Source organism: Vulpes vulpes, chromosome 4 (genome assembly GCF_048418805.1).
Source record: "Vulpes vulpes isolate BD-2025 chromosome 4, VulVul3, whole genome shotgun sequence".
NCBI classification, from domain to species: Eukaryota; Metazoa; Chordata; class Mammalia; order Carnivora; family Canidae; genus Vulpes; species Vulpes vulpes.
In genome coordinates, this window is record NC_132783.1 from 133,013,897 (window position 1) to 133,085,985 (window position 72,089).

Genomic DNA, 72,089 nt, shown 5'->3' on the forward strand with positions numbered 1-72,089 from the left:
TTCCCTTAATCTGTCTTAATGGTCTTTTAATTGTCTGTCTCTTTTTTCCTCAGTTTCCCTCTTTGCCATCAACTTGTCTTCTATGTCACTCACTCGTTCTTCCACCTCGTTAACCCTCTTCGTTAGACTTCTAGTTTGGATTGCATCTCATTCAATTGATTTTTAATTTCTGCCTGATTGGTTCTAAATTCTGCAGTCATGAAGTCTCTTGAGTCCTTTATGCTTTTTTCTAGAGCCACCAGTAGCTGTATAATAGTGCTTCTGAATTGGCTTTCTGACATTGAATTGCAATCCAGATTTTGTAACTCTGTGGGAGAGAGGACTGTTTCTGATTCTTTCTTTTGAGGTGAGGTTTTCCTTCTAGTCATTTTGCTCAGTGCAGAGTGGCCAAAAACAAGTTGTATTGGGAAAAGAAGAAAAAGAGAGAGAGAGAAGGAAAGAAAAGAGAAAAAGAAAAAAGAAAAAAGGAAGAAAAAAAAGGAAAAAAGAGAAGAAAAAGAGAAAGAAAAAGAGAAAGGTAAAAAAAAAAGGGGTGGGGGAAGCAATCAGAAATTAAAAAGAGAAACAAAACAAAACAAAACAAACAAACAAACAAAAAAGTCTCCATGGTTTTTGATTAGTAATCCACTATCATTTGAATAGTTTTTCCCTTGTAGTTAAGGTGTTTCTTTTTTACTGCCTTTAGGACCTGTCATTAGTTTGTTCAAAATTTGGCTATGATGCATGATTGGTGTAGATTTCCTTGGATTTATCCTGTTTGGGAATAATTTTTATCTTTTCAATCCGTAAGTTTATGTATTTTTCCAAATAGTTGTCAGTCAACTATTATTTCTTCAGGTGCTTTTCCAGCCCCATCCTCTTTACTCATACCTTCCAGGACTCAAACATAAATGTTAGATCCTTTGTTATAGTTCCACAGGTCCCTTAACTCTTAACTTTTTTAGTCAGTTTTAGATTTTCCTGGTGCTTGATATGATAACTGATTATCAATTAAAACCTGGATATTTTGCTATGTTAAGAGATTCTAGATCTTATTTAAATCTCAGAAGTGGTTTTCTCTTGACACCCAGAGAGGGAAGGGTGCTACCTCCTTAATCCCAGGTAGGGGTAGAAGTCCATCCAGGTTCTTTACTCTGGCTCCCTTGATACTCAAGGGAGAATACTCCTAATTACTATGGGCAGGAATGGAATTTCTAGCTCTTCATAGGTCTTCCTTAATGGGAAGCCTCCTTAGTGCTCTCTATCTGAGCACACATAGAGAGAGGGAGTGGCCTCATTTCTCCTGAAGAGTGGTATAAATCCTTACTTTCCTCTAGGGGTCCTTTGATACCACTCTAGCAGGAAGAGACAGGGGGATCCTGTTACTGCTGCATGGGGATTGAAGTCCAATGCTCCCCATGTGGTATCCACTGACACCATGGGTATTTGTGCATGAGAGGGTGGCTCCTTACTGCCCACAGGGATGAGTGTCTCAGTTCCCTAGTTACTTCTCTGATAAGTAAGTGGGCAGTGAGTATTAGGATGCCTTATTACAGCATATGATTGTTAAAGTCTAGGGTTTTCACTTGTTCTTTCCGGGTGGGGTTGGGGATGAGGGTGGGGGTGACAGTGAGGGTGGGGGTAGGCTCAGTTTCTTCTATGTTCTTATTTTGTGTGGTGTTTATTTTTTAAACAATTTTTTCTTGTTAGACTGCTCCTTTCCTGGACCTTTGGCTGAATAGCAGCCTGCTGCTGTTGTTTGCATTTGCTTTATTCATTGGTGTTTCTGGGTTGCTGACTTCTTCAGCTCCAAGTCTGGGATATATGAAACAAAAATAAAACGTAAGGAACCCATCACCATGTTGTTAGGGTCCTGATGTCCCTAACTCATCTGCCTTCTTCTCTTCACTTTTTGGTCTTCTTATGTTTGTTTTATATATAATATCAAGCATTTTGTACTGTATTTAGTGAAAGGAATAGGGAAAAGTGCATCTACTCCACCTTCCTGGAAGGGAAGTCCTCAGAAGCATTTGTTTTTAAGCATCTGATCTTCCGGATTCCAGATGTTCTGATTGCATAATGTGTATGCTTGTTATTTGTGTGAAAGGTGCCCTTTCATATAGGTTTATTCCTTGAAAAAACTAATTTTCCCTAAACCAATATGAGTTGTGAATTTTCAAATGAAGCATTTAAATAGATGCTAGTTAAAAAAAAAAAAAAAACCTTTGTTTTTAAGTGGCATTTTACTATCTAAGTCAGTGTTTCTTATTCTTTTTTGGAAAGGTTAGGGGAGATGTCAAAAGACTTGTTTGAGAATCTGATTAAAGTAGTATACCTTCTGCCCCCAAATTTTGCTTACCATTTATGAGGTTCATAGATCGCATATAGAGCTTGGTAAATAATATCAATCTTATGTATTGGTAACATGAGTTATGAAGCTGATAAAAGACCAAGAATGGAAAAGGAAAAAAATAATTAAGAAATAAAGGACTCAGAACTCATTCTATGACAGGCTGGTAGTCCTCATAGCCAAACTCTCTACAAAACTCCATTTTATCAAGTTTAGGTAGAAAGATGACTTGTGTATACTGGAAGGAATTTCTGTCAGTTCCTATTAATGCAGTCCTTAAAAGTGGTGGAGTTACTCTTCCAATCTAGGTCTTCTTTGCTTTAATACCTATATTATAGTCCTTATTCCTATCTTAAGCACTTGGTGTTTTCTGTCATTTATTTATTTCCAACTAGCTGTTTGGGGAATTTCCTAATCACTTAGACCATAGCCCTATGTTTGGACTGTCCATCACTTGGCATGAAAAAGCAAGCATTATGTGAAAAAAAATGTTTATAAAGATGGAGATTTTCCTTCCTGTTGAACAAAATATTGATGTTGGATCACTGTTGTTGAGGAAGGATTGCTAAAGAGAGTTTTTTAGTTATTTATTGCTGTGTAGCAAACCACCCCAAAACATAATAGTTTGAAACCACAACTATTAATTATTTCTCAAAATTCTCTGGATTGGTAATCTGGATGGTTTTTCTACTGGTCTTGACTGGGATCACATTATTGTATTTGTATGATGAGTCGGTTGAGGTGGTGGCCCAAGATGTCCTCCCTAATACCTCTGGCACTTGATGTTAGCAGTCTGCTGGGGCACCTTGGTTCTCTTCCACATGGCCTCTCATCCTCCATTTGGTGAAACTGGTCTACTTTAATGCATGGTAGTCTCAATGTCCCAAGAGAGAGAAATATTAAAGCTATGAGCCTCTGAAGGCCTTGAAGTCATATAATATTACTTCTACTGCATCCTGGTGGTCAAAGCAAATCACAGGGCCAGCCTAGATTCAAGCAGAAGGGAAATAGATTCCGTCTCTTATTGGAAAGAAGGGCAAAGTCACACTGCAAAAGGACATATGAGATGAGAGGAATTGTGGCCATTTCTGCAAACAATCTACTGCAGGGGACAAGAAAGTATAATACTGATGAAGTAGAGGAGGTGATTTGTGCAGAAGGTTAATGAGTGGTAGGGTGAGCTACTGACACAGGGCCATGTGTCCTGCAACAAACTCAAGCTATGAACAGCAGCCAAAGAAAAAAGTGTGAAACATTTGGCAGGCAGGCTTTCTGTGATGACTAGCTCTGGGGACTACTCGTTTTGACTTGGCTAGTAGACAGAACTTGTCTTTTTTCCTTAGAGTTTTCTCCCTTTTGTAAGCAAAGGCTGAAGTCAACAGGCTATAGTTCAATTTGGATAACATAATCAGCCTGGGACAAAAAAAAATTTCCTAAGCTAAGCACCTCATGGATTAAAAAAAATCAAATATGAAATGAATCTGCCTACAAAACACCTATTATGCAGAGATTTTGGCTGCTATTAGTGTTGTAAGCAATGAAAAAATGAAGACTATGGGGTTTTTCAAATTTTTGGTGCTTATAATCTAATGCTTTAGTAGCATTAGTTCAGTAAGCTAGCTCTAAAGAGGTTATGGGGTCTTTCCTGGTAAGGCTGATGCCATATCATCCAGTACTGCACTGATTGGGTATTTCAGGTGAGCTGTTTATATCAGGCATTCACTTCTTGAACATGATCTGTGAATAGACATGTGACTGTGCCTATGAAATTGTGTGCTGAATCAGCTATAACCAGGAGATATTAATCACATGGCTGCATTCCAGTACTTGCTGTGTATCCAGTCCTGTCTTACAGAATGCCACTTTTTCAAGTTCCACCACTTGGGATCTCTGAGCTCTAAATATACAACCTTACTCTAACCTGGTAGTAAGGAACAGCCTAATGTGACTAAAACATGACAGTGATTACTAAGAGAGCTCTTCAAAAAATACTGTATTGTTCTATATGTATTTCATTTTTTAACTGACACATTTCCAGAGTGTTGGCAATAGAGAAGGCATTCTCATGGAAGATAATAAAAAATAATATGTGAGGCTGATCTTAACACATGTATAGAGTAGAGAAGTGATCTGAAGGATTTTAAGAAAGGACTAAACCTAGAAGAATATCCTTTCTGGATCATTTCTGATATCTGAAATTTTACCACTAAAGCAATTCTTTCTTTCTCTCTCTCCTCCTTTTCTTTCTAATGGTTTCCTGTAGGCTTCCTCTATTAAAGTGCAAACACTCCTGGTATGTTGCTATATAAGGCTTCTCTATTCCATGAGATAGTGGATATCATACAAACCTTAATTTCTGACTCTGTCCTTACTAATGGGAAAGTTACTAAACTTTTGTTAGACTCATTGGGTTTTGTGGGGATTCAGTTTTATTATATGTACATACATATATACATACAAATACATATACACATGCATACATATATAATTTAATGTCTATATTAATGCCTGTATATATATATGTATGTATAAAATCCCTCCTCTATCCTGACAAATAATAGGTGTTTAATAAACATGAATTTCCTGCTTCTCTTATAATAGCAAATTAGCAAAAATACCTAGGTAGTATTTTCTTTCACTGCTCCTTCCTGACATTAGGCAGAGGTTTGTCACTTGGGGTCTATAGGAAGAAATGGAGGTTCTGTGAACTTGAGTGAGGAACAATTATGTATTTATTTTCATTAACCTTTAACTGAAATTTTGAATTTCATTCCATTGAAAATGTATGCTACAAACCACAACAATATTAGCAATACAATATGAGACTTTGTTGACTTTGTCAACCTGTAGGAGTAACAAATATTTTCAAGTCACATAATAAAATTTGCATAAAATCTAAAACATGATTTATATTCATGATTACTTTGAATTGGTGGTTATTAGACTGCTACTATATACACACATATTACTATCTTGCAAATTTATTTAGTGATTTGATAAGTGTATTTCACTATAATTAGTTTTATTTTTAACTTTATGCATTTTATTTTATGGATTTAGGAACATACTAAGAAGTGATCTATGTTCAGTGAAAGAAAAAAGTTAAACATGTTGCTTGTACTTTTTCAGTAGTGATCTTTATGGTAGCAACTTCTGTTGTAAGGTTTAGTCATGTAATCACTTACACTTTGGGTTCTTAATCATTAGGCTCTGGACATGACTGTTTTTTAGAAATTTACCATTTTATTCAAAACAGTTCTCCACAGTGATTAAGTTTATTATTGAACAGCTAAAGTTTTTGTATGTAGAAGACATGAAACCATATCTACACAATAGAATACAAACTAATATAAAAAGGAATGAAAAATATAAATACTACTATGGAATAATTTTCAGGATATACTGTTAATTTAAAGAAGAAAAAGAAGACAAATGTATATAGTATTCCACCTTTTATCTAAGAAAGAGTTATATAAATAAATATAAAATAAAAATATATGTTAGTTACCTTACTTTTATAAAAATGGCCTAAATAAAATGAGATATCCTGGATTAGATCTTGGAACAGAAAGAGGACATTAATGGAAAAACTAGTGATATCTGAGTAAAAGTCTATAATTTAGTTGATAGTGTGTGCCAGTTGTTAATTTTTCATTTTTGACAAATGTACAATGGTTATGTGAGATGTCAACATTGGGCAAAGCTCGATGAAGGGCATATAGACCCCTCTCTATTTTGCAACTTTTCTGAAAACAGAAAATTATTTGAAAATAAAATTTAAGGAGTAAAGAAAAATGAAAGGATAAACCAGAAACTAATAAAAATGTTTAGTGAGATGGAGGGAACATGATAGAGACAACAGGGGTAGAAAATAGAAACCTCCGAATGTACATGATTTTGTAGATGGCTTTTTTTTTTTTTAACGACATATATAGATCTGAATATTCTCACCATTTCCATCATCAACAAATCTGCCAGAATAATCTCTTAAAAACATATGCCAAGTAATATAACTTTCTTGCTTAAAATACTCCAGTGGCTTCACAGTGTACTTAGAATAAAAATATAACTCTGTACCTCAGCCTACAAAAGTCTACTTGGTCTGGCCCAAGCTTTTCCCACTGTTCTCTCCTTTATGCTTCAGCCACATTTCTCAATGATTTGGATATACTGACTGTATTTCTGGTTGAAGCCTTTTGACCTTGACATTGGGTCTCTACGCCTGTTGACTCTTTTCCTAGACCTTTGTATCTTACCCACCCCCATGTCACTTTCTAAATAGAAATACTTTATTTTTTATTTACTTGTTTTTGTTTCTCCTGTCCTGCTAGAATATTAGCTCCATGAGGATAGAGACTTGCTGTTTCGCATTCTACACTGTTCATTAAAGATATGTTAAATCAATAAATGGAGCAAATTTAATTGTTTTTTATTGTTTCTATTTTAGGGGACTACCTTTTATAAATAGTGTCATGTTTTCACTTAATTTTCTCTTCATAAAAGCCCTAAACTTCAAAATAATATGTAAATATTTGTATAAACTGAAAAAAGACTTTGCTTTATATTTAAGTCTCTTTAATTTGGGGAAAGTTGAGATGATAAGAGCTCTAGCTAGCTCTCTTTTTCTTATAGTTCATATTTATGTTGAAAGGCAGAAAACATATTTTTAAGTTCATGGGAATGTTCTTCAGTGGATTGGTCAGTGGTAGCCAGGGAATGTCCTCTCTTATTGATTAACAAACTGAGCAAGATGAATGTCAAACTAACACTATTGCTTTTTATCGTATGTTATTCTTACTGTACCAGCATCCTCACTCTTATGTCCTCCAACTAGTTTAGAATCTTCTTAATGATGGAGATTGGATCTTATATTTCTGTTTCCCAATAGGGTTTAGCATAGTGCTAGAGGGATAGTAAATAATTAGTAATAATTTTTGGTCAAGTGGTAATAATTAAAATAACTTCACTTTATATAGATCTTAGCCATCTAGCAAGAAGTAGCACAACTTTTCTTAGAAAAACCCAGTGATATAGAAAAGCAAATATTTTCTTACTTTTGCAGATTAAAATACTGAGATTGCAGAGTTTACTAGAATTGCCTAAATTCACTTAGCTGGTAGTGGCTGAGCTGGGACTAGGGACTCCTGGGAGAGTGTTCTATTCTAAGGGTTCACATCTCCAAATGACACTTTGTTGGTTATGATGATAACTGTTTAAAAATTAAAATTAGTAACTAATTTCAGGTAAGATTTAGTGAAATATTGTCCATCCTTTGATAACAGAGTAAAAATATGTGTTAAGTCTTTGAAAAAGAAATCACATACAGTTTTTCAGATACCAGTGAGACCTCTTAGTATATCTGGGCATTTGGATGGTGGAAGAAAAGATGGTGCCACTGGGCCTTCTGAGCTTTCAAGGCATATTGTGCTTTCCAAACGTTCTTATAACCCACTCAGTGTGCCACAAAATTACCTCACTATTGGCAAATGCAGTGGTATCAAACAACTTTGCTCTTCTGACAGAATTTGGAAAAATTATGTATCTCCTTGCACATTTTTAAATTGACATCCAAAATTCTCATTATAAGAGAAATAGTTACAAATGATTCAATTGTCATTGTATTATAAACATTGACGTAATATAAAACTATTGTGTCACTTTTTAAATTGTGTCCAATGGCATATAAATGCAATTATCAGCTAAGATGCAATAATCTGGGACCCCTGGGTGGCTCAGTGGTTGAGCATCTGCCTTTGGCTCAGGGCATGATCCTGGGGTCCAGGATCAAGTCCCAGGTCGAGTTCCCTGTGAAGAGCCTGATTCTCTCTCTGTCTATGTCTCTGCCTCTCTCTCTGTGTCTCTCATGAATAAATAAATAAAATCTTAAAAAAATTAAGAAAAATGCAACAATCTGTTCTAAAAATACAGGAATAAGCTCTTCTTAACAGTTGGAAAATTTATAACTCTTTCTCCTAAAACTTCAATTTTTTTCCATTTTTCTCTCAGACGTCATAATGTAAATAGATCTATTTTTAATGTTGTTTATGGACCACTTATTATATACCTTTTAAAAAAAGATATGTATGTATTCAATTCTATGATAGTAAATTAATTTTTAAAAACTAATTTCCTGTGACCATAAGGGACAAAGTATTTAAAAACTTCATTCTGGATTGCTTTATCACTACAAGTGATTGTCAGTGCATGGTTAATAAAAACAAAATAAATATATTAAAATTTTTGATAATTATTAACAAAGAAAGTAAAATTTTATTGGAAATACCCTTACTACTAGTAAGATACACAGGGCATGTATTTTCCCACTCAATTTATGTATCTATGGGTACTGTTTGTTGCTTGATTTTAATGATCTATATGAGCTGACAAGTTGATTTTGGTCTCCCAATTTTGCCAAAAAAGCAGACAGGTTACGACAACCTGATTTACAAAAGGTTTAGTTACATTGTCATTAGAATAATTCATTTTCTTAGTACCAATGCAGATTTTTGAAAAAGTTTCTTTGTTTGGTGTCCCAGAAGTTTTAACATTTGTGGGTCATGAACCATGAGCTGGTAAGATTCCGTGTAGGTAAAAACTTCCATCTGTCCTTTGTAAAGAGGGAGGAGATTGTAAAAGAGCACTACAGGCATATTCTTAGGCAGATCAGCTTTAGTAAACAGAATATATGGAAATTGAAAGTTTGGGAATATAATTATCTGTAAAGCCATTTGAACACCACTGGATTAATGGACCAACTGTGGGAGTTTAAAGAAACACCCTGAAAAACAGGATCAGGAAGAGGGTGATCACATTCTGCCACCATTCACATTTTCTTAATTATTGTTAATTGTCCCAGTGTAGAGGAAAGCTCCAACAATGGCCAAATACAATAGCTTTTTTATTGATGTCTCAGAAAATTGCTAAGTCAGTAGGAGAAAATAAGACATGTCTTCAACTATTATCATTCGAAGATGTTTTGCTTATTTTTTGAAACTAGAAATCTAGTGTGTACTGAAGGCAAAAGGGTTTGCATTTTTCGCAGGAATAAATAACATGAGGTAACAAGATTTTGAGATAGTGTTGATTTTTGGTGATTTTGTGACATCCTCCTTTAGTGTATGTTTTTATTTTCTTATCCGTCAGTTCAACTCTTGAGTTGCTCCGATGATCCACCCACCCTGGACCCATACCCCTGTCTCCAGGCAACTGAATTTTAAGAGGAAATTCCTGGAGACCCTAAAACCTTCAAGACACAAAGAATGCAAGATAGAGAAAAATAGTGACAGTCAGTTCTTTTGGAGTAAAATGTCACTGTCTCAAACATACTTCATAGGTAATGCTCCTTATTTCTTTCTTCCATGGCTTTGTGTGACTGGGGAGGATAAGTAAAATGTTGGTTTCTGTGTGCTGGACCAGTGTATATTCTGTTGGCCAAGTAGTATTTTTGTAAGCCAAATGGCCTCTTTAGATTGATTTCCAAGGCTGGGCATTTAGATCAGATTCACGTGATGCAAATATTGCATATCATATGAAACAGAAGACCCTAACCAGATACTGACCTCCCAGAATGTGGTGCCAAAAGATTAACAAATGGATGAAATTTGGGTCTCTGATGTCAGCTTGGCTTTTATAAAGGAGTTATAAGCAATGGTAGTGATAAGTAGGCAAAATACTGTTGCATGTACGTCTAAATAAACAAAATGATAGGAGCACACTGAATATAAATAGATAAGTTTTCTTTAGGGCTAAGATAAAGCACATAGCAAAGCAGGATCTTCATTTATGATTATAGCATTTGTTTTGGCTTCATTGCCCTCGAGAAAAATAAGTAAATCTGTGTATTTTCATAAATCTTCAATCCTGTTTTATTTTTAATGAAAGCATATGCATCAGTTTAAAGAGAAATAGTGTTCTTGAGTCTGTATAGCTCCCTACCTCTGTAGGTAACAAGACCCTTCCCTATAACTTCTTTTTTACTGGAGCCAGTTTTTTGTTCAAGAAACAAAACCATTCTGAACAAACCTATAAGATGGTATTAAGCTGTTATGTTCTATATTCCAAGGATAGTTCTTCCAGTACAGTAAGCTGTAGCCATCATGATAAACCTTTGAGCCCGTCATTTCTGAGGGTATTTGAGCCCGAGAGTATTTCTATATTTCTCATAAAGTCTTAGCCTATGTTATATCCTGTGCAGTGTATGGGATAAAATTAAATCAAAATTAAATCTTACAATAAGTATGTTCCTCTAGGGGCTTATTCCAGAGAAACCCCCTTAAAACATGTCATTAATACATGGATCATTGAACTTTTACAATTATAGGACCTGAGGATATCTTTAGTCTATTTTTCAAAAGGTTTAGAGATACAGAGATTTGTCAAAGACTACAGCATGAGTTGGTTCCAAAGCTGTGACTGAGCTTCCATCTCCTGACATCAAATTCAGTCTCCTCCACTATCCCAGTTGGCCTCCTGAGACAGCCCACTGACCGTGTGTGCACACACACAGAAGGTGCTATAGAAGCAGGAAATAATAAAGATCTTGCATTTGTCCTTCTAGAGCCTGTCCAGGAGTATTTGGCTTCAACCATTGAATCAAAGTAAAATCTTTAGAAACATCAGTGTATTTATTCTTTACCCTGATGACCAGATTTAGACTTGTCCGAGATTTAGAATGTTTGGTGAACTATAACATCAATGATATTTCCCATTATATTTTAAGAGAGAGATGTCAAAGAAATGCTGGGATGCGTCAGAAATCCCCTGGTCAGGATACAAGTATAGTGACAAAGGAAGCGACTCTGAATAAGCTGAATTTGTTTGCTTTGATATTTGCAAGTTTGAAAACCTTGTTTATACCAAAAGATGCTCTGATTAAGTTAGGTGATAATTTTGGAGCTTTATTTGCATGTCTTCTCCTTTGCTCTGGGTAGCTTCCCCTTCAGAGATCTCTGGGCTTCTGTAAAAACACCACTTGGAAGCCACTGGGCTATTAAGTAGACTTTCACAGAAATCTGCTTGAAGTACAGAAATATCACTTTATTCCTTTATTTTTTTCTTTAACTCAAAAAATATTTATACAGTGATATTTTTTTTTTAATTTTTTTTATTTTATTTATTTATGATAGTCATACAGAGAGAAAGAGAGGCAGAGACACAGGCAGAGGGAGAAGCAGGCTCCATGCACCGGGAGCCTGATGTGGGATTCGATCCCGGGTCTCCAGGATCGCGCCCTGGGCCAAAGGCAGGCGCCAAACTGCTGCGCCACCCAGGGATCCCTATACAGTGATATTTTATGCCAATTTATGATGTGTTATTTTTCAATCTTGAGATATTAATTATTAATATCAATACTCATACTGAGCTGGTTCCTTAATAACAGTTATTTTTAATATCAGTTATTGGACAGCAGAGTTTATCAAGTGTTTTCATATATATGACTCACGTTGATGTTTATAATAATACTACAAAGCATATTTTAAATATTTATTCCATTGGTGAGGCAGCTGAGCCTCAGAAAAATTAAGTGACTTGTCCAAGGCCACACAGCTAGAATCCAGAAACCAGCATCTCAATCTAAAACCTCTGACCACAAGTCTAGGCTTTTTGGATAGTTTTCTGTAGCGGGGAGTTAACTACATGAGTTTCCCCTTCATCTTGGTATAATTTGTGAAATTGCTAGCATAATCTGTAGTTAAGAAATTAATCAAATCCAAATTTGGTTTAGAAAGTACTGAAAAGCATGACTTTGGTTCCCACTGGACCTCACTAACTAAGCTAATTTGCCATAGCGAATTAAAATCTCCATGGTAATTATGACTGAAACTTAAGCATGCTTAATTGTAACTTGGAATCCTAGATTGTTTTCATTAGTATCTGCTTCAAGATTCACTTTTATTGAAGCGTATTTGTATTTGTGGGTCCTATAATCAGAGCTATCTCTAAATATTGAGGAAATTTTCCCTAAAAAAATTTCACTCTGTATTCTTTGTGCATTGGTGGGAGGGAAATGACTCAAGGAAGTAAGTGATAGCGATGTCATCCTGCCAACTGATGCACAAAAAGACCTACAGTTGTGTGAACATAAGTAATCCACAAGTTAATTATTTCCTGCCAGAAGGGACAGAATTTCTCTCATTGTACTCTTAAGATCCCCTTTTTGTTACATCATTTTAAAATTCATCATTGTCTGTGCATCCATTTTAATCAAACTTTACTTCATCAAAGTAACAGAGATTTGGAAAGAGAAAAGTAACCGCACACTTATTTTCCTTCCCAAGCCCTGTCCCTGTTAGGAAAGCTGTTGCTGAGAGGCACCAGCATGAGTCTTTTATGTTTTCATAGAATGTATAGCTGTGCACTGTACCTCTGCACTGAGCAAAAAGAGTGGCATATAACACAAAACCAGTCATCTGGTGGGCAAAGAAGAATCAAGAGGTGGGGAAAGTGGCAGGGAGGTTTTGGCTGTTTTTTTATTTTTATTTTTTTTATTTTTTAGGACCATGTCTTGCCCACCTAAAATATGAGATTAGAGAATTTTTTGGCTCCAGTTTATAAATCTAGCCAGACTTTGAGAACCCTTTCCATTTGGGGAATCATTTTGACCTGATAGACAGTCACGTATTTGTCTTACTTGGCTGGGAGTTCATTTATCTCTCCTCTTTACTCTTCCATTCTGATTTTCTCACTATATGGTTGGAATTTGAAAATATTTGATATGGTTAGATCTCCAGGGTCATATCCATTTGAGTTCATAATTAGCACCTGAGTTTTCAACCCTGGAGATCAGTTGATTTCAGGCAAGGTGTTATGTAAACCATAACACCCAGATAGTATTTCAACTGTGTATTTAGACTTTCTTTCCTTCCTTGATGTTTAAGGCCAGTGAGATTCCACCCTAATGGCAGTTTCCTTGGGTTCACCTCTCTAGGTGTTTGGAACAAGTGTGTTCAGTGCTATATTTGAACATTATGCAAATACATATATATTTTTTTCTCCCCAGGCCAACCTAGACACATTTTAGCAATATTTTTTGCACATATTTTTGAGGTGATTTTGACAAGAGAAAACCAGTTTGGTTTTTTATTGGATTTATTGCCTTTCTCATTAAGTAGTAGTAAGAATGAAGTCTCATAGTTTTCATCTGTGCAGTGGCTGGTGCAACTTTTGATGTTTTCTAGTTTATGGCCTGGTGGGCATCTCCTGCATTCAGTAGGCATTTGATCTTTTTCCCACCACCTCCCTTTTTTTTTTTTCACCTCCCACTTTTTATTTTATTTTATTTTTCAAAATTTTTAAAAATTTTTATTTACTTATGATAGTCACAGAGAGAGAGAGAGAGAGAGAGAGAGCGGCAGAGACACAGGCAGAGGGAGAAGCAGGCTCCATGCACCGGGAGCCCGGTGTGGATTCGATCCCGGGTCTCCAGGATCGCGCGCTGGGCCAAAGGCAGGTGCCAAACCGCTGCGCCACCCAGGGATCCCACCTCCCATCTTTTAAGCACATAAGATTGAATTCATAGAGTGGCAGGGTAAAGCAGATGATGCAAGACTGTGGTATTTTTAATCCCATCAGACATCTAACTGTTAAGTTTTTGGTTGTAGGATATAAAATGTACATGTTAGAAGAACTCAAGAGTTGGGAAATACCATTTTTACTCATTTGCTCTTTCAGCATATAATTTACTAAGCCTCTCTTGGTTTTATTTTTAAAAGCTTCTTTACAATAAATTTCATTTGGTTTCTTTTTTAAAGTTTTTATTTTGATTCCATTTAGCTAATAACATACAGTGTTATATTAGTTTCAGGTGTACAACATAGTGATTCAACACTTCCATGCATCATTCTGTGCTGATCACAAGTGCACTCCTTAATCCTCATTACATATTTCACCCATCCCCCTGCCCACCTCTCCTCTGGTAACCATCTTTATTCTCTGTAATTAAGTCTGTTTCTTGATTTGTGTCTCTATTTTTTCCCCCTTTGCTCATTTATTTTGTTTCTTAAATTCCACATATGAATGAAATCATATACATTTGTCTTTCTTTAACTGACTTTTTTGGTTCACATTATACTTTCTACCTCCATCCATATTGTTGCAAATGGCATGATTTCATTCTTTTTTATGGCTGAATAAGATTTCGCTCTCTCTTTCACTATGTGTGTGTGTGTGTGTGTGTGTGTGTGTGTGTATGGCACATCTTCTTTATCCATTCATCAATCAATGAATACTTGGGCTGTTTCCATATTTTGGCTATTGTAAATAATACTGCTATAAACAAACATAAGAGTGCATGTATCCCTTTGAAGTAGTGTTTTTGTGTTCTTTGGGTAAATACCCACTAGTACAATTGCTGTATCATAGAGCAGTTCTATTTTTAATTATTTGAGGAACCTCCATACTGTTTTCCATAGTGGCTGCACCAGTTTGCATTCCCACCACATTCTCTTGTGTTGTTGATTTTAGTCATTCTGAGAGTTACAAGGTGATATCTCATTGTAGTTTTGATATGCGTTTCCCTGATAATAAGTGATGATGAACATCTTTTCATATGTCTTTTGGCCATCTATATGTCCTCTTTGGGGAAATGTCTGTTCATGTCTTCTGACCATTTTTTAATTGGATATTTTGGTTTTTGGGTGTTGAGTTTTATTATTTCTTTATATATTTTAGATATTAACCCTTTATCAGATACATCATTTGCAAATATCTTCTCCCAATCTGTAGGTTGCCTTTTAGGTTTTTAAAAAACCTAAAACCCGCGGAGTGGGTGAGAGAGAGCGAGAGAGAGAGAGAGAGAGAGAGAGAGAGAATGAGGGAGGGGCAGAGGTAGAGGCAGAAGCAGGCTCCCTACCAAGCAGGGAGCCCAGTGTGAGGCTCAATCCCCAGGATCCTGGGATTATGACCTAAGACAAAGGCAGATGCTTAACCAACTGATCCACCCAGGCACCCCAATTGCCTTTTAGTTTTGTTTCCTTTGCTGTGCAGAAGTTTTTCATTTTGATATAGTCCTAATAGTTTATTTCTGCTTTTGTTTCCCTTGCCTCAGGAGACGTATCTAGAAAGAAGTTGCTTCAGCCAATATCAGAGAAGTTACTGCCTGTGTTGTCCTCTAGGATTTTTATAGTTTCAGGTCTCACAATTAGACCTTTAATCCATTTTGAATGTGTTTTTGTGTATGGTATAAGAGAGTATACAGCATGTAGCTCTACAGTTTTCCCAGCATCATTTGTTGAAGAGACTTTTTCCCATTGGATATTCTTTCCTGCTTTATCAAAGATTAATTGATCACATAGTTGCAGGTTTGTTTCTGGGTTTTCTGTTCTGTTGATCTATGTGTCTGTTTTTATGCCAGTACCATACTGTTTTGATCACTATAGCTTTGTAATATAGCTTGAAGTCTGGAATTGTGATGCCTCCAGCTTTGCTTTTCTTTTTCCAGATTGCTTTGACTATTTGGGGTCTTTTGGGGTTCCACACAAATTTTAGGATTGTTTGTTCTAGCTCTGTTCAAAATACTATTAGTATTTTGATAGGGATTGCATTAAATGTGTAGATTTAAGCCTCTCTTTGGAGGTACAGTGGTGGACAGGGTAATGAACTAGATTGTATTAATTTATTTCAAATATAGTTGAATGAACCATTTCAAATAGTTTCAAAGAAAATAAAACAAGGTAGTGCTTGTGTTTATTTGTGACTATTGGTTATTTTGGAAAAATGACCATATTGATTTATGTGTGGACTGAGTAAATATATTTGGGTTCTCATTATGGGCTCAGTTACTAAACAGCAAATATTTAATATGCAAATGATTCTTATTGCATCTTCTCAACTTTTTTCTGAGAGGTTGGCTTGTGTTTGCAAATGGAAAAATTAGTATTAAATGGCATGCCTCATTTCTATTGGAATGCTATATGATTTAGAATCCTATCTTTGGATCTTTAACTTATTGCTTGGTTCTCTATCCTCTACTTTCTTATAATATGATATAAGAGAGTGGATTTTTTAAAAAATAGAGTGTATTTAGGAAATTCCTTGTGTAGTGTTAGGATTCTTCATGATAATGTTAGAATTTAGTGGCTTAGATAAAAAAGAAAGATAATTCAAAGTCACTTATTTGTTTTTGTAATCAATTATATGTGTACTTATAAAATTAGATATATCTTCACTAAATTGCTTTATTTATACTAATTTTATTTATTTATTTATTTTTATTTTTATTATTTTTATTTTTGTTTTTTATTTATACCAATTTTAAAATGGATTTAGCAGGAGTGAAAGCAGGAAGGAGCTAGATATGGATGGGAAAAGATAGATCTGGAGAGGTGAATGGAAGCCTTCTAGTCTATTTTTGACACCTTATAAGCAGCATGCTAAACCCATTCTTGTTTTAATGTTAGTAGAAATGAAGAGAGCAATGCAAAGATGCCTTAGCCATAGTTTCTCTCCTCTCAGAGTTCGTAATACAATAAATGAGAATAAGTAAATGCAAAATTACAATGTAGTGTGATAAGTGATATAATAAGGATATGTACCAGGCATGGAACACATAAAAACAGATTTTTTTAGAGAATGGGTTTGGAGTCAGAAAAAACTGCTGGATAGAGGTAACCTATGATATGAGTTCTGAAAAGTCAACAGAGTAAGTAGGCAAAGGGATGGGTAGGGAAATGGAAAGTTGGATGGGAGTAGCATAGCAGAGTTGGGATGGCTAGGTAGTTAAATTGAGATACAATTATGAAATACACTGTATATAAACTTGACGGTTCTCATCACCCTCATTCGACCCATTCTACAGGCAAGGCAAAGTGCCATCTCTTTTTATACTTTTAAATCACTAAGTCAGGATTTGAATCCAAGTCCAGGAACTCCAAATTCTGTCTTTTCAATAGGCCACTTTGGCCAAGGCCCTACTAAAGTGAAAAATGAGTAGGACCATTTAATTGATAAATTGTATAATTTTTCTTTCTGAGAATTATAAATTTTTCAAGATTATGTATTATTTAACTTTATATTCTGAACAGTTCTTAGCATAGTAGTAGACTTAAAGTAGATGGCCAATCATTGTTTTGAATTGAACTGAATTTATATATAGATATTCTAAACTTGAATAACAGTCTTAACTATGACTTTTCTGCTTTTGTAATCTATTTCATTCATTCCAGTCTATTCTTACCTTTACAAGTATTATTGTGTTCCCAGATCATAAACTTAGAACTTTAGCTCTCTTGCTCTCTAATATGATTTTCCTTTGCACATAGTAGAGGATTCCTTCTCAAATACATTTGTGTAGAACTTATCCCACACATGTGTTGTTTTTATTTCTCTCCATATTCTTCACTCCAAACAAACCCTAGACAAAGAAAATTATGTCTTGTCTTGGCAAATGGTTTTTGTTATCAGGTTTCATTACTTGAAGCACTAATTCAAGGAATAGATACTTCGGTCTTTCTGTGAAGACTTTGGATTTATTGTATCCTATTTCTCACACTTGCTCTTGGCTAGGGAGCTGATGACATTTTTTTTTCAGTGGTCTTTATTTTTTACCTCTACTTGAAGTTGGCAAAAAAAGAAACTATATGGTTGGTCTGGAAAGAAAATTAGAGATCATTTGATGCTGACCTGATGTTAACTGAGGACAGGGCTGAATTGAAGCAGAAGAATTGGCTTATACTGATTACTCAGGCTTTGAATTGTGTTGACATTCACAAGAGCTGTGTGGGGCCAATTTTGTGTCATAAAATCTTAATTTCCAAAAAAATGTATGGAGATACATCTATGGAAATAATTATGTGACTCTGATGGCTCACCTTCCACACTGTACTGTGGGAGAGCAGTCCTAAAGGACAAGCTGCATCAATCATCACTGGAAAAGCCTGTTATATGCCCTGCCTTGTGTTGGAGAGGCCCCTGCTGTGTGTTCTGCCCATATCAAATGTTCCTAGTGAGGAATCCACCATTTCTCTTGGAAGCTCTTCCAATTCTGTGTCCATCACAGCTTTTTCCAGACGGAGAGGCTTGTTTTTTTGCAGCTGTGTTTGGTCAGATGGTCCCATGGGGTCTTTCTCCTAGGTTCATCCCCATCATGTCCGATTATGTGCAGGCCACAAACCTCTGATTTGGACTGGGGAAAAGAAAATGGAAAATATTGTCAGTTTAAAGATTCATGTTTTAGTGTTACATTTTTTTGCTCTTAGTTAAGCCTCCAGGATCCCTGTCACTTGTTCCTTACAAATGACAGGTATCAAATAAAATGGCATCAAGCTCTACTCTTTATCAACACTTATCTCCACAGTGAGAAACTGGTGCCTCTAACACCCAGTCCTAAGTCCTCACCCCTGTGGTTACATCATCATGGGGATCCAGTCTCATAAGTGACATGAGACATTCTCTTGACCACTATACCAAATGTTCTTGGCCTCATTTTTAAGCAGTGCTCTATTGGAAAATCATCTATAATTTTCTGGCTGCTGTCATTCCTAGGTCTCTGCTTTCCATAACTTCTCATTCCTATTGAACAGCTGTGCTTCTGATTAGTTTTCTCTAGAGGTATTAACTTTTCAGCACTCTGCACAAGGAAACTTTTGAAATAACGGGAACAATGGGCCCATCCTTGCTTTGCTAAAGCCAGTTAGTCTGCTGTGGTTTAGAAAAATTCTGGAAGAGATCTGAAACTAAACAAAATAAGAATTCATTTAGACTTTCTTAAAACAAATCTGAGTCTTGCCATCATGAAAATTGTGATTATCCATTTGGAGTATGAAGTAATTTCATGTTTACTAGTATATATTTCTTTTGTCTATTTTTCATATATTTTGAGAAATGAATATTTAGTTATCAGTAGCACATGCCAGTTCTCTGAAGATTTGACCAGAGAACCCTAGCTGCTGAACGTAACTGTCCATACTGCTTTTAGCATATATTCCTGGACCATCAGACTTAGGTCAGATTCCATTGTTGCACACTCTTATTGAATGGCATTTTCTTCATAATACTTATTCATTTTGTTAAAATATAACTGCCTTATAAATTTCTTCTTTTTTTAAAATACTTTATTTATTTTTTAGATTTTATTTATTTATTTATTTATTTATTTATTTATTTATTTATGAGAGAGAGAGAGAGAGAGAGAGAGGCACAGGCACAGGCAGAGGGAGAGAAGCAGGCTCAATGGAAGGAGCCTGATGTGGGACTGGATCCCTGGCCTCCAGGATCACAGCCCCGGCCAAAGGCGGTGCCAAACCACTGGGCCACCAGGGCTGCCCTATACATTTCTTCTTAATAAGAATATATCAAGACTGTTAATAAATGAAACTGTGTTAAGTTCACAAATACTACTTTCTCTCCAGGAAGCTTGATGAGATAATATATTTATATGCTAACATATGGAATGCAAGAATAAACCACTCTTAAATAAATGCTGATATGCAACCCTAGGAAGTTTTATGAATTTCCTAGAAGATCTTCCTTTGAATTTATACCGGGAATGGATGCTTAGCCCTTAGATCTATAACCAACAAAATACCAAGTTCTTTGATGAAGAAATGACTAACTTACAACTGGTTGATTACACTAAATATATGGAAGTAAAAAGAAGGGGTGATGTACTTTCTAATTATCAGGAAATGTTTGAGGGAGAACGTGGAATTTGTGGTAGATCCTGAGACTTACCTAGGATTTTGTATCCTATAAAAAAGGCAATCCAATACTAGTAGAAACCAAGAGGAGGAAGAGAGTAATATGGGTTTAGAAGAGAACAAGATTTCTGACTTTATGAAGGGTTTGTATAGAGTTTGTCCAGGGTTTGGTATTTAGTACATGGTAGGGGCTCATTAACTATTTTTTGAATGACTAGATGATTTCCAAATCATAAATTCTCCTTTTATAAAATTAAATTACATTCTCCGCTCCATGCTATAACTTTCTTTTTGGTCAATTTTTTTTTTTCAACAATAGCTATACATGGCTGTCATCTATTCATTAGAGTATCTTATTCAGGTTAGCAAATTTTTATCATCTAGTTAGTTCTTGTGTTTCTGTTACAAACTCATGTTAAGACATTATTCTCCACAGTGCTAGCCCAGAAACAGTCAAATTTGCCTTTACTTTTGAAGTATGTTGTTTAGTAAGTTTAAGTTAAATTTCCTGGATCCTTCATTTTCAAAATACAAATGTGAATTCTGTTAACTGAGGCTCCCTAAAACCCAGTTACCAAGTGTCAGTTTGAACTAACTCTAAATTTTTGGACCATCAGCCCTGTTAACCCTCCTGCATTTCCCATAGATTTTCAGTTGCTTTTTGTATTAGTCTTTTTTTGGTCAAAACACAGAGTACCCTCCACCACCCTCCCACTACACCCCCCACCACCATGTACACATAAGATGCCAGAAAGGAAGAAGTTATGATTCATAGGAAAATGAAAAAAGAACGTCTTGAATATTGGGATGAGATGACTGCTCTTCTCATCTAACAGAATTTCCTGCCCAGAATCATTTCTTCCCATTGAAATAGCCACAACTGTAATTCTAGCTAGGGATATATGAGTGTGTGGAGGCAGTGGAAGATGTTAGGGCGGACTAGAAAAAAGAGGATATGAAGCTCTTGTCATTTCCTGTTTGTGAATCTTTCTTTTGGTTAAGGTGGTTGGAAGGGGTAAGAATCTTTGGACCTCTGTGGTACTTCTGGTGGTGATGGGGAGTGTTGAAGAGGGCTGAACCAGTATGGCATACTGGATTGGAACTCTTTTGTAGTGGAGATAACATTTATAAATAATGGAAGGCAACTGGATGTGGGAAACCAGTGGAATAATAATCCCAGGTGATTCTTCTTTATACACTGAGTATATACACTTTATACACTCCTTTATACACTGAATTTGGTCTTTTAGCTTCCTTGTGAACTAGTGAAAATAGAGAAGTTTTGATTTGTCAAAAAGAAAGTAGAGAGAGGTGAAGAAAAGGGATAAATGATAGGTACACCAAAATGGTATCCTAAATACTATAGTCAAATTTTTGAAATATTTATTCATTTGCCTTCAAAAGATTATTTGTACAGTTATAGAAAAAAAGTAGATCATTTATAAACAATAGGGATTTGTTTTTCATGAGCTAAGTTGGATTTTTTTTTGTATTTCAGATTATTAATTGCCTTGAATTGCTTTAAAAAATTAAATTTCTTGCTGCTTTGATTTTCTCATGACAAAACTTGAGGAAAGTAGTAGAAGTAATATCTCTCTGCCAAATTTTAATAATTGGAGTGGTACTTACCAAAAACAATTTTTTCATAGATCGCCTTTCCTTTTTTCTATAAGAATAAAATTAAAAGTTAAAAATCCTGGCATTTTAGTCTGCGAAAAATAATATCAACATCAGTATATGAAACATCAGAAATTTTGGAAATGTAGTATCTACAGATGTTCTACATTTCAGTTATACATGATTCAAATTCAATATTTATGCTACTATGCTTACAGTTTGATTTTGGATTTACTTTAATTTCCTCACTTTTCATATTTCATTAAAAAGATACTCTGACTTTCTAGTCCCTAGTAGTCCCAGATTACAGTCCTTTTCCTCCTAGGAAACCCGGCCCTTATTAATGAGGTCCAGATCTGAGTCACTAAGCCACATTTCCAGAAGCCATGCTTTCAGGTGGCTCATCATGTCCCTTTACCTCTAGGCCAGGATGATCAGAAGTGGAATCCTTCAAGTGAATAGGTCACATTAGAGAATTCTTCCAACCATAGTTATGACTTTTTTTTTAAGTTTTTTAATTTTAATTTTAATTTATTCATGAGAGAGAGAGAGAGAGAGAGAGAGAGAGAGAGAGAGACTGGCAGATACGCAGGGAGCCTGACCTGGGACTTGATCCTGCATCTTCAGGATCACGCCCCAGGCCAAAGGCAGGCCCTAAACCCCTGAGCCACCCCGGCTGCCCAACTCTTTTATTTTAAATCTAAAAATACAGTTAAATCTCCTTTGGCCATGTATAAGACCAGATTTCCAGTTCAACAACAAATAAAAGGGTTGACATATCAGGTACCAAATTAGTGCTTCATGAAAGCTTGGATTTTCTAAGGAAGAAGTATGCAGATCCTTAACATCACTTACATTAATGGATTGCCAAGTAGTATATAAACCAATTATCATTAAGCAATGAATATATATTATGAAAATCCTTTCTTACACTTGTCCCTTTTTATGAATGTCCCATTAAAACAATTGATCAAAACTGCTTTCTAATAGATTTTTTTTTCCTGGGGACTAATAGATTTTTATGATATAATATGCTTTATAAAAGCACCCCTTATTGTGTTTTGGTTACAATAAAAGTTTATTTTGCTTCTCTTGTTTTATCTGACATATTTGAAAATTTTACCTTTAAAAACATAATTTTTCATTACTATAGGAATATTACATTATGATTTTCTTTTACGTGGTTCATTTTTTTATTGGCTTTAGCATTTGCAAAAATAAATTAATTCATATGTTACATTTTGTCAAAGTACAGCTATCTCAGTATAAATTTAAGACTCTTACAAAATATTTGTGAATCTTTTCTAAGTTTGACTTAATTGAAGAAATAGGAATTGAGGGGTGCCTGGGTAGCTCAGTTGAAGTGTCTGCCTTGGGCTCAGGTCATGATCCCAGGGTCCTGGATCGAGCCCCGCATTGGCCTCCCCACTCAGTGGGGAGTCTGCTTCTCCCTCTGTCCCTCCCCACTACTCATGTATGCTCTCTCTCTCTCTCTCAAACAAATAAAATATTTAATAAAAAAGAAATAGTAATTGAATACCTACTATCACTGTCTGAAATTATATAAAAATAAGATATTTCTTTTCTTTTTTATTGCCTCCTTCTAGAGAGTGTTGAGTTCCATGAGAGTGGAAGAGTTCCACTGTGGTTTTTTTCAACTGCTGGATTCCTAGCTTCTAGAATATTTCATGGCATTTAGTAAGGTATCTATATATATTGCTGAATAAATTCACTTATTCAAAAAAAAAGTTTATCAAGGATCAGTAATATGCCAAATACTTCTAAGGAAGTATTAAGCACTGGGGATGAAGCAGTGAAAAAGCCAAAGTCCTAGGGTTTTGGTGTTTACTTTCAAGTGGGAAGAGTTAAATAGTAACAAATAATTAAATATGTAACATGTCTGGTGTTGATAAGTGCTAAGAAAGAAATAAAGCAGGACAAGGGGATAGAGTATAGGATGGGGAGAGAGAATTGCTATCATAGCTAGGGAACTCAGTGAAGGCCTCTTGAGAAGATTGCGCCTTTCTCAGGCAAAAAAAAGGAGGGCTTCCCAAGCTTATTTTTTAAAGATTTATTTATTTTTAGAAAGAGAGAGTTGGGGTGGAGCAGAGGGAGAGGGAGACAGAGTCTTTAGCCGGCTCCACACCCAGTGCAAAGCCTGATGTGGGGTTTGGTCTGACAACCCTGAGATCATGACCTGAACTGAAACCAAGAGTCGGACACTTAACCAACTACCACTCAGGTGCTTCTTTCAAGGTTATTTTTAATGGTAGAGTTGGATCACTATATGAAATTATAAGAAAAAAGTAAATCATGTTTGATGGTAAAAAGTCTAGATGAGTTAATCCAATCAAGAAAAAGGTAAGACTAAAGATTTATAATCTTGAAATTATAGAATAATTATAATTTGTGCAGAGGAAACGCCCAATTTTCTATTTACACTTGTGTTTCCCTTTTTAATCCACATGGTGTCATTTTTCACGTGTATTTTCTGAGAGAAGTTATTTTTCATTCACAGGCAATAGTGGTGACTCACTTTATCCCTTTTGGGTATTAGAGGCTCTGGTTTCATTCAGGAGATTTTCCGATTCACCAGACAGTATATTAGACATTGTTGTCTAGTTGGAATTTGCCAGGGGGAAAACTCCTTAAATATCTTAGCATTGCTTATACTATCCCCACATACACAATTTAGGTAGCAAAAATTTAACATGATGAGGAATTTATATTAATTTCATAACGAAGTGCCACATACTGGGTGGCTAAAACAACAGATTTTTTTTCTTTCTTTTTTTTTTTTAAATCTCACAGCTCTGGAAGCTAGATGTTTGAGATCAGGGTATAGGCAGGATTGGTTCCTTCTGAGGGCAATGATGAAAAGATATGTCCAGGCTTCTCTTCTTGGCTTGAAGATGATTATCTTCTCCCTGTGTCTTCACAGGTCTTCTCTCTGTATGTGTGTATGTCTGAATTTCCTCTTCTTACAATGACACCAGTCATACTGAATTAGAGCTCCTTCTAATGACCTCATATTACCTCTGTTAGAGACCTTATCTCCAAATATGGGCAAATTCTGAGGTATTGGGGGTTAGTTTCAACATATAAAGTTTGGGGATTGGGGTTCAGCCCATAAGGAAGTCTAAATATTTTTCTTTTTCTTGCCATATCTCCAGTTTCCCTAGGTGACAATTTTAGTTTGATAGACCGGATTCCTTTCACAGGAACTTCTGGTTTCTTGCTGTCATCATCACTAGTCCTCATTAGCAAGGTCATTAACTATCTGGCTGCCCATTACTGAAAATTTGTTTGGGATAATTTGCTTATAGTCTTCACTAATTATTTTAGCTTATAATCATGTTTCCTTCTCTAATTTGCTCAGGACAGCCATGTATAATTTAGTACCTTAATCATGAGTTAGGGTGGGCTTTTTTTTTTCTTCACTGCACATTCATAAATGTTTTTCAAGATTTTGAATTTTTAAAAACAAGATTTTGTATTTCTTAAAAGCTGGTATGCTTTTTATTTTTTCCTTCTTCAGAATATTTAACAGAGTTCTAGATCCCCAGTTGGTACTTCAGGAATTTGTTTATGGGCACACTGTAGTATAGTTACCCCAAGTTTTTGAATGAGAGCTGTGGAATCTGAATTATGAAGCTTGTAGTAGGAAAAGGCTACATTGAGGAAAGAAATTATATAATGTGATGGAAAATGAGCAAAATGTTTGCATTTGAATCCTGACTCTGCTGTTTGCCCACTTTTTGATTTTAGAAAAGTTACTTACCCTCTCTGAACCTCAATTTTCTCATCAGTGAAATGGGATTATTATTAACAGCTAGCTCGTAAAGTTGCTGCGAAGTTTAAATAAGACACAATATTAAATAGGATGCATGCAGTACTTACTTAGCACACTCTGAGCTGCAGGCAGAGGTTCAGCCACTGAGCCACCCAGATGCCCCTGAGTCCTGAATTAGAAAAAATAAAATTACTATAAAGCATAGCACTGGGATGATTGGTAAAATTTGGTATGGACTTTCTGATAATAATATGGTATCAATGTTGAGTTTGCCAAATTTTCTTGCTCTTATGCTTATTAGGTCTATATAATATTTTTGAATATTGTAATTAATCTAGTTATACTGTATTATTTAAGAGTTGTCACAGGTACAAGTTGAGTTCCCCAAAAAGTCTATGAGAGGCCACCACTTGTGGGGAGTGAGAAAGTAGAATGAGGTGGAGACTGGCACTGTAATGCTGTCATAACAAAGAACTCAGCTGATGACACAAGTTGCTCTGAAGCTGAGATGGCCTTCTGGGGCTCTCTTGAATTGAGGCAAGCAGGGCAGACCTTTATAGCACTGCATCAGTCAGTCATTGGGTATTAGATGCCCCGGGGAAGAGGCTATGAATTTTGTCAAAGTGCATCTCTTTAGCCAAGAACAGTTTCAGATGGGGACTCAGTTGCATGCTGTTTGTTGCCAAAATTCTCATAGGTGTCAGACCACAGTGTCCACTCAAGCCATGATATTTGCAATTTACTCTAAAATGACTTAGCAAATAAATATGATGTAAGAATAAAAAAAACAAGAATGGAATGTGGAAAAGCATGAAAGAGAAAGTTCAAATTGGCAAAATACTAAATAACTGATAAAACTAGGTGAAGGGTATACTGTTCTCAATTTTTTCTAGGTTTGAATTAAAAAAAAAAACTCAAAAGTTTAGGAGCACCTGGATGGCACAGTTGGTTAAACATCCAACTCTTGATTTCAGCTCAGGTCATCATCTCAGGGTTGTGAGATAAAGCCCCACTTTGGGCTCTGAGCTGGGCATGGAGCCTGCTGATTCTCTCACTCTCTCACTCTTTCCCCCAACTCTTAAAAAAAAAAAACCCTCAAAGTTTAAAAAATGAAATTCCTGTGTAATTCCAATATGCCACCAAACCAGGGGACTATAAGATAAAGTCATTTTCAGAATTCATTTCAGCTCTAACATGGTGGGATTCTGTAACATGATCAGATAACTTATGATACATTTGCTTGGAACTCTTGATTCTACAGAACCACAGCATTCTTCCTACATGCTTTTTTTTTTTTTTTCAAAACATGAGTTTGAAACTTTGGTGAATCATATTATTTAATTAAGTTGGTTTGAGGAATTGTGATACCAAACTGGGATTCGTAAATAAAATTGTTCTTTTTTTTTCCATTTTGTTGATCAGCAATACACAAGTTTCTCTGTTAAAGATCAATCATTTCACATTTATTGAAAAACAGAGAAATTAGGAATGCATTATTTTAATTTAAGATAAAGTTATTGGATCTTTCTGTTAATAAAATTATGTTGTGGTAGATAGATACTATCAATACTTTCTTGAAAAACTGCTTCAAGAGAAGAAAAATCTTTGTGTTTATTAAAAATTAAAGCAATATGGCAGGTGCAGATAAATTTATCTTTAAATTGTTAAATATTCTTTGAGATATTTATTATGAAGTAACTTTTATTTTTAAAAATAAAATAGTATGCATTTTATTTAAAATCAACTGAGCACTGATAAAAATACATATCATTGCAGCTGTGATTTCACATCAAACCTAACCAGTAAAAATGGGGCATTTAATTCTTTCTTCACATCATGTGCTGAACCTGGCAGAGGATACCCACCTCCACCAGAACTTCATAGGTAGAATGATGGAGCGATCTCAGGTGGCAGGCTCACCCTGCCCCTCTTGGAACTTGTGAAGAAAGTGGCCATGATGTTGAAATAGTTCTTAAACAATATTTTAAAAATGTAAAATAAACAATATTTCTTTGTTGTCTTATATCCAGAGCCTATCTCACTAGACTAAAATGTGTCTGAAACGCTCCTGGTTTTAGGTTTGATGATGATCATGTCTTCCTACTTTATTCTCAACGTTAAATTGAAAAGGGTACTAAGAACAGTTATTTTCTTATGAAAGAACTGTTTGGTGACTCCTTTCTTTTAGGGATCTTGAATGGATTCAACAAACATGTTTTGAGCATAGGCTCTGGAGCCAGTCTGCCTGGATCTGAATTCCAGTTTAACACATAGCTGTATGTCCTTTGGAAAATTACTTAATTGCTCTATGTGTCAGTTTCCCCACATATAAAATACAAATAATAATATTACCAATGTTACAGAGTTGTTCTGAAGAATAACTAAGTTAAAATACGGAGAATGCTCGGCATGTGCTTACTATTAGACATTATTATTGTCATTATTACTAGGTGTCTGCATTCTGTACTAGACTCATATGTTTTAACTTACATTATTATCATTTCATAGATTTTATAAAAATGAAGATGCAGATTAAGTAATTTTTAACCTGAAATAGGCTAGGTCATATAGTTACTAAGTAGGAGAGCTAGAATTCAAACTTTAAGCCCATTTCTTTCCATCATTGTGGACTCATGGGTAGGTGAGTTCCAATGTATTTCTCCACTATTTGCTACAGGTAAGAGCATCTGTGCCCATTGTTTCCTATCAGATTCTGTATCGTTAAGAATGCATTCTCTTTCTTATTCATATTTGTGTCCTATGCAATACCTAATTTAGTGCCTTGAAGATAGCAGTTGTTCAGTGATTATTTGTACCAAAAATTCTTAGATGAAACTACTATTGATTTTCAAAAGTTGGCTGGTGCTTATATTTTGGTTTTACCTATCTCTATTCCAACTTTTAGTAAGGAAAGATGCAGCAGATGAGTTTTAAGCTTCTCACAGGAAATTGGCCACTGGAACTTTGCTTTTTCCAACAATGAAATTTAATGGTTCTTTGATTCCAATATAGTTTTGGTGAAACAAACCTCATTCTTTGCTTTTACATAGATTATTATTAAAATGTTAATTAGCGTGGCTGGGCTTGGTAATTATTTCCTAATTCCGTAATGAGATCTTTTGATTTAACTAACTTTGAAGCTTTATATTATTCTTATCTTTCTATAATTTATTGCTGTTTAGATGATAGCCTGCCATTTCTTTGGACTTCATTTACCTTATGTGCAACATAAAGAGGTCAGATTAGCTGGGCATCTATATTATGACTGTAAATTATTGCTGTTTATAAGAAGAGAACTTTGTAGTGTTAAGTAGCTTATTTCCATACCAACCAAGGCTGTTTACTTTCAGATTAACAAATTTGATGGATAATAGTTTGGCTTGATGGTTTGAGTCCTGCCAATTGTTTTTGGGAAACAATGTCAATATTCTGAATTTGCTGCTTTGGGGTCCATTTAGGTGAATTGGTGTGAACTGGTGAATTACTGATTTTAATATTAATTATCTGAAGTGCCTTGATCAACATTGTCCATGTGCTTCACCTTAAATATGATAAAGATAGTCTCATCATTAGGATCCAAGTTATGAACTATATCCCTCTCTCCTTTCTTCCCTAATTCCTTCTCTTTTCCCCTTCCCCTCAAACACTCCTTCTGCCTTCCTTTTTTTTCTGTCCTCTCTCTCTTTTCCTTTCCATTCCTTTATTTTCTCTTTTCTCCTCCTTTTCTTCCTCCTACCGTTCTTCCCTTCATTCCTTTGTTCTTTTTTTCCTTCCTTTCTCCACAACAAGTTTGGTGAGACCTCATTGCCAGGTACTGTGCTCAGTATTTAACATTTAAGCCTTTAATTAGCCCTTGTCCTCAAGGGCTTAGTAGAGTAGGGCAGACACTTTAAAAAAAAATGGATACTAATTGTGAAATAAATTGGTAAGTATATCAATATCAAAAGCATCAGTACCTTCTGGTAGGGTTAGAGAGGGTTTAGGATTAGAAAATGCATCCCAAATGAGGTGATAAATGGGTTGGGACTAGCCAGGCAAGGATGAATCATGGTAGTAGAAGGGGAAAATGTGTACATTACAGGCAGAACAAAGTTGCCATGGCACAAGGTCAAGAGACAGTGGTGTGAGGACCTACAACTTAAACAGGGAAATTAGGGAAGATGAGGCTGCAGAGTAGAGAGAGGTGAGCTCACAGAGGGATTCTTATTTCATATAAAGTAGCTTGAACTTAATATTGTGGATGAGAGGAAACCGCTGACAAAACTTTAAGCTGTATGGTAACACAATCAAGATCTTTTTCAGGAGCAATAAATTCCATTTGATTCAACCACCTTGATTTATTTGATCCTCAGGTGTGGCTAAATCATGGTTTATGATTTTATAAAGGAAGGGTGTTAATTTATAATTTATAGCCCATAAAGGTAATGAAAATTGACTTCTGTCTCACAATTTACATTTATAAGTATTAATAAATGTTTGATATTTAATGTTGCAAATCAGATAAATTAGGGGAGAAGTATTGATAGTACTTTTTGGTGGTTTTTTTTTCCCCTTTAGAAAACAAAGAAAGAGATCCCTGGGTGGCTCAGCGGTTGAGCATCTGCCTTTAGCTCAGGGAGTGATCCTGGAGTCCCCGATCAGGTCCCACATCAAGCTCCCTACAGGGAGCCTGCTTCTCCCTCTGCCTGTGTCCCTGCCTCTCTTTCTTGTCTCTCATGAAAAAATAAATAAGATATTAAAAAAGAAAAAAAAGAAAAAAAAACAAGGAAAACCTCTGCTTAAGTAGAGAACTCCTCTTGTGCACTTTTAAAAAGGAAATTTTTGTACTGAATTCATCAGGAAAAAGTAATTACATAAACTGTATGTATAAAACACTGTAAAGGATGTTTATGGGATATAAAAGGTCATAAACTCTATTTTTGAGAAGGCTACAATCTAATGATAAAACAGTCTCTTCACACTAAAAGGGTATCTGTTGCCACATTTTTTTCCTCGGTTATTTGTGATTTTTTTCTGGATATAATTGAAAAACACTAAATGGAAAAACTGAGGGCTTCTCATCTGTTAACATTCCCTACAGGTTACCCTCATTTAGAAGTCAGTTTCTGTCTTTAATTTTTGCAGAGGGGTTCCTGGGTGGCTCAGTCAATTAAGTGTCTGGCTTCAGTTTAGGTCATGAACTTGAGGTCCTAGGATGGAGCCCCCACATTAGTCTCCCTGCTTGGTAGGGAGTCTGCTTGTCCTTCTCTCTATTCCTCCTCTTGCTTATGTTGTTTTCTCTGTTTCTCTCTCTCTCAAAAAAAAAAAAAAATATATATATATATATGTATAATCAGAGAAGCTGATGTTACAAAAAGAATAAAAAGTCTTATTAGGGAACTTTTTGGGTAAGGGTGACTAAATTGTTCTTGAACTTTAAGACAGAAAGCTTATAGAGGGCACTGAGGCAAAGTAATAGAAGGTGGTCAACCTAATGTAATTTATTCAGCATTGAACCATCTAGACAACTCAACAAACTTGTTAGGGTTTTACATCAGATAGGCATGTACACCTTTTCCTTTTTTTGTTTTGTGACTGTTTTTTAGAAACTTGAAAAGCGCACTAGGCACATTAAAGAAAAATATGCCTATCCAGACAAATTGGAAAGGCCAACCCCTGTTGGCCTATCAAATTAAGGTTCTTCTCTTGCTTCTGTTAATGTAACACTCACATGATTTGAGGGAAAACATGCCCTTTAGAAAAGAGGGAAAATTTCCATGGTTTGGATTTGTCAAACTTCTTGTAGTACTCTGAGTTTCATTAAAACCTCCCATCCAGTTTTGTAAAGTGCTCCTTTCCTCACTTAAAATGCTCACATATTTTACTCCATGTGTTTCATATTCATTTAGACATCTCATTAAGCTAAAGTCTCAGAAATACTTGGTCTCCAGAAAGACCTTTCCTACTAGCATTTGGTTCTTAGAAATAGAAAATTACACTTTGCCAAATGCAAATGAATTCCAGGCCTTTTTTTTTCTTTCAAAAGGACTTTATAAAACTGGAAAAAAGCCTCCATATTCCTATCCTTATTCTTGAGATATTCAGGTATGGCAACCTTTCTTAAAGTGTGGTCTCCCTACATTAAAATCTCCACAGAGTTGTTAAAAATGCCTCTTTGTGGATCCCAACACAAATTTACTAAATTTGAATCCCTGCCTGATTTATTTACAAAGTGTGATTCTTTAGAAGGAACTACAGGCGTACAGTAGCTACTTGATAAATTTTAACTATTACTGTCTAAATGCTTCCAGACGTCTCAATTTGTTCAGTAGGCATTTGGAACTCACCATGTCTAAAATTGAATTCATCATCATTCTTCCAAATAATGAAAAGCATGCCTTGTCTCAGTGCAAGGTACCAGCACCATTGTTCAAGTCAGAACACAGCAGAAACTCCCCTCCTATCTCCAGTTGTCAATGATCCTGTAAATTTTACCTCTTTAACATCTTTCTTGTTAATCTTTTCATATCCATGTCTCCTGCTACTGGCTGTTTAGATTCACAACATCCCTTCTGCATGGGCCCAGATTTCTGTAATTATCTCTTTCCTTTGTCTATAGTCCTACAAACTGTGCAATAACTAAACTATTCTTCACACTGTGATCTTTCTTAAAACAAATATTCTTCTTGACTGCCTGAGCTCAGGTTATGTATGGTTCCTTATTTATGTCCAGAATGCAGTTTTAAAAAAAATTAATGCCATGGCCCTCATGATCTCTTTCCTGCTATGCAATTAATTTCTCACTTCCCCATCTGAATCCTTTGCTCTAGCCACACAAATACTGAATGTGTTAGGCTGTTCCATGCCTCCATACTTCTACAAATGCAGTTACCTTCTTTCATTCATATTTAATCCTTCTGTACATCATCTTCTTCTAGCTAACTCTTATATGTCCTTTAAAAATCAGCTTTAACATAACTTTTTCCTGAAATTATTCCCCCAGCTACCAATCTGATTTAATTGCCACTATGCTTAGTATATGTAATAAGTAGTTAGCATTGTATAATTAATTATTTATTTTATTTGTCTTTTTTTTCTTCCTTGGGTTGTGGTCAAGTGGAATTTATCACACTTTAGTTATAAAACTTGGATTGAGACCCAATGTTTTCTACATTTACTCTTGAACTTCCCAAATTTATAAGAGTAGTGAAACTTTGGAATGCTTTTAAGATTCAGAGGGAGGTATTTGAGAGGGGGCATAAGAGCTTGCTGGAATTCTACATCTGATGGAGATGTTTTCATGAATATATATATATATATGTAAAATTCATCATTTTGCATACTTAAATTTGTGCATTTGACTACGTGCTTCACTTAAAAATGAATATAAATAACTAACCTTTTATTTTAACCATAAAATTATTTTAAGATCATTTGTCCATTTTCCTTTTTGCCTTTGAAATGAAATCATAGGCACCATCCCTCTGGAGGACAATTTAAATATCATAATGGCAAAGTATATTTAGCTTCCTGGGGAAGAGGGCTTTTAAAATCAACTTCTTGACGGGATGAGCACTGGGTGTTTTTCTGTATGTTGGTAAATTGAACACCAATAAAAATTAATTAAAAAAAAAATAAAAAATAAAATCAACTTCTTGGGGCACCTGGGTTGCTCAGTCATTGAGCATCTGCCTCTTGGTTTCATCTTAGGTCATGATCTCAGGGTCATGAGATGGAGCCACACATCTGGCTCCATGCTCAGCACTGAGTCTGCTTATTCCTCTCCCCCCACTTGAGTGATCTCTCTCTCTCTTTCTCTAAAATAAATAAATAATAAATAAATAAAATAAATTTCTTACTAGATAATGAAATAATAAAACAGGGTCAATTGGAGAAGTGGCTTAATACTTGCTTTACTTATGTTTCTACTGCTTTCTATGTCTTTCCCAAATATTTATTTTATTATGCTAGGTTTTAATTTCTTTGCTACTAATATGATGTTCTTTTTAGCTTTTCAAAGATTATTATGAATTGTCTTATCAAGGTTTATTTTAAAAATAAGCCTGATAAGAAGAATAAACTAGTGCTTCTTGATTTTCACCTTGAGGTCTTAAATCCTAGTATTAATCATTGTACTACATAATCTTTAAACTCTTAATTATGAGTCTATGATTCTATTTGGAGTGGTTTTCCAAGAGGAAGATTATTGGTTAAGAGTTGTATACATTCTTGGCTGTGTTTTTCAAGAGAAACTTAACTTCAAAAGTAGATTTATAAAATCTATTGTGTATCTCCAGCACCTAGAATGGTCCCTAGTACATATTTGATCTTAAGTTATAATAACAGTAATATTGATGAATGAATAAATGAAACAAGTAAACACTGCAAAATATGCTACTCACTCACCTGCTCCTAGATCTGCTATAGTTTACAGATTAACCTCAACTATTTAATTTTGGCCCATTAGTCTTTTGAACAATTTAACAATTTAGAAAATCAAGTTATAACTTGTATAAAAGGCCCTAATGACAGTTTGCAACTTTAGTGTACTATTTTAATGAATGTATTAAGTGAAGAAACATCTGGGTGTCATTTTTTACTTTATCAAAAATTAAAAGAGAATTAGTAGTATACTTTTTGGACAGATTTTAATATGTTTATATTGGGATTTTATGAATTTTTAAATCTGAATCTTTAAAAATGGGATTAAAGAAGGAGTAAGCAGAAAGGGCTTTTTAATTTATCCCTCATCCTCAGCTGTTCCAGACTATACATTATTACAACTCATTCTCTTGGATTAAATTCTAGAGATTAATTAAAATTTTTAGGAGATTTATTTATTTAAGAGAGAGTAGGAGATTTATTTATTTAAGAGAGAGAGAGAATCTTCAGGCAGAATCTCCAATGAGTGGGAACTTCACACAGAGCTTGATCCTAGGACAATGAAATCATAACCTAAGCTGAAATCAAAAGTTGGATACTCTCTACCCAGTTGCCCCTAGAGATTAATTTAATAGTACTTTAGAGCTGAAAATGTCTAGAGATCAGATAATGCAACCTTCTGAAAAAAAGTTCCTTTCATTGAATATTGCTTTTATACTAAATCTTTTACTAAAGTGCCACTCAATTTTTTTAATGCATGTTATCATATTTTTTCAGTTTCATTTTAGAATTATATAAAGCTGAGGTCTAAGGAGATTCAAAGAAGTTCTCTGGTTGAATCAATTTAAAAAAGTAGGACCCAAAGTTAACTAAGGAGAAGAACATAGACTAAGTTTAGGATCAAATACTAATCCTATAATAGTTTTACTGGATATATTTAAATGGTTTTCTATGGGTTATATTGTGTTTTTGATAGGCATGAACATTAAAGAGTTTGAGAAACAATTTTTAAAGTTTTCTTGAGAGACTCAGGATTTATGTTCTAGATCTAACCATTTTTAGTTAAGATAGGCCTCTTGTTAAATCTGTGTGGTTGAAAAAAAAAAATCTGTGTGGTTGGAGAGAAAAGGAACTGGAATGAATACAGGGAAGGAGATTAAAGTTGCTTGAAAAAAATTCCACTGCTACATAAACCCTAATAGCGTGAAAGTTTATACAATAACTTTTTACTTCTTTTTCATTAAGAAATATCTAGAGCCAGATATGAACAGCTGTGACCTCTTTGTTGTATTATATGCTTAGAAGTAAATGTAATCTTTTAAAATACTTATTTCTGGGAATCAGGAATAAGAAATCTTTTGATGCTTGTCACAGGTATTCATCACATACCAATTCTGAAATTAGCCTGCTTGTTATGGTGTTATGACAGCAAACAGTATGCAAAGGTTGGGTGAGTTGAAGAAAATACTCTTTTCTCTTTGTGTAACTCATGTACATATTTTTTGATATTACTCTAATATCTCTATAAAATAAGAGTTTCATTAGGAACACATAAATGTTAACCTTTTTATTTGATAGTTACATCATTTATAGGTAAGGCAATCCAATCCTGTACCTTACCTATATTTATGTAAAGTATATAATTCATTGAGTATTGCACAGCTACATTCCTGAGAGATGGAATCATCAAGTTTGTTGTTATTGTGGCATTAGAAGGAGTTTTGACTTTGAAGAACCAGAAGTAAATCTAGGACTGAAATCCAGGCTTTTTTCACATTACTCTGATACTTGAGATTTAATCTCTTTGTGCTCTAGTCAAGTAGGACAATACAATGGAATAATGCTATCTTTCCTATTTTATAGGAGTGAAGTAGGTTTTCATTTATTTGCCATTATTTTTTTGGCTGATAATAATTTGCAACAACCAGATCATCTATATTTTTAGTCCTAGTCATGTTTGTTAGGATTGTAGAGGCAGAGATGTAATAATAATGACAAATGATAGCTCTTTCTCAGAGTTATATTTTTCAAAAGCAGCTATTTCTGGAAGAAATGTAGATGATTCATCCATACTGTGGAATATGTATTTTTTTCCTAAAAATAGGAGTATATATTTCTGAGTATGTAATCAGTAAATTCTGATTAAAATCAGATTAGCGCTTTCTTTTTTTAATCATTTATTTCAGCTACTGTTTCTGGGGCATTTATTGTCCAATTATTATTTTTCCATATGTGTGCTGAATTTTATGGGGGAAATAAAAAAAAATTAAGAAACATGCTACTTATGTTGAAAAAGTTTACAACCTTATAGAATAGAATAAGTTATATATTTGGCATTTTTATTGAAGAGTTTTTTGGAGATAGTTTTCATACTCCCCAGAAATGTCTTACAAAGGCTAAGGGATCTAGCTTATTAAAATTCCTTTGACTTGGTTTCTCTGTTAGGATATTCACCAATACAAATGATAGCCCCTTAGCTTTCTGAATTTTTATCAACCAATAATTTCTATTGATTGGTACTTGTTTTGCATTTAAAATAGTTGTTTCTAATACTTACTATGGGACACTATAAAATGTTGAAATGTCTCCTCTATCATCAGAGTGTGATTAAATTTTGCAGAATTTAATTTTAAAGTTAAATATAGTAGCTTAAGCTTCCTATCTTCATGATTGTAATCTCCTGGAGGAAAGAACTAATGTGTTTTACTTTCTTGTATACCCCAGCTATCATGTCTTGTGCATAGAAATGTTATTTTTTTCCTTATAAGCTAAAGACCTTATTAGGAATTATAATATACTTATATAAAGTTTACTTACATAAAGTTAACAATAGTTGCATGAAATACAATGACGTTCAATTCTATGAAGAAAAAACTTGAAGTTTAAGTATTAAGATTACAATGTCCATATGAAATAAAGATTTTCAGATAATTACTTCACAAAATGGAATCTGAGTTATTTTCAAGTCTATTAAAATAATACTAGATTTTCCTTTCACTCTAGTAGCTAAAATGCTATTTTTTGTAAAAAATATTGAAAGGGTGAATAAGTATACAAAAATATGGACTTGCTTCTTTCTAGCATTTAAAATTTTATTATTATTTTTTAATATTGGCTGATGATTTCTGTTAAGTTAAACGTTTGCTGTGTCCTAGAGTCTGGCACTCAACAAGCAGTCAGCAAATGTTTTTATTAGTTGAGCTAAAAATTTAAATTAATAAAATGACACAAGCGAACACACACACACACCACCACCACCACTTAGCACAAATCCCAATGAAGAGAAAACACAATAAAGGTGAGTTTCTTGCTCACTCTCCCACCCCCTCACATGTGTTCTGTGCTTCATAATTTTGCTGCAGGAATTCTCTGTTGACTTCCTTTATTTCAAACCTCAGGCTTTTTGGTAAACATGATAACAGAAGGCCTGGTTCTCTGAGTAAACTGCAAGTAGTTATAATTGAATGTCCATGAATGGTCTTTTACATAAGGGCCAATGGAGATATGGTGGAGTTGGTCAAAACAGGGCATATCCAACACTTGGTCATGTTTCCCATTTCGCTTTGAGATCTGCTACAACCTTTGTTTTAGTGAACTTTCACTGAAGTGTTGCAAAAGGAAATAAAACATGTTATGTTGATAGTCTACCCTGGTATTATGTTTTCTTTCTCAAAATAATTATTTATTTTAGGACTAGACTAATCCTAGCATGAACTTAGCCATAATTATACTGACTCCATTCACCTTGTGCTGAATAACTGAATAATTGCATGAATGTGAACATTGCTTTTAGCCAACCTTTACCCCGTATAATTCTGGAGGGGATATCCTCTTCAGCTGCAGTGTATTCTTCTGGGACCTAATTATGATGTCTCTTGGAATCTGGCCTGAGTGTAGGAATTCAGGCTGGTTTTCCAGGGTGGAGGCCATGCAGAAATCCCAATTGAGTACACTAGAATCCAGTTGTAAACATCATACTATTCAACTGCATTGTAGCGGAGTAATCCATTACAATTCTAATTTCACACTAAAATTGAATGCTAAAATATCTTGACTGTCCAACTTCTCCTTTAGCAGACCTGAGTGTTGATTCTTTTGAGTGTTGACTGATAATGTTTGTAAGGTTAATAGGCCCTATTGTACTATTGATGAGACAAGGCAATTGCTCTTGGTATAGAATTATGACAAACTAGAAAATATGTTCTAGCCTGGAACAAAGACCAACGTAGTTAGAGATTTAAATTATTTCTTCCCAAGGTAAAAGAGTCTTGTGGTGGTAGTCTAAACTTCTGAAGTAATAGTAAGAAAAAGTGAAGATGTATGAAACATTTATTTATATTTTGACTGAAGGGAAATAAATGAAAGTATATATTCCTCAGCTTAACTTATTAAGGCTTCAGAAGGAGACCAGAGATGATAGCCACATCACCCTTCTGGGGATTATGTTTTCATGGATTAGAGTTTTTGAGTTCACTGAGGCCAGAGTATTATCATTTCATAAATCATTCACTATTCAAACTCATCTTCCCCTATAAATGGTGAAATATGCACCAGAGAGTGATGTGGAGGAGTAATATAGGAAATGAATAAATATGGCTACATGGATTCCATTATGTAATTGAAAATAGGTATTAATCAATCTAGTTATTTAATTGTAGTTATATATTTGATTCTCTAGTTTATGGTGGTGGCAGCTGCTTGCTTTTGTTAACTCCTGAGTTATAGTCCGCAGTTTTGTTTCTCAGCTCATTTTTCAACCTGTGTAACAAAATTGCCTCTATTATATTCCCACATCCCTGTTTTCTTGATTGGACTCTGACTGATGGGAATAGGTTCTGTTTAACTGATGGAAAGAAAAAGTGGGAATAGTTGAAGAAGAGAGACAGAGATGTAGTTTATGAATTGATAATATTTAGGTTTAGGACTGGCCTGTGAGCTGTCACTTTCTTCTTCCTGCTAAATCCCTAAGTCACAACTGACTTGCAGTAGTTTGAAGGACCTGTGGTAGATACCTGAAATTGTCAAGTGTTCAGTAGTACTTTTCATTAGACACTCTACTCTGCTCAGTCATTTGATGCCAATCAGTTCAGTTTTCCTCCAAAAGGATATGGAGTTTGTCCATGGAGCGCTTCTATATTTTCTCTGTAAATGCAATACATGGGGAAGAAAGAGAGAATTTTTAACAGTTCAATGTGGGAAATTAAATATTCAGTCCAAATTAGTTTTCTTATTCTCCCATAGAGCAGCATTTATGAAATTCAGACTTTGTTTAGCATGGTTTTTGATTCTCTAACCAAATCATAATATCAATAATTTTTCTGCATACACTTTGGCTGAATTTTTCTCCATAAATAAAGCTCCTACTAAAATGACTTCCTTAATATGATGTTAGATGTGATTAGTTCACTGCAAAACCACAGAAAAATAATATTTATATGATCAACACTATAAAGCTAATGCCCCAAATACTGCCTAGTCATATGAGTGCTCTATAGAAAGCAATGTAAATGCTCTTTACATCCCTGCCTTTTAAAAGATCTGAAAAACCTGTAGTACCTTCTAACTAGACATGGGAAGGGAGGCAAGGGAAACAAAAGGGAAAATAAACTATTGGGACTTCATCATCTGAAAAGCTTCTGCACAGTGAAGGAAATAATAATACTAAAAGGCAACCTATGGAATGGGGGAAATATTTGTAAATTACATATCTGATAAAGTATTAGTATCCAAAATCTATAAACTCAACACCTCCAAAACAAAGAATCTAGTTAAGAAATGGGCAGAGGACATGAATAGACATTTTTCCAAAAAGACATACAGATGGCTAACAGACATGTGAAAAGATGCTCAACATCATCATCATCATCATCAGGGAAATATAAATCAAAACCATGATGAGATGCCACTTCACACCTGTCAGAATGGCTAAAATTAACAATAGAGAAAACAATAGATGTTGGCAAGGATGTGGAGAAAAGAGAACCCCTTTACACTATTAGTGGGAATGCAAACTGGCAGAGCCACTTTGAAAAACATTGTGAACTTTCCTCAAAAAGTTAAAAATAGAACTACTCTACAACCCAGTAGTTGCACTGCTAGGTATACCCAAAGGATGCAAAAATACTAATTTGAAGGGGCACATGCACCTTGATGTTTATGGCAGCATTATCATCAATAGCCAAATTAGGGAAAGAGCCCAAATGTCCATCAATGGATGAATGGTTAAAGATGTGGTATATATGTACAATGGAATATTATTCATCAAAAAAGAATGAAATCTTGCCATTTGCAACAATGTGGATGGAGCTAGAGTGTATTATGCTAAGTGAAACAAGTTAGTTGGAGAAAGACTTACTGTATAATTTCACTCATATGTGGAATTTAAGAATAAAACAGATGAATATAGGGGAAGGAAGAAGAAAAAGGGTGGCAAACCACAATAGACTCTTATATAGAGTGAGCAAACTGAGGGTTGCTGGGGGGGAGGTGGGTAGGGAATGGGCTAAATGGGTGATGGGTATTTTTTTTTTTTTTGGTGATGGGTATTAAGGAGGGTACTTGTGATGAGAGCACTGAGTGTTATATGTAAGTGACGAATCATTACTACTCCTGAAACCAATATTATACTATATGTTAACTAACTAGAATTTAAATAAAAACTTTAAAAAGGGGGAAAAAAGATCTAAAAAAACCTATGATGATCTCAGCTTCCTTATCATAAAGGTTGATCCCTTGGTAAATTTTGTTAAAGAATGATTTACTAAGTTGGATCATAAAGAAAATATAAAATAAGTAAGATATCCAACAGTTTGCCCTCTTTACACTTGCAAAACCCCAGCACAATTGCATGTCTTTCAACAAAATACATATTTTCTGTGGTTATAAGCATATATGGTACTAAAGCATTCCATCATTTCAGAGACAATTCAGTGTCAAAGATTTTGTGTAATTTGGAGAACTGCAGGTCAAGATAGAGACCAAGATGGGTGTTGTACTTATCCCAGCAAGCTAGCCCATTTTCCCGAGACAATCTTGAATTATTAGTTGACACCAGTTTAAAGCATTCAAATTTCATATCAAAAATCTCAGATTGAATGAAAACTCAGATGACCTAGGACTGACTTTATGAACACCTTTACATGAGTTAGAATTAGGATGTGGAAACCCACGCTGAAGCGACTAAGTGAATACAGGAGCTTTCTTTGGCTCACAGAACAACTTGGACAGCCAGGTGCATTAATGCTCTGTGGGGATACATGCATGAAAAGCCTTATGTAAGTGTCAGGTGCCAGGCCACTGATGATGGTGTATTAAAAGCTGTCTGATAGGTGGTAACACAAATCCAGGCTCCTTGTAAAATAAGTTTACATATTTCTTTTGGTAGGAACCAACACTAGGCTGGATAGTTAATGAGCTCCAGAGCTGTTTATTGGTTACTCCTGAGAAGCCTGATGAAGTAGTTCAGTCATGCTAAGATGCTGCATGGGTGGTGCTGGAAACCTACCCAGCCTCAGTGCCCATTTTCTCCCACAGTATGGTGGATGTTTCCATGAGCCAGATGTCTGCGTGAAAATTGGTGGACTTTGTTTGTGCCTTCATTTCCTTATCACATTTTGTTGGCCAGGGAGGAGAGGGAATTTATTGGGTCAGCTGAGTGGCATTAGGTCAGAGGCAGATGGGAAAAGATGGTCTTTGCTAAAGGGTCTCAGCCAGCTTGCAAAAGGCTGTGCTGTAAAGGATGAAAGATAAGCAAACTTAGCAAGTGCAGGGAGAGGAAGCAGCACTTCCTTTAGGCAATTCTCAGAACTGTTTTTAAGCTGTTTACTTCCTATTTTGATACCTAAAGCAACAAGAAACAAGGTTCTCTGGACCAGTCTTTGGTTGGCCTTGTCCTGAGCTTGTTTATCCACTCTTTCTGTCAGGAAGCAATTGTGATAAGGCCTCTGGCACTGTTCTGGAAGATTTTTTTCCATTTTGTATGTAGCTTTTGATTGATCATGCTGTGAACACAGTGCTTTATTCTTGGATTGATTTATTAACAGAGTTCAAAGAACCTCGACCATTTAGAGGGTTTTTTTCCTTTTGCTTAAAGAAAAAGGCATTATTTGCACCTTTAAATAAGGGCATTTCCAGGTTTTCAGTTTAATAAATGATGAAGATTGAGTGGCTTTGTGTCTAGGGATCAATACGTGTACATTGAAATATATTGTATGTGTATACATTTGACATCTAATTTATTGGCCTGGAGTAAATTTGTTTTGTCTACTGGGAAATTGGAACATGAAAAGCTTCTTAAATAAAATGCTGATTTGGACTACTGATATTTAGGCTCTAGGGTTTATTCAAAGACTTTCTATTATTTTATACTACAGGTGGATCCCTTCTTTTCTACATGCTAAAACTACTTTTCCTTCTATAGCCCTCTCTTTGCAGTGGTCCTGAGGTATACCATGTTTATTTTGAATCACTGGTTATTATTACATTGGGTCTGTATATGGACTCTGCCTGCTTTGGACCAGGAATTTGATTTGCTTGGCTCCACTTCAAATATTGTCAGCACCCTGTGCATTTAGGGCTCTATAAAAATATGAAATAACAACCACAACTTTATGAGCTGAAAACAGCTTTTCCCACCACATTTACTTCTCAATGGACAACAGCAATTTCCACATTTGAAAACCAACCAATATTAAATGTCTTTTATTATCTCCTTGATGCTTCCAATAAAACTGATATAATGAGAAATGGAAAGCGTCTTATTTCTCTGTGTTTTGACAAGATATAGATCCAAAAAATGCTTTTCAAAGTCAAAATAATAAGAATACTCATTCTGTCTTGTAGTGAGAATGCTTAGATAGTAAGTTCATGTTGTCCAGCATCTGGTATCACTTGTCATATTTATTTTCCTTCTATACCTTGACCAATAACAGAGGAACAAGAACAGAACACAGGTTAGATTAGCTTCTTAAAAAGAACCAAAACTCTGAGCAGTTTTGGTTTCTGGAAAATCATCTCAAATTCTGAGAAGTCATCAGATAAGGCAATTGTGGCACACCAGATTAAATAAACAAATTAGGTGTCATAATAAACAAATATATAAATTAGGACAGTTATGCAAAGATTCTGGTAATGACCAATAAGATCTTTTAATGAAGTCATTTTATTCAATATGGCTATATGTCATGTTGGGTCAATAAATGTTAGTCCAAGGACTGTTGCTTTTTTCTTCAAATTCCCAGCTTGTAGTGAAGAGGGCTACAATCGTGCGTTTTTTTAGAAGACTAATTATTAAAAACTTCTATCATTACTTTCTATTTGTGGGGGTTAAATGCCTCTTCTTTTATGGAATGCTTGTTATAGTAGGTAGTCATATGGTTTATGTCTTTATAAAAAATAGGAACATCTGACATTCCAGTGTTGGTCACCAGAATTTCTATTGAAATATAAAACTCTGCTATTGTCTTAGACCTTTTTCTAAGTCTAACAGCTATTTACTTGCAAGGAGACAATAGTAGCTCTGAGCAGGTACCTGTGGTCTCCAGTGGAATCTGGAAAGAAAACATTGATTCATGTATATGAACTAATACACTGATGAGCCAAAAAAAAAAAAAAAAGGTGGTGTTGATATGCCAATTGAGTAAAACTTTATAGATATTCATTGGAGTACATCATACATAAAGGTATCAGAGCATATGCTGGGATCTCAGAAAAGAGAAAAGTTGTCTAAGCTGACAAGTAGGATTTCTGGAGGCGATAGCCTCAGTTATACAACCCCCTTCTTACCTTTGGTGTCCATGCTAGTAGATCATCAACTGCAAACAGAGGGCAGCTGCCCTAAGTTCATCAGTAGCACAAGCATCTGTTCTATATTTGGATTCTATTCACAAGAGGCAGCCTCCCTGGGTCCACAAACAGCTCATTGGCTCTAAGAGCAAGGTCTTCAGGCTGAACTCTGCCAGCAGGCCTTGTGGGTAATGATACAATAGTTTGAGAGATGATGTTATTTATCATATTGTGATATATTGTATGATGAGGCTGCGGAAGCACCATTGAACAGTAAAATCAGGAGATGTAGGTTCTCGTTCAGGTCTTTCTTTCTTTCTTTCTTTCTTTCTTTCTTTCTTTCTTTCTTTTTTCTTTTTCTTTCTTTTTCTTTCTTTCTTTTTCTTTCTTTCTTTTTCTTTCTTTCTTTCTTTCTTTCTTTCTTTCTTTCTTTCTTTCTTTTTCTTTCTTTCTTTCTTTTTCTTCCTTCCTTCCTTCCTTCCTTCCTTCCTTCCTTCCTTCCTTTCTTTTTTTTTTTTTTTAAGATTTATTTTTTAGAGTGAGAGAGTGCCAACAAGCAGAGGGAGGGACAGGGAAAGGGAGAGAGAGAGCCTCAAGAAGACTCCTTACTGAGCATAAAACGCAGTGTGGGGGTCAATCCCAAGACCCTGAGATCATGACCTGAGTGGAAATCAAGAGTTGGATGCTTAACCTAAACCACCTAGGTGCCCCTAGATTCTATTTCTGATTTACTGGTGTAGATTCTCTGGACTTTAGTTTGCTCATTTATAAAATAAGTTGGACTCGGTCAGTCTTTCTGCTCAGTATCTGTTTACCAACTGCATCGGTTCAAAATGGCTGTACAAATGCAGATTCCTCCCCATTACATCAGAATTTTGTGGTATGGCCCTGAAATGAGCATTTGTAACACTTTCCACCTCTAAATGATTCTTTCACAAGCAAAAGTTTGAGAAATACACTACTAGACTAAATATCTCTCTGAGGTTCCTTTATACTCTTCAGTATTGTAATCTGCAGATTGACCTCTCAAAAGTAAAAATTCTCCCTCTCCCATGAGAATAACTGAGGGCTCTTCAAGGGTACTTTGTCCAAGTAAACTTGTCGATAAAGCATTTTGGAACTGTATTATCTCTAATACTTAGGAACATTGCCTATGTTATAGAAATAAAATAATGCCCTTGAGAGAGAATAACCTCACAAGGTTTTGAAAACACAAATGGCCTTGTACTACTTTTCCCTACAGTTAACTTCAAAAGAATCCACTAAAGATCCTAACTTCCTCTTTGTGGGCTATGGGTCAGTCTGTGCCACAACCCTGTAGCTAGGTGATTCAGCTCTTTAGACTTTGGTTCAATGCTGGTAAGAATTCAGTTCTTCCTTGACTCTTTCAGACTAAACATTTGAGTTACAAGCCACATAAAATCATTTGGTAGAGATTGTAGCTAGGGAAATTCAGTTCACAATCTGACACCTCGTAAAGCTTTATTTTAGAGTTTGTGGGGTTTGGTGTATATAATTTATTTTTTTGGCCTTAAGAAAGCACCTGGATGTGGGTTTCTCTTTTCCTGGCTGACAAAACAAAACGAGGTTCAGTTAATTTCTCCCCTTTAAATGCTTTATGATCTTTGCTTCATTTTATTTGGACTTAATTGGGCTAGCTAGGATCGTTGCAAATACAAAACAGCTGGAGAAGCTTGGGTACAACCAGATGAATTTGAGCTTTGGGTTTCCTTTCTCTGGTGGAAACCAGTGGAATACAAGACTCTAACTTTGTATGTATATTTTGGTTCTCTAGGACTCCTTTTCCACATGACAAATACACTGATTAGATTAGATGATCTTGGTTCCTTCTAGCTTCAAAAATATCGCAGTTTTTTATAATTCTGTTCTCATTATTTTAGACTATTTGGCAGTATGTCCTGTAAAAAAAAAGAATGTGGAATATAGGGGCACCTGGGTGGCTTAGTTAGCATCTGCCTTTGGCTTAGGTCATGATCCCAAAGTCCTGGACTTGAGCCCACGTCACGTAGGGCTCCGTGTTCAACGGGAAGCCTTCTTCTCCCTCTCCTTCTGCTGCTCCCCCTGCTTGTGCTCTTTGACTTGCTCTCTCTGTCAAATAAATAAAATCTTTAAAATAAAAAAAAGTATGTGGAATATAAAAAAGATAGAGGTTTTCTAGAGAAGAGAAAATCTGAAATATTCAAAATACAGAAAGTTAAAAGTTAAATTTAATTTCTATATGGATACAAATGGAAAATCAGGACAATTAGGTAGACATTATCAGAGATAAATATGTGTTCAAGGAATGGAAAAACTTTTCAAATATTTGGATTGGTTCAGTAGTAGAATGGAATAGGTTGGCTTTCAGGGCAATAACTGACCCATCATGGGATCGTTCAAGCAGACATATATTTACACATGCCTCAGGAATATTTTAGAGAATATTCTTGTAATGATATGAGATTGGACATTGTAGTCATATGATTTAATAAAGTAATAGGTAAGACACAAATAGAGATGGATTATTCAGGAGTGCTAAAGAACAATGATTTTTTTTTTATTTTCAAAAGAAGACAATGGTAACAAGAACAGAGATGTGAAACATTGTTATGTATGCAGGATACTGTCATGTGGTCTTTTGCTTTTCAGAGAAGTAAAAGAGCAGAGTTTTTTTTTAAATAAATTAATTTTTTATTGGTGTTCAATTTACCAACATACAGAATAACACCCAGTGAAGAGCAGAGTTTTGTGTTTGCAGTGAAGTAAAAAGAAAAGAGCAGAGTTTATTTTTTTTGTTCAAGCTATTAGAAAGCACCAATTGAAATAGTAATTAAACAATCCCTACATCATAGGACTTCCAATTCATTTCATAAAGTTTAGTGAACTCCTACTATATACTAACTATGTGCTAAGATGGAGTAGCAGGTTTTAAAAAGGCATGTATATTTTTAGGGGGAAAATATATACTACAGCTCAGTTTTCTTAGTAGTATGTTCTAGAGAAGGGGGGCCTTGTAAAGAGATAGTTTGAAGACATTACTTTGTTTCTCTTTTAGTTACTTCTCTTCCTGCTTTTAGCCATTTTTCCTCATTCATTTGACAAATATTTATTAAATATCTACTAAATTCAGATACTGTTGAAGCTGTAAGAATACATCAATAAACAACAGAGACTAAGTGAGCGGTGCCTTGAATCTGCATTTTGTTTCTGATTATCTAAATTCTAAAATGAGTCTACTTATTAGAGGCTTGACCTCCACCTGCCCCCTGCAACACACATTAATATGTTCTCAACTGTTTCTCACAGTAATTGGCATAAGTGGAAAGCATATCAAGAGTGCAGAGACTGAGCATCTGCACTTAAGATGCTGGCAACATTCGCATCTCTCCATTTTAACAATAAGTAGAAATGTGATACACTTCATAAATATGTTTTGTTAGACTGAATTGTGTGCCCCCTCCTCAGTTCACATGTTGAAGTCCTAAGGCCCAATACATCAGACTGTGATTGTATTTGGAGACAGCGCCTTTAAAGAGGTAATTAATATAGAATGAGGTCATATAGATAGGTCCTAATCCAGTATGACTGGTGTCTTTATAGAAAAGATTATGACACCAACACATATAAAGAGAGAGACTATATGAAGACAAAAGTAGCTAACTGTAGGCCAAGGAAAGAAGCCTCATAAGAAACCAACTCTGCAAGCACCCTGATCTTGGACTTGTAAAGCTCCAGAACTTTGAGAAGATAAATTTCTGTTTAAGCCCCTAGACTATGTTACTTCATTATGGCAGCCTTGGCAAACTAGTTAGTATACATGGTAAGGGATATTCAGTAGGACATGATTTAAAAATGTATCATATAGACATGAGACTGCTATAATTCTTTCTCTTGCCTCCTTTCCTCTTCCTGTCACACCTGCTTTTCCATCACTGACATTGGAAGTCAACACTTGAAAACTGTACCTTCATTGCCTCAGACCTTCCAGGGCTGTCATTGCAAGTCAGTGCAGTGTCTGTCCAGCATAACAATGATTCCCTAAAGAGGAGAGCAGCTTGGTAAGAAGAAACTAATGACTATTATTTTTTTTAAAGTTTCTCTTTAGAGGCATCTCACTGAGATATGCACAAAAGAGAGATTTGGTATGTCACTAATGGCACGTTCCAACCTTCAGAATGCATAAAATGCTCCCGCATCTAATTAGATATGGGGTCAAAGTAAAGAATTTCCTTCCCCAAATTGACTGTGGGAGTTTGTGTATTTATTTGAGTGAACTGGGTCAGTTGACAGGTCCAGTCAACTTACAGACTCACTGTGATTTATGCTTTGGTAGGAAGGAAGAGCAGCTTTGGAAACTCAGACCTCTTCTATACATTGTATGTCCCTGGTCCTAGTTGGCCAGCCCCTTCTAGGGCAACACTGTACATCTGCAGTGATTTATGCAGACAAAGTCTGGAGCCTGGACATCTTGGTTTGACTCCCTTTGCCCACCCCTGTGCACATCTTTAGGACAGGGTGGCAGAGTCCACCTACCATAAGAGCCCTGTGAAGAACGGTTTACATGTTCATTCAAGGTAATGAGAAAGAGGCACTGTTTGTCTTGAAATAGTTTTAGAAGGAGAGGAACTGATGGGTTTTAGATTTGGTTTTGTTTTTTAGTTTAAATAAATTTAATACAAATTACCCACACACACACACACACACAAAAAGCAGCAGAGGAAACAGCTGCAGGAAGAAGCATTTTCCAAGAAGGTCATCCTAGGTCAAATGTCATTGAGGATGTAGCATGAAGAGGAAAAGCTTGAGCAGATCAGAGGAGGTCTGGATTTAATCGCAGCTTCTAGCACAAGAACACAATGATCAGACAGGTCAGTTAGACCCAGTATTTCCTCCTAAGAAATTCAGCCCATGAAGAATAATGTAAAAATTTACATAGTGCTTATCCCTAGTCAGGCAATAAATGCTTTACATTTATTGTAACTCAGTTAATCTTCCCATAGAATTCTGAAAGCCTGTTGTCTTAGGCAGACATTCTAAAATGCTTCTGAAGATTCCTGACCCCTTGTGTATTTACCCTGTATGATGTTCTCCACACCCACTTGAGTATGAACAAGACTTATAAATATGAAGATTATCACTCTATGATTATTCTACTTATAAGGTGAAATAATTTTGTAGATGTCATTAAGGTCCCTAATCAGTTGGCTTTGAGTTAATCAAAAGAGAGATTATCCTAGATGGGTCTGACTTAAATTAGGGGATGCTTTAAAAGGGACTAGGCCCATCCTGAGGCAAGAACTATAGAGTGTGAGAGGGATTCTTCTACTGGCCTTTAGTAGTAAACTGCTATGTTGTGGAGAGGGCCACATGACAGGAAAGAGAGGGCAGCCTCTAGAAGCTGAGAATGTCCCTTTGATTTTCAGTCAAAACAAAGTAAAAACCTTAGTTATATATTCACAAGGAAATGACCTAGAGGACTTAGAAATAGATCATTTTCTAGTCAATACCCAGATAAGTCAACACTATGATTTCAGCTTTGTGAGATGCTGAGAATAGTATACAGAGGCACTAAAATATACCTAACTTCTGACTCCAGAAACAACGAGATAATACATTTGTGTTGCTTTAAGCCACTCTGTTTGTGTCCACAGAAACTGCTGTTTTTAGTGGTTTGTTATGCAACAATAGAAAATTAACACACCTATGGTAGAAGTTGGATTTGAACTTAAATTTCTGGTTCCAAAGTATGTATATTTAACCCTGTGTTGCATTAAGCTCCTCCCACCTGCCTTCTCAGTTTCCCTCTCCCTACAAGTTACCATGGCTACAGTAGATATAGGATGCTTACCTCTGGTATAGTTGGTCAGAAAGCCATTTTGAAAGCAGTAACTCTAGGCCCCTGGCCTCTAGCCAGTCCCCCACTCAGTAACAAGTCCCTTTTTACATAGATGGGAAATCCTAGGCTTCATTCCCAGAGGGCTTTTTTTTTTTAACACTTCTCTTTAAAAAAATCTACAGTTTTGAATTATAGCCCTGTGGTTAAGAGAAAATGACATTTACTGGGGAAGTAACTTGTTATGGTCTTAGGTACTGTGCCAACTGCAATGAAAAGGGGGCTTTTAAATGTCGTTTATACATTAAGAATGATTTAAAGAGACACTGAAGAATATACCCAGCTGGCTTTTCCAAAATCTGTAGGCGTTATATCCATGAGTGTCCTGGGTTAAAACTTAATTTGTTCTTTTATGAGTGAATAGAGTATAGTCTGCCTCATGTCTGAACTAAAATGTCTAAAAGTCACACCTAATTTAAAATGTTTCATGGAGACATGCCCGATCTGCAAAGAAATAAAAGTGTCGATCTGAAGAGTAGAGAAACTTTCATTGTCTAGAGAGTCTCTTTTTTGGGGGAAAAATAGTAAAAAAAATAAAAGAAAAAAAAAAGAGGCAATATTCTTTTCTGTATGAGGACTTAGCCTGGATGAGTTTTCTTAAACTTTCTGAATACTCAAACAAAACCTCCTCTAATTTAAATAAAAGATGACTGAGATCCAGATAATAATAATGGTCTAGATATCAGAAGATAACCAGTAAATTAACCAAGTGACTCAGCAATAGCATTGAGTCAGGATGTGGCTGTTTGATCTGATCCCTGTAGAATGATGGTTGGAAGAAGATTATAAAATCTTGAGAAGAATTCTGGTAATGGTATCACTGCAATGAGTTTTAGCCTTATGGCCATGAATACATTAGCACTATAGATCTCTGCAAGTTCATATTTGTTATTTACTATTTTTGCTTATAAAATGCACTTGAGAATCTTTCTCCTATTAACCTTCAAGTATCCTAGATATTTATAGTTTATAGCCTTTGTACTTGCTTTGTAAATAATGGCAAAATACTGATGCATTTTCCACTTTCTGAAGTTAATGGAGCACACTGACACATTAAAGTGAAAAAGGTCTTTATATGTAAAACTGATAAAAATCTCAATATCAGTGAGCTGTGTATATTAAGTTGCTTTCATTACAGATGATGAATTTGGGCCAAATCATCTAATGCTTTTTAGTCTTCTTTGGGACCAAGAGCATCTTTACAAGATTTTCATCAGGAGTAAGTGTGCTCTATAATGGATTTGCTTACCATATACTGATACCACAGGCTTTCAGAAATAGAGTCAAATGTGGTACAAAGGTGAATCTATGACTAGTTGGTTAAGAAACATACAAAAAATTTTTTTAATGATACTAGGGTTTGGATTTTTTAAAAAATCTAATTGAATTTAGTTGTATTTGTGTAGAATGGGGCCCGCATCTTAATAATACTGCCCTCACTTCTCCCTACATGAGACAACAAGCTCTTTTTAAGATGATATTACCTATTTAGGATTGTTGTGATGAATTTAGGAGATGATCCATGAGATCATACCTAACACAATGTCTGACACCTGCAGTTATTCAAGTGATAGTGAAATTTAAAAAACAAACAAGATTTTATTGCATGCCCATTGAATGAATGAATGAATATAAAACATTTTAGATACTTATATTAATGAGTAAGCATGGGATTTTCAGTAATGTGACTGTATCACTGTATTATTAAAGTAGAAAAACACTGTTTAAGAAAGGTCTTGTCATCATCATTTAGGGCCTTGAGATAGCCAAATCCTTCTGGATAGAAAGGAATTTACAGAGAGGGAATATTGGATAATTGAAGAATCTCCCAATAGGATAAATTGGCTATACTGAATTAGGTAATCTTTAATCAAAATATATAATGACACAAAATGAGGCAAAATAGATGAAGGGGATTAAGAGGTATACACTTCCAGTTATAAAATAAATAAGTCATGGGGTTGAAAAGTATAGCATAGGGAACATTGTCAATAATATTATAACAATTTTTATGGTAACAAATGGCCACTACAGTTATTGTGGTGAGCATTCTATAAGTTATAAAATTGTTGGATCACTATGTTGTAATACCCAAAACTAATATAACATTTTATGTCAACTATACTTCAATTAAATATTATTAAATTAAATTAAAATCTGCATATATTTAATTATATTATTATATTCAATTAAAATGGAATATTATATAATATGTTGTACACATATATAATATATATAAATGAAAAATAATTTCACAGAGATGTTCCCTGGGTTAAAATACTTGGCTCAGCAGCTTAGTCAGGATGATTCCTATGTTGTATTATGTACATTGGTGAAATCTAACTAAAGCAGCAGAAAAACAGAAAAAAAAAAAACAGAAAAAAAAAAGTCTGTCTGAGTCCCTATAAAATTGAATAGTTTTAATTATTTAATTACTTAATTATCTTTATTGGCTATTCTTGATATTCTCTTGTCTTTAAATTTTCTTTTTAATGAAAGAGTACATTTGTCACTCAGGTGTTTGGGCCCTTTAACCAGAAATTACTGTCATCCTCATTGTTCTAGGGAAAATGAAAACAAGCATTCGGAAATGACGATGGATAAGCCTTGGTTTAAAGCAGTGGAAGGAAATGTAGTTAGTTTAAGCATAAAGGAAATCTTTCTTAACGAATCTGGATTAATTCCCTTAAGAAACAAAAACCAAAACGCTCTATGGGGAAAGTGAGACACTTGGTGACAGTTGCTTAGCTTTGAGTACAGTGGTAAATAGTAGCCTGCTGTGTGAGAGCAGTCAGAAGGGGCTCCACCAGGATATTGAATGGCTCACCCTAGGGTGTGCCCTGAACAAATAAGCATGAAAATTTGACTTCAGCAATTGCACCCCCATTTCCCACAGCGTCCAAGGGCAGCATTCTCCTCAGTTTTGGAGTTTATTTTTTTCACTCTTTCCAAAGGCTTAATGTGTTTTAATTTCTTGTTTTTAATTGTTAAAAGCTTGCCACACATTTTCCTTCTATAGCTTAAAGTTGTAATCAAAGGAGGAAAGTAGTTTGGTAAACTGAATTCATACTAAGGTGATAAAGTGTCAGGGATTCATTTATTTATTCACTTACTTATGTACTTACTTGCTTGCTTGCTTACTTGATATTGTTGTACTTACTTACTTTGAAGGCCTGTGCTTAACTTAAGGGATTTTCAGATACCTTAAGACCAGAGTGGTAAGAGATGAATAGATACTTAACAAAAGGTTAATAGAATAAAATTATGCTGTGGATGCCAATAGCACTCTAAGTGTTGGGTTCCAAGTCCATTTCTGCAATGTTAAAAAAATATATTCTCTCGAATAGTGTTTGAAATAGGCCGAATTACTACTCCCCATTCTGTCTCATTTCATTTTGCATCCTTCCCAGAGGAATTATACCACTATAAGATTACATGCCTTAATGTTTGTTATACATAGCACCTACCGGTCTTCATTATTTCTTCCAAATTTTGTTTTCATTGTTCTTTACATAGGACTGTGGCAAGCTTAGCATAATACTGAAATGCATCAATATGACCACTGGAGTTGCCAAGTTGTTCTCTTTTTCAGGCCTGGAATAGTCAGGGATTCCTGCTTTTTTTTTTTTTTTTTTTTTTTTTTTTTTTTTTTTTGAGATTTTATTTATTTATTCATTAGAGAGAGAGAGAGAGAGAGAGAGAGAGAGAAGAGCAGGCTCCACGCAGGGAGCCCAATGTAGTATTCGATCCCAGGACTCCAGGATCATGCCCTGGGCCGAAGGCAGGCACTAACCTGCTGAGCCACCTTGGGATCCCCGGCTTCCTGCTTTTTAGACCCTGAGTGCTTTACTACTCCTTTTTGGTCCCTTACACCTGCTCTTCAATAAATTATTTTCAGTCAGACCCTTTAGATATGCCATCTGTTTCCTGTCAGGGCCCTAACAGATACATTGAGGTTCTTGGACAAGTCAGATAATCTATTGATCTTTAATTTTCTTCTATGAAATTGTGTAATGCTTATTTATCTTGAAGGGTTGCCAAGAGGACCAATGATGCATGTGAATTTGTAAAGTATCATAAAAGTGGAGACTATGTATAGCAGATCATCTGCTAATGTTGAATTTTCAATCAGCTTTCCTCAGGTACTTGGTATTTTTTATAACTGCCGCCATGATAAACTAATACAAGCTTTGGGAGTGCAATTTTGAGTTGGCCAAGGGCAAACAGAAGCAGGATATATTCCAAAGCTAAATATAAGCCACCCTTATATTTACCATGTTTCAGTTACCCTCCTAAGCAGTGTGTAATTCAGAACTAGGAGGACATTATAGAACATTCTAATATACTTTCGTTCCTGCCCAGCATTTTTAACCCTTGATAATGATTTCATCAGACATTTCCTTATAGTGCATCTTGTATATGTCTTGCACCTCTATGAGATTGTAAAGCTTCTTTATAATGTTCCTGAGGATAAGGACCATACCGCATAGATGTTTTTATAACTCATAGTAACTCATGTGTTGTTATACATATATTTGGTAAAGTAGACATTTGGGAAATGAATGGCTGAGTATTCAGTGCACACCTTTTTTTAAAAAAAGATTTATTTATTTATTTTAGAAAGAGAGAGAGAGAGCATGCACTCGAGTAGAGAGTGGGGCAGAGGGAGAGAATCTTTAAGCAGACTCCCCACTGAGCACAGTGGAGCCCAATACAGTGCTCAGTCCCACAACCCATGAGATCATGATCTGAGCTGAAACAAAGAGCCAGCCACTTAACTGACTGAGCTACCCAGGTGCCCCTCAGTGCACACTTGATTGAGACTTCCCAAACCTGATAATAGGCACTTACTGGTTTTATATGAGAATGTGATCTTTTTGATTAGCATGACCCTCTCCTTGCATGCATGGAAAGTATTTAACAAATGAAGATTTCACGGACATCTGTTGTGTTTTATATGTGTATCATATTGCGATGGCTTATGCAGGACTTTAAAATTCAAGAGGAGAAGCTTTTCCTCCTTGCCACCATCTTCCTAGGTTGGAGGATAGTAAGATGATCATATAAAACAAAATGAATATTGATAGTGAAACAACTAATGATTTCTCATCCAGTCTTCCTAAAGCCAATACAAATTTATTGAAAATTCAACACACTTATGTATGCTCTTCTCAGGTAAACCCAAACTTATGTATTCAAGTGAAACATTTAAAATTTTAGAATAATAGGTCTGGGAATAGTGACTGATGGTTTATCCACTGAACTAGCTCTAGAAAGGGCATATGGACAATGGTGCCAGAGGTATTTGGCTCACTGATCCTTCCTTTCTTTGTTTTCTTACTTCTGAATAGACACAATGCACTCCAGAGAACCCTTGCTATTTTTTGTTCCCACATTCTCATTCCTTCAAAAATAATAAGAGAAAAAAATAACTTAGGTAATCAGGGACCTTAAAGGCCCTTGGGAAGCCCAGACTGATCCTACTAATTTCTCACACAGAGAAGCTATTTAAAAACAAAATCAACAGCCTAGTTAAAAGGATAATATAAAAACCCCTTAACTTGCTGAGGTCACCAAGGTGATAATGAAAGTAAAGAAATGCCTAGACCCTAAAATATCTTTGGTATGAAGAAGTGGCCAGATGCAGAAGATTGTAGGAATATATGTGTGTATGCATGTTATAGAGATGAAGAATATAACAGAGATTGTCATGGTAGATTACCACCTGGCCAAGAGTAACACTTAAAAAAAAATGAATATCAGGAGCACATTTACACAGAGCATGGGAATGCTGGTAAGTTCCAAGAGGGGAAAAGCATGTATGAGTGTGTTACATTTTAAAATTATTTCATGCAGACAATAATTGCCAGAGAAGTTTAAAAAGTGGAGTGATTAAAGTGGAAGGAACCATCCAGGAATATTCCTTGGAGAAGATGAGCTGAAACTGGCCTCTGGAGGGTGGAAAGCAGAATGATGGGAATGATGAAAGACCAGAAACCTCCCCATGGGAAGATTTATACCTTAAAGCAAAGAAAACTATTCAAATAGAATGTCCTACAAAAGGCACTAGAGGTGATGAGGAGATATTAAGAAATCTCTCCTTTGTTCCTGTCCTGATAAGCACGGTGGGCCAAGAGAATCACTCCTCCAGACCCCTGGGCCAAGAGACTAACTCCTCCAGATGGTGAGTGGTCATGAGGCAGACAGAGGAAGCGGTCATTCAAGGTTTTTTTTTGATGGAGACTTTGACGGGAGTGTCTTAGTTTGCTTAGGGACCCATCATAATACCATAGACTGGGTACTTTAAACAGAAGTTTGTTTCTCAGTTTTGGAGGTTGGGAAGCCCAAGATCAAGGTGCCAGCAAAGTAGGTTTCATTCTGAGGTCTCTTTCACTGGATTGTAGGCTGCTGCCATCCTCTTTTGTAGTCATAAGTATTCTTTGTGCTTGCTCAGAAGAAAAGTGAGCTCAGGTTTCTTCCTCTTCTTGTAAAGACACTAATCCCATCATGCAGGCTCTATTACCATAACTTCATTTAAACCTAATTATTTATCTTGGGGCACCTGGGGGGAGTCTGCTTGGGATTCTCTTCCTCTGGGCCTCCCCTGCCTCTTTAAAATAAATATGAATCTTAAAAAAACCTTTTAAACCCAATTATCTCTCAAAGGCCCTACCTCCAAATACTATCACATTGGGGGTTAGAGCTCTACGATATGAATTCAGGCCACAATGCAGAGTAAGTCAGTTCCTTGGGAGGGAACTCATTATTTTTTAAGGGGCATTAAGAGAAGCCATCATGTGAGAGAAGGAAAAAATAGACACAGAGTGAGATAAATAGTATAGTCCTGAGCACTATATAGTACTAATACTACATGGCTATTTCAGAAGCTAGGCTCAGAAAAATAGATGAGAAATTTTGACATATCTAAAAGTGTAATTGATCAGCCATAGAAATTAATTAGGGAGACTGTCTAGTCAGACAAAAGAATCAGAATGTGTAAAAGGTAATTTGCTAGGGAAGAAAACAAAGGTGGGGTCTGATTTCTGCATCTAGAGTTCAGATGGAATTAATTTCAGGGAAGAAGGCAAAAAAAAAAAAAATCACTTCAGAATGTTTTGGTTACCAGGGAAGGACACTGTAGGGTTGCATAGGAAATGGCCTTTTTCATATAGGGCCAGGAATTAATAGCAAAGAGACAGTTGCAGAATAAGTGCAGAATGACCCAAATTCAAAAAGGCATGAGGCTGAAGTACTGGAAGAAGTAACTATGTTATACTTACTGACAATGGCAGAAATGATGAAAGATTAACCCTTTGGTATGGATTTAGGACGAGGCTGTTTTTGTAAAGTAGGCTAAGAGTCTTGAATTAACCATCACCCAAATGGCTGGTGAGGTATCCCGGGAACAGATTGTGAGACACCCCAAGATGAGATACTGTTAAGGAATCATAGTTATCCTAGGATCTCTTATTTCTAAGTGTAGTCTTATTTAGTCATCAGTAGCTTTTCATGTAATACCTTTGAAACTCTATTACTTTTGAATACGCATCTTCTTTCTTTTCTTAGCAAGTTCCTAAAGAAGATAATGGCAAAATAGAGGGGCATCTGAACTATTGAGAGTCTAATATAGAGAGGACAATATGAATACATTTGATGGATGAAGTAGACTGATTGTACTAGCAGATTGTGCTTTACCTCAAACAGTAAACCAATTGAAACATGATCAGTGGTGTCCAGAGAGCAAGCAATTTAGCATGCATACTTTCCATTTGTCCAAATATGAATTATCATAATGTTAAGAACAAGTCATGATAAAAAAACCATTCTAATTGAAAAAGTACACTAACAAAAGAATTTGAAACTCTATAAATTTAAGGCAATGTGAGCTATGAAGTTTAATTGTATTCTTATTCCTACTTCTAAATCTGTCATATTTATTGGAATAAATTCCACAAATGGTTTTTCAAGGTCTTATTAAAAATAGTCAAACTCTATACTCCTGTAGGACCTGTGGAATCTACATTACATTGTGACTTCATTCTGAGCTAGTAAAACCTGGGTAATTTAAGGTAGTTTGAGTAAATGGAGAAGACATATATACATATACCCTTTCTTTTTTTTCTATTGACTTTTAAACTATTTTTTCCCACTTTTGTCCTACCACTCTCTCCCATTTCTCTCTCTGTCTATGTATATGATAGGAATCAGAGTCCATATGATTGTGGAGTTATGTCTTATCTCTAGAGCAGCCAGTGTGAATCAGAATTTAAACTCTACCAGCCAAAGGCTGACAAACAGTCTCAGAATGTAGTGTGTCTGCCAATGTCTGTTACTTGAGGATAGATGAATTTGGTTCTGATGTGATCATTTTCTGTTGGCAGTAGGGAGCTGTTATGAGACAGAGGGTGCTAGGAAACAAACAAGACATTTGCTTATTTCCAAATAAAAAATTCCAGAACTTCTGTATCTAGAATTTATAAATTAAAAATGAAAACGTTATTGAAAATGGTACATTTGAATTTTATAGATATCCTCAGCTAAAACTTGTTAGCTGCCCCATCAAAAGAAGATTATTGAGAAACATATATAAATAGATGATCACAAAGAAGGCAGCAAGCCAGATAAAACCAAAGTCAGCAATAGTGTCAATCCAGACTTATCATCACTGCCCTGCTAGACAGGCTTGTTCAGTTTTCATGATCTTTGTCATGAAAAGTGGCAAAAGTGGATCTGGAGGGTTTGAGAACAAACTTTCTTGAGGCACCTGGGTAGTTTAATCAGTTAAGTGCCTGCCTTTGGCTGGGGTCATGATTGAGCCCTGGGTCTGCCTCCCTGCTCAGCTGTTGAGTGGGAGCCTGCTTCTCCCTCTCCCTCTGCCCCTCTGTGCTTCTGTCCGTCTGCCCCTCCACGCACTTGAGCTCTTTCTCACTCTCAAATATATAAAATCTTAAAAAAAAAAAGAATATAAAACTTTCTCAAGTCATGCTATGTGAGACAAGTGTTAGGCCTCTATTCTTTTGTATGTTTTTAATTTGGAACAGAAAGGTCTCAGACATTTTTAGTTGAGCACGTATGAGGGTAAGGAGATGAACATGTTTTCATCCTTGGGCCTGCCAGCATTTGAGTATTCCTGATAGCAGCAGAGCTGGTAAATTCATTGAAGACCAAACTGTTTAATGTGTGTGTGTGTGTGTGTGTGTGTGTGTTGAAATTTTGAGTGGAAAACTAGTATTACAGTATAATTTTTAAAATAAAATCCTAGCATTTCCAAGGCTAAATATTTCCTTCTAAAGTGATGTTGTTTATATAAACTACAATCAAATATAGGTTGTGCCTATATGAGGTCTTTGAGCTTTGAGCCACCTGGATTTTAAGACATACAATCAACTGAATTAAAAACTTTTCTTACTCAGTTTATTTTCTGTTAAAGTCTGAACATTGAAATGCAACTATAATTAAATATATGTCTAAAACTTAACATTTATCAAATCTACCAAGGACTGCCTACTTGACACTGATCCTATTCAGAATATTAGTAGTGTCAATAAGAAATCTAAAATGTTATCTTAGGGCAGTCCGGGTGGCTCAGCGGTTTAGCGCCGCCTTCAGCCCAGGGCCTGATTCTGGAGACCCGGGATCGAGTCCCACGTCGGGCTCTCTGCATGGAGCCTGCTTCTCCCTTGGCCTGTGTCTCTGCCTCTCTCTCTGCCTCTCTGTGTCTCTCATGAATAAATAAATAAAATCTTTAAAAAAATAAATAAAATGTTATCTTAACTGACTTTGAGATTCTTTGTAGAAAAACAAAGAGCATGTGCAGAGAAATAGGGAAAGTAGGTGGAATCAAGTAGATATGGGGAGTGGACACTGAGAGACTAAGGAAAAGAATATTTGATTTTTGGGGCACCTGGGTGGTTTAGTTAGGCTTCTTCTGCCTTTGGCTCAGATCCTGATTCCCGGGTCCTGGGATCAAGTCCTACATCAGGCTCCCTGCAGGGAGCTTGCTTCTCCCTCTGCCTTTGTATCTGCCTCTCTGTGTCTCTCTTGAATGAAAAAAAAAAAAGTTTTGATTTTCTGGACTAGAATGTGCTGTTTGACCAGAATACTAGGGAATAGCAAGTGATAAAGTATTTCTGAATGACCGAAAAAAGCATTTTAAGTGGTTTTGCTAATGTTTTAGAGGTTTTCAACTGCTTCTTGGAAGGAGGCCAGATAGAAAAAGAAGGTATCATAAGTATAACACAGAAAGAGCTATAGTGGAAATGCTGCCCAGCTGTTTTAGCCATCTCCTGATTCTTTTTTCTCCTCAAGTATGTCTCCTACCACTCCTTCAAAAGCACTCCATCTCCAAACCATACCATACCTGGAGTAAAAAGGTATTTCATGATAGATTCAGGGAACTCTAAGTAGTTACAAAGAGTTACTCTGCTTGGAAATTTTCCTTCTTTGACTACAGAGCAAACTCCACCTATTTTTCAAGACTTAGTTCAGATATCTTTTTGCCAAGAAAAACCTGAAACCCTGCAGAATTTTACTTTTTTTTGTACTAATTGCACTGTCAAAATTATTTGTCTTCTCATCTAGAATGTTCAAAAGAGGCAACAGGCAAACTTAGTCATTTTTTATGTATCTAACTCATAGTAAGTGTTCAATAAATTCTCGTTAAAGAAATAAATGAATATTGAATATCATGACTTCAGAAAGATACATGACCGTTTTTCATGATATTATTGTAAACGAGATAAAGAACTACAGCCTGGATCAAGCAACGGTGGACTCGTATCAAGGTTGGTTAAATCACTCACTACCCCAGAAGGTGTTGGGCACCTTCTCTCACCTGAATCTGGAGGGAAGTCTCCAGTAAAGACCTTAAGATTTTGTCTTTAGCTTGATCTTATACGGCCTAATCAGTGATTTAAAGAAAAAGAGAAAAATAATATTAGAATTAATTAATTGCATTTATTTGACCTCTAGTAGTCTTAAAAAATTTTTAATTTCTAGCATTTCTTGCCCCTTGCTTTATTAACCAGTAAATTAACTTTGTGGTTTATGTGTTACTCTCTTTGAGTTAGTTATTAGGTTTTCCAAAAACTGAAAATCACTATTGGAACTAAAAAGAAAACCAAACAAAGTAAAATAAGATAAAAACTAAAGGTCATTAATTTGTAATGGTGAGATATCTCTCCTGGTCTTTGTTGTTTCCTTCCTAGTGTCATCTGAGCATCAGTAAACTTATTAAAAAATAAAATATCAGTGAAGGTGACAAAACACGAGAGACACCTAACTCTGGGAAATGAACAAGGGGTAATGGAAGGGGAAGTGGGCAGGGTGTCGGGGTGACTGGGTGATGGGCAATGGGGGGGGCACTTGGTGGAATGAACACTGGGTGTTATGCTATATGTTGGCAAATTGAACTCCAATAAAAAAATTTAAAAAAAAACAAAATTTTAAAGTGTATTTAGTGTATTTTGTTAAATAAGACACAAGATACTGGATTTCTTCAGTATTTTAGATCACTTTTGCAGTCCAACAGGAAAAGTTAGCAGATGACAATAATAATAATAAACCTGTACATTCCTGAGAACAGATAGACTCTTCTGGAAAACAGATAGACTCTTAAGAAGCCTGCTGTTGGAAAATAAACAAAAAAACCATTCTTTCATGTGGTCCTCTAGGTTCAGAATATAAACTAAGCCATTAGTTCTGACATCTGTCTAGTCTTACCATCTCAAGTCTGTTTTCTCCAGGCTATTGCGAGGAAGCCAATGTCTGGATCTAAGAGTGATTTGCACAAATAGCAATGGACACAAAAAAAAGAGGCATGGCTTATTCATAGTTGTAGAGCCAACAGGGACTTGAGACATCATCTGGTTTAGAGATTTTTAGACCTGGCCATTCAACAGAATCACCTGGAGAGCTTTAAAAATCCAGATTTCTCATCCTCATCCCCTGAGATATTCTGGGGGAAGGACCTAGACAATTAGATTTATTAAAGCCTCTAGATAGTTTTGATGCCTAGCCAGGTTTGGAAACCACTGATCTGGTCAAGCTTCGTTGATTTCCAGATGCATAGATGGAGGCACAGAAGGTGAAGTGACACTCAGCTTGAGGTTGGCAGGGCCAGCAGCGGAACCCTGTGCCTGTGAGGTATATTAGCGCATCTGTAGTAAACAGCAGAATCACAGGTGGTCTCATGTTCTCATCAGCTGCCTATTTGATATTTTAAGTGACCTTTCATAGCTATAGGAGGCAGTGGAATAGTGAAGGGAAAATGTCTAATTGAAACCAAAGACTCAAAAGACTGCTATGAGAATCTAGTGAAATGACATTTTAATGCTTCATAGACTGTGAAGTGGTAAACCAATATACATACAATAAGATACATGCAGTGCAGTAAAGTTGTCAAATGAAAAATATTTTAAGAGGAAAATTAGAACATTTAAAACATACTTGATGGTGCATTAATATTGCTCCAACCTTTTTCCATCTCAGAGAGGCATAGTGTACAGGTGAGCAGGATGATCTGTAGGTACTTTCTATCCATTGTTTGCATTATTCTCTAAGAACTATGGACCAAACATTGAAATTTGAATTCAAGTTCTGTGATTATTTCCAGCTTGAGTGTTCTAAATCCCAATTCTTTCATTTGTTAAATTTGTTAACTAAAAAATTTTACAGAATTTTGTTCTGGCTTTAATAGTTTGTAATTTTTTTCTCTCTGCTGACTTTGCAAATCTCTTTACCATCTTGATTTTTCCTGTTTTCTGATTCCACTTTGAGACTTTCCCTGTTTTCATCTCATTTCCTATTTTCTTTTGTTTTTTAAGTCAATAAATATTTGTTACTCTACTAAATACTTAGTATTAGTATTCATAAAAATGAAGAGAACAGTGTTTCTGACACAGAACTCATATTGTAGCTAGGAAGAATACCACGTGATAAGCACAATAGAATAAAGTATGATAAAGGCTTTAATAGTGACAAAAAAAGTGTCATGCAAGCATATGGAAGAAGAAAATTAATTCTTCTATGGGGATAGAATATACATGGGGATGTTGCTGAAATTTATAGAGGTTAGAGGATTTGTGTTGCATGTATGGAATGAATAAGAGATATCAGGAGGAGCATTCCAAGTGAAGTATGGATAAAAGTGTGAAAGTGACTGGTGTGTTCAGAGAATAACCACTAAATCTAGAGTGGGGATTGCAGTTTGGTGTAGAGTGTGGGGTACTTGAGTAAGGGAAGGAAAATTAAAAGGGAGGGTCTGAGAAAGTGAGGGAAACATGGTAAGGTGTGGATTTTAGAAAGATTGCTGTGACAGCAGTGTGGTTGTGTTGAAGGAGGAAGCTAAAATGGAGTTGGAAACCTGTCAGGAGGGATTGTAAGTAATTCTGGCGTTAGATGAAGAGAATCAGATAACAGTGACATTAGGGTTAGAAAGGAAGGGGTATATAAGAGAAATGATCAGAGAAACCTAGAAGTTTCTTTCTGAAATGAAATTAGCATATCCATAACAAGAAGAAAGCTACCTGTAGTTTTAGGGGTTTTTTTTCTCTTTATTCTTGCCTCTCTTCCTCCTGTTTTAATTTATTTCAAGCCTTTCTCTTTTGTAGAGAGAGGGTTAATACTAATGCAGATTTCTAAAGGATCATTCACTATGCAAGGCCTAGGCCATCTGCTCTCTATTTTTCTCCTCTCCAGCAATGCTGGCTCCATTGCTCTTACTTAAATGTCCTAAACATCTAAGGAATTCTGTATTTGCTCTTCTACCTAAAATATCCCTCCAGCATATATTTACATGACTCAGCTTTCACTTCATTCAATCTGGCCAGCCACTGACTACAGGAGGGCAACCCCCCCCTCCCCGCCCCCACTAGGATTTGATGTGCTGTCCATTTTCTTGTTTCCATTAATGTCAGAGCTTCCTATTCCATGTTGGGGTTTGAGTGCCCCTCCAAGGCTTGTTCTCCACTTCAATGGATTTCCAGTGGTTTTTTTCTAAAGGAGCAAAAGGAGTCTGGGAATGGGGGTAGTCTGACTGTTAAGGTAACAGCAGATACTTTCTTTCCTTTTTTACATAATATTTTTATATTTCATTCTCACCATCCCAGGCTTTATAAGTTGGAATCCCCCAAATGGAGGGAGTAAGAGTTTTCTGTTCCTCCCTATAGCAGGTGAAAGTGGGATAAAGAATGCATTTAAAGAAATTTAAATTTAATAACAAGTTTCTCTTAACACAACAACAACAGCAACAAAACCTAGACAACTCTTCTCTGGCAGGTAGATAGCATTCTTTCTATCCTCTCACCTACTTTATTTTTCTTTAAACACTGATCTCACCTGACCTCTTACATGTCTATATTATTTGTTTATTGTCTGTTTCCATATATATTGTAGAATATGAGTTCCCAAGGTACGGGTTTTTATCCCCAACTCCTGGAATACTATGTGGTTCATAATAGGCATTCAATAAATATTTTATAAAAGTACCTTTATAGGATGGATTTCATTAAGAACCTGGTTATAAGGTATTTATTTGTAATCATGTATTTTTATAGGAAGGCAATATTAAGATTACTTCTAGAATTCCAAGTAGGTTTTGTTTTCTTGGCAACCTGATGTTCTTCTTGCTCTTTTTATGTTTTGAATGTATCTTTATCAGAAAGATAAATATGTATCAATGAGCAACAAGGCTGGGATCTTATTGATTATATCATGAATATTTATTAATTGGTTGATAATACTGCTTAAACTAAAAGGTATCAGTGTGTGTGTGTGTGTGTATTTATTTATGGGTTTGTTGCTAGATGGGAAGAAGGGAATGGCATACTAGGAACAGATGTTTCCAAAGAAATGGCAGTGTCTGATTCTTCAAGAATTTATGGACATATTTGATGAAAAAGGCTTGTAAAAGCACACAAATTTTTGGTTCAACAAGCATTTTGAGCAAGATGCAAGACCCTGTGGGGAGGAGGACACTGAATCCCTTATATTAGAAGACTTTCGGTCTAGTGACACATGCAGGCCACATGGTTACCCTGGGCTGCACTACAAGACTGAGGGTATTAAGTGCTACAACAGAAATGCTTGCTCTCAGAAAAAGCAGAGTGGAGAATGAAGTACAAACTAATAGAGATGATTGTGTGATTATATTACTTATTAGCAAAGGAATGCCAATAGAGAAGTGAGAATATTTTAAGTTAGTTAGGAAAGGCTCCAGAAGGCGGAGGAGGAAAACAGGTACCCACTCAATACATAGGGGAGAGTGATGGTTTCCTATGCCCTATATCCTAGATATCAGACAGAGGCTTCTTTCTCCAAGCCTGCCCCTGTTAAATGGGGAGTAACTCTAGAGGATGTGCAAATGGCTCTTTAAGTTCTCTAAACTCTTCTAATGTCTAATGTTTCTTGTAGTCAATTACAAGAGGAAAGAGGTCCTAGGTTAGAATATTTGCTAAGAACCTGTCTGTGCAATGGTATGAGGAGCTGATTGCGTAATGTTAACATTGTCAGGCAGTGCCTGAGAAGGAATTCATGTGGGCCTGAATCCCTTTGAAGACAGGAAAGCCCTGGGAAGGACTTGGGTTTGTTTGCCATTTTACCACTCCCCATCCCCAGTCCTCAGTGTGAGGAAAGGTTATCATTCCTTGGCTTTCAAGGTCTTCTTTCAGAAGATCTTTTTCTTTGTTTTATTTATGCCACAGGCCCAAACAAAAGCACTCAGTACCCCCCGTTAAGGAACGGTGACACTCTAGCCATAGCACATGGGTAGCTGAATGAGTCAGGCTGGCATGGACTGGTTTATAGCCAAATTATAGAAAAGAAAACAAGACTGCTTTTAGATTTACGAAAACTGGGAGGTGCTGTTGTTGCTCATGAACAGAGAATCCTTGCCTCCCTTAACGATTGTTCTCATTTTAATAACATGAAGACAGAAAATGAGCTTAACTATAAACTTGTCTTTCTTAAGGAAATATTGCTTTCTCTCTTTAGCCTCTTGTTCCAATGAGTTAAAGCAATGAGTGGGCAATGAGGGCATGAAAAAAGAGGCTCGTTACAGTGGTGCTGCCTACTGTATTATCTTCCCTCTACAAGAAAGGCTGTTGCTTTCAGTATATTCCTCAAAAAAAAAATGTGAACTCAATCAAATTTAAATATTACCTTGTAGTATATTTAAAATAAGGAAATAGACTTCAGTCACAGCACTGAGGGCTCAAGCAAGGCCCAGTGTTGGGGATGATGTGCTATATCCTTTCCTGAATTTATCTGTATATTTGCAGATAGAAAGGAAATGGTTGGAGAACCATATTGGTCTAGACAGTAGTGTATAGAGAGAGGATCATGGACAATGCAGTATGTGTATGGGTGTACATGGTGGAGGCAGGGATATTCACATGTATAGTAGACAGTTTAGCAGACTAGTTAAAGAGTATAGGTAGGTGCTGGCAACAAACTGCTTTGGGCTCAAAATTTTTCACTTATTAGCTATAGGCCTTAAGCAAATTACTTAGCCTCTTTAAGTTTTTGTTAGACTCTACAAGTTTAGTATTCCTCATCTTTAAATTTGGGATAATAGTGCAAATCTCATATCTCTTTTTTTTAAGGTTTTATTTAGAGACATAAGCAGAGGGAGAAGCAGACTCCCTCTGGGGAGCCCAATGCGGAACTCGATCCCAGGACCCTGGGATCAAGACCTGAGCCAAAGGCAGACGCTCAACCACTGAGCCACCCAGGCATCCCTCATAATATTTTTTGAGTATTAAATAAGATAGTTTATATACTCAGCCTTTCATAAGTGCTCAATAAATGCTATCATTATGATGAGTAAATATATCTACTGCAGGTGATGTTACTAATAGATGAATTTTTTAAAAGATATATTTATTTATTCATGAGACACACACATACACATAGAGGCAAAGACACATAGGCAGAGGGAGAAGCAGGCTCTTTGCAGGAGCCTGATGTGGAGCTTGATCCTGGATCCTGGGATCATGCCCTGAGCCTAAGGCAGCCGCCCAACCACTGAGCCACCCAGACGTCCCTGATAGGTGAATTAAGGGTGTCGGCGTGATGAATGGATTGGTGAGCAGAGCAGTGAAGATACTTAATTTCCTTTACTGTCTTTTCCATAACTGATATCACCATTAATGATAATATAGTTTCCAATAATTTTGAACCTACTATATATGTCAGACAGAATTCTATAATTTTTTTTATTAAACTTTTTTATTTTAGGACAGTCTTGAATTTACAGAAAAGTTGCAGAGAAAGTAGAGTTCTCATATAACTGCCCCCATCACCACCCATTTCCCTCCATTATTAACATATTTCATTAGTATAATGCATTTGTCACAATTAATGAACCAATATTGAGACAGTTGTTGTTAATTAAAGTCCATATTTTACTTGGGTTTTCCTTTGTTTTTACCTAATGTGCTTTTTTTTTGATGTTGTACCAGGACCCCATCCAGGATATTGCCTTACATTTCATCTTCATGTCTGCTTAGGCTCTTTTTTGACTCTGGCAGTGTCTTAGACCTTCCCTATTTTTGATGACTTTGACAGTTTTGAGGAGTACTAATCAGGTATTTTCTAGAATGTTTTTCAGTTTGTTTTTGCCTGATATTTTCTAATGATTAGACTTGGGTTATGGGTTTGGGGAAGATGACTACAGAAGCGTCATTCTCATCATCTATCAAGAATATGTAGGGAGTCCTGGGGTGCCTCAGTCGGTTGAGTGGCTGACTCTTGGTTTCAGCTCAGATCATGATCTCAGGGTTGTGAGACCAGCTCTGCCTGGTCTCTGAGCTCAGAGGGGGTACTGCCTGAGATTCTCTCTCTGCCCCTCCTCCACACCACTCACCCCCACATTTGTGCATGCATGCTCACTCTCTCTCTCTCCTTCTCTCTCACTCTCTCTCATGCATGAGTGTGCTTTCTCTTTCTCTCTCTAAAATGAGTAAATAAATCTTTAAAAATTTTAAAAAGTGTATGTAGTAGCAGCATGACATACCACTGTTGATGTTAATTTTGATCTTCTGGCTTGAGGTAGTGATGGTCAGTTTTCTCCACTCCAGTTCTTCATCCCCCTTCCCCTTATTCTGTTCTGTATTCTTTTAAAGAAAGTTACTATGTGCATTTTACACTTAAGGAATAGGAGATTACAGTCTACCTCTTTGAGGACTGATTATCTACATAAATTATTTGGAAATCTACCCAGGAGTTTTGTCTATTTTCTTCTTTCCCTCCATTTACTTATGTATTTAATTGTTTATTTATATTAATATGTGTAGTATGGACATTTTAACAATATTAGTTCTTCTAGTCTGTGATCACAGAATGTTTTTTTGTTTATTTGTGTCTTCTTTGGTTTCTTTCATCAATGTCTTACGGTTTTGAGTGTAAAAGTGTTGGTTAAATTTGTTCCTAGTATTTTATTTTTATGATGCTGTTTTAATGAGACTGTTTTCTTCATTTCTTTTTCTGATAGTTTGTTGTTAGTGTGTAGAAATGCAACTCTGTTCTTTTTTTTTTAAAGATTTATTTATTTATTTGTTTGCTTATTTATTTATTATAGACATGGAGAGTGAGAGAGAGAGAGAGAGAGAGAGAGAGAGGGAGGCAGAGACATAGGAGGAGGGAGAAGCAGGCTCCATGCAGGGAGCCTGAAGTGGGACTCGATCATGAGACTCCAGAATCACACCCTGGGCCAAAGGCAGGCACTAAACCGCTGAACCACCCAGTGATCCCCCGCAACTCTGTTCTACATTGCAATTTTACTGAGTCTATTTATTCTAACAGTTTTTGAGTCAAGTGTTTAAGGTTTTCTATATACAATATCATGTCATCTGCACCTTACTTCTTCCTTCTTGATTTAGATACCTTTATTTCTTTTTCTTGCATAATTGCTCTGTCTAGGAACTTCCAGTAGTATGTAGAATAAAAGTGGCAAGTGTGGGCATCCTTGTCTTGTTCCTGATCTTCGAGTTAAAAGCTTTCATCTTTTCATCATTGAAAATAGTATTAGTTATAGGTTTGTCACATATGGCCTTAGGATGCTCCCTCTATTTTATGTATTTTTTAAAAGAAGATTTTATTTATTTATTCATGAGAGACACACAGAGAGAGGCAGAGACATAGGCAGAGGGAAGCAGGCTTCCTGTGGGGAACCGGAACCTGATGCGGGACGGGATCCCAGGACCCCGAGATTAAGCCCTGAGCCAAAGATAGATGCTCAACCACTGAGCCATCCAGGTGCCCCAGGATACTCCCTTTAAATGCCAGTGTTCTCTAGTGGTCCATCTTTAGGTCTTCTTCACTTTCTCTACATAACTCTGGGTGATTTCATGATGTCAGCAACTGATTTCTTCTGGCTTTGATTTCTATTCTGAGTGTCAGATTCGATTATAACTATAAACTAGACAACTTCAGATCTAATTCAGTATCTTGAAAATTGAATTATTGTCCAAATTCTCCTCCCCACTTCTTCCTGTATTTTCTTATTTTATTTATGGCTTTATCTCCTATGTAATTTCCCATATTTAAAACATCAAATTTAATATATGTTTTACCCTTCTTATCACCTTTACTGTTCCCAATATCTGTTGTTTATAAAATCCTGTAGAGTTTATACTTGGAATATTTCTCAATCCCCCATTATTTGCTATCCCCATGCTATTATACATCCCGGTGAAACCTAATAGGTTTTAGGTAGCTGCTAGCTTCTAAATAGAATTCCTGGGTCCAATGTGTCTCCCTTTAGCATACCCTGCAAACTGATGCCATAGTGATTTTACTACATCAGAACCGTACATCTAACATATATTCCTAGATTTATTAAATGGCTTAATCCAAGACATAGCATGGCATGAAAGTTACTTCCACCTCTGGATCCTATTTGACCTGTACAGATTTTTCCAATGCCATTTCCTCCCTTTCCCACATCTTAAAATGAAAGCTACACAGAACTTATTACTACCAGTGAACACATCATGCTCTTTTGTTATTTTGAGATATTTGGACATATCTGGAGGAATTTCTGCCTGAGAAATATTCACTTTCCTCTGCCTGGGAAAACTTCCTTTCACTTTTTATGACCTCATATGCATATCAACTAGTGTTTACTGAGAGCCTATAATATGAAAAGAACTCTGGCAGCTAACATAATTTAATCTTTGTGTTATCACAAAGTTTCTCTATATAAGCATTTTACTCTTTTGACCTCTAAAAGTATAAATATTTCTAGGAAAATAGAAGTCTTTTACACATCAGTGAGACTTAATTCATCAATTTTTTTTCTCTGATGACAGGAATGTCATGCGGGAAGAATAAATAGTGATGAGAAGGAAGAGGGGATCAAGGAGAAAAAGAATTAACATGGAGAGTAAATAGTTTGTTAAAAGTTTTTCTAGCCTGGCAAAAATAATACCTTTAGCTGGATGTAGCAAGAGAAGAAATTGTCAAGACACAAATAAGGCATGATCATCCCTAAGTTGGATCTGAATGATCTCAGAGATGTATAGTATGTGAAAACTAAGACAAATCTAGAGTTTTAAGAGAAAGAAGGGCAAAAATGTATAAAGTCTCAACCTTAGAGTTCTTAGAATATGATTTTGTGGTCAAGATTCCTCTCTGTTAGGGGCCCTTTAAGCTAAATGTCAAGCTTAGAGTGAGGAATCTCACAATTTGGAGATAACCAGTTATCTGGAGAGTATGCAATTTTAATGCAATTTTAGATGTGCTGTAAGAAACAGGAAACTGTGGAGGGCAGGCTTTTTTTTTCAGTTGGAATGGACCATAGAGATAATTTAATTTAGCCCCTTCATTTTGCAGATGAAGAAACTGAGACCTTAGAACGTTACATTTCTTGAGTAGATCTCAGCCCTTCTGCTGCAAGTGAGATAGAGAACTCCTTCAATCTGTTCTGTTTTTCTACAGATAAAATTAATACCAGGATATTGCATAGAAAATGATAACAATAGCTTACATTTTTATAGGGCTTTGTTTATAAAATTCTGGGCACACTATTATCAGAGAGTGAATACTGTTTCTGCTTTTGAGACACTTACTAATGTGTGACCATATAATTTATTATCCAAACCAGGACACTTACGAGAATGAAAGAGGAAGCTATAAATAATTATGTAGGAACAACAGGCATAAACTGGGATAGTACTAGGAGCCCCTGGATATGTGGTCACATGATTATTAATTCACCTAATTGTAGAATACAATTAGGTACAAGAATACCAAGGCCAAACTATAAGTTAGGTTAAAATATGAAACAGTTTGTGAGTTATAAATGGGCCAAAAGATCGCAGCAGCTAGAGTTGTAGCTGCACAAGAGGACTAAGAATGAAATTGTCCTTGAAATCATTGGGACCCAAGCTTTATGGCTCTCCAAATGAAGTGGATACAAAGACACAGAACCTGTAAAATTAAATCCCTGGAAGAGAAGAGAGAGATAAGAAAATGAACTGTATATATTAACCTAATACTTATTATTATTAAAAGCAATACATAAGTATAAACAAAAAACATACCTATCCCTTTTCAGAATTTTTTTCTTAAAATATTTTAATAGTGAAGGTAACATGCACGTACTTACACATATACCCTCAAAATCTCAGATGAGGTAACTGAATCATAAGCCTATATGAAATATTATACATAAAGGGGATTAAATGAATACAGAATACACTTCAAGTTAAGGGTTCTTAATTTCTTAAAGTTTTCTAACTATGATGTCTGAGGTTAACTGGCAAGTCAGGAAAGCACAGCAGATCATATTTATTTTGTGCATAACATTACATTTAGGTTTCCTTGGCTCTCATCTCTTTTAACTTAATATTCAGCTCACATTGTTCATTAAGGAAAATTGTAATTTTGTACTAGTTGCTTATAGTTCTATTTTACTGTGAGGACAAATAATCAAAACATTCCTGTGTTTTTGAGAATGAACAGTTCTCCATCTGTCATCATTAGTAGTATCTTACATATGTGTACTTTACACTACAAATGCTTTCATATACATTAGCTTATTCAAATGCCACACAGAAATCCTTGAAGATAGGCTATATTATCTCCCTTTTAGAGAGAAGGAATCTTCGGCTGACAGCTGTTGACCACTTGGAACCAGGGTATATCTTATGTGTTTGTGGTGGGATTTCTAGAAAAGACTGTCTGTCTCATGGTTCCAGTTTCTTCCAGAAAGCTCCAACTCAGATGCTTTGTTAAAACTACTCCTTTCTTTGCCTTCCAGTTATATGGAGTGATAGAGACTTCCTGTTCTTGTTAAACTCTGGATTGCTCCATGGTTCCCTGTTTAACCTTTCAGTACTTCCAACATATTTGAAAATAGAGTCCTAGAGTTTGATTTCTCTGCCTGCATCTTGGTTATTCTAAGTACTTTTACATATATTACCTCTCTAATCTATATAACAGTTCTATTAAGTAGATATTTTAGAAATGAAGGCACTAAGAGATTAAATTGTTTGTTTAAAGTCCAACAGAAAGTAGTGGCCTGAGCCTAAACTCTTAAACACTAAATCACATTGGCTTTCATTAAAATTAAGTCATTCACCCTTGACTCCAAACATTTCTAACTGAAAAATCCTCCCTGAACTCGGAGCTCAAGGTCATTGATATCCTTCCAAATGCCTCTGGTGATGCTTCTATTTT